Genomic DNA, 70,202 nt, shown 5'->3' on the forward strand with positions numbered 1-70,202 from the left:
TAGAACTGAACTAGGTAGAGTGGACTAACATCTGAGCCCTCAGTAGAACTGAACTAGGTAGAGTGGACTAACATCTGAGCCCTCAGTAGAACTGAACTAGGTAGAGTGGACTAACATCTGAGCCCTCAGTAGAACTGAACTAGGTAGAGTGGACTGACATCTGAGCCCTCAGTAGAACTGAACTAGGTAGAGTGGACTGACATCTGAGCCCTCAGTAGAACTGAACTAGGTAGAGTGGACTAACATCTGCCATGGAAGACATTCAATAGTATCATACTGTTTGTTTCATGTGGGTACATTCATGAGTTACAAATCCCACATTTCTGTAGACATCTGAGTCAAGTTCTTTGCAAATTGTCCAATACTAATCCTCCATTAAAACGTTGAGAGAACATCACAAAACGGCTTTTTAAAACACATCCAACAGCCTGTCACTTGGTCATTGTTATGTAGTTCATGTCACTGCAGAAGGCAGGGTTGATGACTTCATTCACTATGCACTGTTATTACTGAGTGGACAAAACATTAAGAACACCTGCTCTTTCCAATAACAGACTGACCAGGTGAAATCTATGATCCCTTATTGATGTCCTCGTTAAATTCACTTCAGTCATTGTAGATGAAGGGGAGGAGACAGGTTAAAGATGAAGGGGAGGAGACAGGTTAAAGATGAAGGGGAGGAGACAGGTTAAAAATGAAGGGGAGGAGACAGGTTAAAGATGAAGGGGAGGAGACAGGTTAAAGATGAAGGAGAGGAGTCAGGTTAAAGATGAAGGGGGAGGAGTCAGGTTAAAGATGAAGGGAAGGAGTCAGGTTAAAGATGAAGGGAAGGAGTCAGGTTAAAGATGAAGGGGAGGAGACAGGTTAAAGATGAAGGGGAGGAGACAGGTTAAAGATGAAGGGGAGGAGACAGGTTAAAGATGAAGGGGAGGAGACAGGTTAAAGATGAAGGGGAGGAGACAGGTTAAAGATGAAGGGGAGGAGACAGGTTAAAGATGAAGGGGAGGAGACAGGTTAAAGATGAAGGGGAGGAGACAGGTTAAAGATGAAGGGGAGGAGACAGGTTAAAGATGAAGGGGAGGAGACATGTTAAAGATGAAGGGGAGGAGACATGTTAAAGATGAAGGGGAGGAGACATGTTAAAGATGAAGGGAGGAGACAGGTTAAAGATGAAGGGGAGGAGACAGGTTAAAGATGAAGGGGAGGAGACAGGTTAAAGATGAAGGGGAGGAGACAGGTTAAAGATGAAGGGAGGAGACAGGTTAAAGATGAAGGGGAGGAGACAGGTTAAAGATGAAGGGGAGGAGTCAGGTTAAAGATGAAGGAGAGGAGTCAGGTTAAAGATGAAAGGGAGGAGTCAGGTTAAAGATGAAGGGGAGGAGACAGGTTAAAGATGAAGGAGAGGAGACAGGTTAAAGATGAAGGGGAGGAGTCAGGTTAAAGATGAAGGGGAGGAGTCAGGTTAAAGATGAAGGGGAGGAGACAGGTTAAAGATGAAGGGGAGGAGACAGGTTAAAGATGAAGGGGAGGAGACAGGTTAAAGATGAAGGGGAGGAGACATGTTAAAGATGAAGGGGAGGAGACAGGTTAAAGATGAAGGGGAGGAGACAGGTTAAAGATGAAGGAGAGGAGTCAGGTTAAAGATGAAGGGGAGGAGTCAGGTTAAAGATGAAGGGAAGGAGTCAGGTTAAAGATGAAGGGAAGGAGTCAGGTTAAAGATGAAGGGGAGGAGACAGGTTAAAGATGAAGGAGAGGAGACAGGTTAAAGATGAAGGGGAGGAGTCAGGTTAAAGATGAAGGGGAGGAGTCAGGTTAAAGATGAAGGGGAGGAGACAGGTTAAAGATGAAGGGGAGGAGACAGGTTAAAGATGAAGGGGGAGGAGACATGTTAAAGATGAAGGGGAGGAGACATGTTAAAGATGAAGGGGAGGAGACAGGTTAAAGATGAAGGGGAGGAGACAGGTTAAAGATGAAGGGGAGGAGACATGTTAAAAATGAAGGGGAGGAGACAGGTTAAAGATGAAGGGGAGGAGACAGGTTAAAGATGAAGGGGAGGAGACAGGTTAAAGATGAAGGGGAGGAGACAGGTTAAAGATGAAGGGGAGGAGACAGGTTAAAGATGAAGGGGAGGAGACAGGTTAAAGATGAAGGGGAGGAGACAGGTTAAAGATGAAGGGGAGGAGACAGGTTAAAGATGAAGGGGAGGAGACAGGTTAAAGATGAAGGGGAGGAGACATGTTAAAGATGAAGGGGAGGAGACATGTTAAAGATGAAGGGGAGGAGACATGTTAAAGATGAAGGGGAGGAGACAGGTTAAAGATGAAGGGGAGGAGACAGGTTAAAGATGAAGGGGAGGAGACATGTTAAAGATGAAGGGGAGGAGACAGGTTAAAGATGAAGGGGAGGAGACAGGTTAAAGATGAAGGGGAGGAGACAGGTTAAAGATGAAGGGGAGGAGACAGGTTAAAGATGAAGGGGAGGAGTCAGGTTAAAGATGAAGGAGAGGAGTCAGGTTAAAGATGAAAGGGAGGAGTCAGGTTAAAGATGAAGGGGAGGAGACAGGTTAAAGATGAAGGAGAGGAGTCAGGTTAAAGATGAAGGGGAGGAGTCAGGTTAAAGATGAAGGGGAGGAGTCAGGTTAAAGATGAAGGGGAGGAGACAGGTTAAAGATGAAGGGGAGGAGACAGGTTAAAGATGAAGGGGAGGAGACAGGTTAAAGATGAAGGGGGAGGAGACATGTTAAAGATGAAGGGGAGGAGACAGGTTAAAGATGAAGGGGAGGAGACAGGTTAAAGATGAAGGGGAGGAGACATGTTAAAGATGAAGGGGGAGGAGACAGGTTAAAGATGAAGGGGGAGGAGACAGGTTAAAGATGAAGGGGAGGAGACAGGTTAAAGATGAAGGGGAGGAGACATGTTAAAGATGAAGGGGAGGAGACAGGTTAAAGATGAAGGGGAGGAGACAGGTTAAAGATGAAGGGGAGGAGACAGGTTAAAGATGAAGGGGAGGAGACAGGTTAAAGATGAAGGGGAGGAGACAGGTTAAAGATGAAGGGGAGGAGACAGGTTAAAGATGAAGGGGAGGAGTCAGGTTAAAGATGAAGGGGAGGAGACAGGTTAAAGATGAAGGGGAGGAGACAGGTTAAAGATGAAGGGAAGGAGACAGGTTAAAGATGAAGGGAAGGAGACAGGTTAAAGATGAAGGGGAGGAGTCAGGTTAAAGATGAAGGGGAGGAGACAGGTTAAAGGAGGAGTTCTCAGCCTTGAGACCATTGAGACATGGATTGTGTTTGTGTCAGAGGGTGAACGGCCAAGACAGAATATTGAAGTGTCTTTGAACAGAGTCTGGTAGTATTCAACCTTTACTTAACTAGGCAAGTCAGTTAATTAAGAACTAATTATTATTTACAATGACGACCTACACCGGCCAAATGACGCTGGGCAAATTGTGCGCCACCCTATGGGAGTCCCAATCACGGCCGGTTGTGATACAACCTGGATTCGAACCAGGGACTGTAGTAACGCCTCTTGCACTGAGATGCAGTGTCTTAGACCGCTGCCCCACTCGGGAGCCAAGAAGGTGCCAGGCTCACAGGTTTGTGTTAAGAACTGCAACGCTGCTGGGTTTTTCTCACTCAACAGTTTCCTGTGTGTATCAAGAATGGTCCACCACCCAAAGGACACCCAGACAACTTGACACAACTGTGGGAAGCATTGGAGTCAACATGGACCAGCATCTCTGTGGAATACTTTCAACACCTTGTAGAGTCCCATGACCTGACGAGTTGAGGCTGTTCTGAGGGCAATAGAAGCATTGGAGTCAACATGGACCAGCATCTCTGTGGAATACTTTCAACACCTTGTAGAGTCCCATGACCTGACGAGTTGAGGCTGTTCTGAGGGCAATAAGGGGGTGGAGTGAATTAGTACGAAGGTGTTCTTAATGTTTTGTCCACTCAGTGTAGAGTCCCTTTCTCTTCTGAACTTCTCTCTTCTATAATAAATAAATCCACGTAGCCTATGCACACAAATTCAATGAAAATGTCTAAACATAATTTGCAATACATCTTTCATCGATTTGACATCACGCGAATGTTATTAATACTCAAGTGTTAGCAGGCTGTGTAGCCCAACTCACACGTACATACCTATAACATGCATTATGTTCACCCAGTGATTAAACAGGCTGTTTGTGCTTTAGTGCTTACATTGTAGACACAGAAGAACATATTAAAAGTAACTGAATCAATACTTTGTGTACTAATAAATAATACATTCTACAGAGCCTCTGTGTACTAATAAATAATACATTCTACATGCAGATATTTATAAAATGTTTTCTGTGGCAGTAACTCACCTCTACGTCCATCTCTGTTGCAGAGGCTTGTGGGAATGCTGCTGATGTGTGGTCTGGGCTGTGTGCCTCTGTTCCCTCCACCCCCTGTCCCAGCCTAGTCTACCCTCTCTGACCCTCTCTGCCTCCACCCCTGTCAGCCACAGCCTAGTCTACCCTCTCTGACTCTCTCTGCCTCCACCCCTGTCAGCCACAGCCTATTCCTCACCGCCTGTCACAGCCTAGTCTACCCTCTCTGACTCTCTCTGCCTCCACCCCTGTCAGCCACAGCCTATTCCTCACCGCCTGTCACAGCCTAGTCTACCCTCTCTGACTCTCTCTGCCTCCACCCCTGTCAGCCACAGCCTAGTCTACCCTCTCTGACTCTCTCTGCCTCCACCCCTGTCAGCCACAGCCTAGTCTACCCTCTCCGACTCTCTCTGCCTCCACCCGTTAGCCACAGCCTAGTCTACCCTCTCTGACCCTCTCTGCCTCCACCCCTGTCAGCCACAGCCAAGTCTACCCTCTCTGACTCTCTCTGCCTCCACCCCTGTCAGCCACAGCCTACTCCTCACCGCCTGACGGTCTACTAGTCTACGGTCTACTAGCCTAGTCTACTCTCTCTGCCTCCACCCCTGTCAGCCACAGCCTAGTCTACTCTCTCTGCCTCCACCCGTCAGCCACAGCCTAGTCTACCTTCTCTGCCTCTCTCTGACTACACCCCTGTCACAGCCTACTCCTCACCGCCTGGCTAACCAGTGTCTTCACTGTTCGTCAATAATGCAGCAGAATCTTCTCCAGTTTCTCCCATCCCTCCAGGTAGAGCAGAAGGATGTGTCTTCTGACTCTTCCAGCCGTCATTCTCCACACCGTCTACTGCCACCTAATTAGTCTTTCAGAGTGCTGCTTGGGTTGCGCTTGAATAAGTCATAAAACACACAGAGATGGGTTGTGTGTCAACGTGTTCCTCTGTGTTTCTGGTTGTAAGGACCACGTCATGTCTGTTGACGGATATTTTGTTCTTTAGTTTTAATGAAGGAATTAGTTGATGACTAAATGAGTGACGGTGGGGTCCTGTGACGGTGTGGTCCTGTGACGGTGGGGTCCTGTGGGGTCCTGTGACGGTGTGGTCCTGTGACGGTGGGGTCCTGTGACGGTGTGGTCCTGTGACGGTGGGGTCCTGTGACAGTGTGGTCCTGTGACGGTGGGGTCCTGTGCTTGATCAGGATAATATTGGGAGCATCCTTCTCCGTAACACACAGCTAATTCATTCAGACCTACAGCGTCCACTTACCGTCTGTCCTAACATCTCTAATCCACTCCAACCAACTTTTATCCCTCTACCCCTCTCTCTCCCTCCATCCATCAATCACCCCCATTTCTCCCTCCATTCCCCATTTATCCCTCCATCCCCCATTTATCCCTCCATTCCCCATCTATCCCCAATCTATTCCCCCATCCCTCCCTCCATCTCCCACTCCATTCCCCATCTCTCCCTCTATGCCTCCCTCCACCCCCATCTCCCCATCTATCCCTCCATCCCCCTCCGTCCCTCACTCCATCCCCCACTCCATTTCTTTCTCCATCCCCCATTTCTCCCTCTATCCCTCCCTCCACCCCCCATCTCCCCATCTATCCCTCCATCCCCCTCCGTCCCTCACTCCATCCCCCACTCCCCCATTTCTTTCTCCATCCCACTTCTCTTCCTCCATCCCCCATTTCTTCCTCCATCCCCCATTTCTTCCTCCATCCCCCATCTATCCCTCCATCACCCATTTCTCCCTCATCTCTCCCTAAATACCCACTCCTCCCTCCATCCCCCAACTCTCCCTCCATCCATCCCCCATTTCTTCCTCCATCCCACTTCTCTCCCCCATCCCCCATCTCTTCCCCAATCCCTCCCTCCATCCCCCAATCCCCCATTTCTCCCTCATCTCTCTCCCCATCCCCATTTCTCCCTCCATCCCCCCTTTCTCCCTCCATCCACCCCTCCCTCCATCCATCCCCTTTCTCCCTCCATCCTATTTCCCCCTCCATCCCCCATTTCTTCCTCATCTCTCCCTCCATCCCCCACTTTTCCCCCATCTCTTCCTCCACCCCCTTCCATCAGACAGACACATACACACTGCACTCATATAGGTCATAGACTGCACAAAGATATCTCTTGTCTCCTGTTGGAATGGATTTCAGATTAATTAAAATGTGAATGATTTATACGGATGTCAGAACAGATTATGGGCCGTTGGTTATGTTCTTTACATTCTAGTGTGTGTGTGTGTGTGTGTGTGTGTGTTACTTTCTATTCCAGATTCCTCCAATCCCTCTCTCATGGTGTGTGGATGATGTCAAAGGTTTAAAGAGGAGAGAGGAGAAGGAGACATCTCTATTGGTTAGAATAGAGGAGACATCTACATTGGTTAGAATAGAGAGGAGAGGAGACATTTCTATTGGCCAGAATAGAGGAGAGGAGAAGGAGACATTTCTATTGGTTAGAATAGAGGAGACATCTACATTGGTTAGAATAGAGAGGAGAGGAGACATTTCCATTGGCCAGAATAGAGGAGAAGGAGACATTTCTATTGGTTAGAATAGAGGACAGGAGACATCTCTATTGGTTAGAATAGAGGACAGGAGACATCTCTATTGGTTAGAATAGAGGGGAGGAGACATATCTATTGGTTAGAATAGAGGAGAGGATCCCTTGTAGCCGTTGGTTTAAAAGTTGTGTTGGCGGTGGTGTGTGTTGTTGGCAACTGACGTCATTCTAAATTTGCGTCTGAATGATAAAGTTGACCCTGGATGGGAAGTAGCTGCTTCAGAACAGAGAATTTAGTACTTTATTTTACAGTTTCCAATGGTATTTACCTGGTAATTACAGGGAATGATGCAGTAACACAGAATTCAACACAAGTACTTTCTGAAATAAATGTAATAGCTACCTACACAGTCAAGTATGAGATAGAAGTACTATTTTACTTTGGGACTCATCCTGTCCTCATGTGTTCCAACAGTGTGACATGATCAATGTATAGTTTAATGAACAATCAATAACCTGTTATACTGCATTTACATTCCACTGAAAACAAAATGATCCTGTTCAGGTCTGTTCCAATTCAATCTCTTTTCACATAGTGCAAGAACTGTCACAAGGCAAAGTGACTCATATGACTCTTATCTACTGTAATTCTGTATCAATAAATATTCTCTTATTACAGTCCTTGTAAAAGAGATTATATACAACGATCTCATCAACAATCAGGACATTTCATAGAAAAACAATACAAAGTGGATGAATTATTACGGTTGCCATACATCACGAAGAGAAGCATCGACACCCATGTCATTGGCCTGCCAGAGGAACTACAGTAAGAGGTCTTCTTCATCACTCACACCTCCGGTAGAAGTTGAAGTGGTAGTCTGTGAACAGCGCCCCCACGAAGCCACGGTCGGTATTGCAGTCTGCCTGGCCCTGGATGGAGATGGACCAAGATTGTCTATTACATTGACAAGTGATGCCTCTAACAGTGGAGATACTGTACAAGTCCTCAAAGATGGAAGGCAAGCGTGAGGAGGCGAGATCAGGTGGAACCATTCTAGCCAATGACAGGGTAGATAGGCGTGTGCACAACAGGCCTTAGAGATAGAGTTCTCATCTTTGTATCTGTGCCATTTTAGCTTCTGTGCCAGCATGGGCAGCATCTCCATTTTAAAGTAGTCACTTTTCTTCTTCTTCATTGTGGGATTGCTTCCCTCTCGTAGGAATTCCCACCCAGTTGACTACTTTAAAATGGTGGAAGCTCTCAATGGCAATACCCATGCTAAAATGGGTTATGGATTGTCATAGGGATAGATGGAGAACTCAACATGGCTATAACCCATTTTAGCATGGGTATTGCCATGTTGAGTTCTCCATCTATCCCTACAACAACAGTCACAAATCCGATAAAGTAGTTTTGTTTTCAAAGTTGTTGAAATGCCACGTGTTCACTTATATCCGTGCAACAACCTAACCATTACGAAACTTCTATTCCATCAAACAAGCCTCACGTAGAAAAATACGAATTACATTTTTTTGTTGACCAAATTCAACACTCTCTTATTGACGTTCATACAGAAGTTCCTCACTTTATGGGTAGATTTTGAGCAGAGTAAAACCTCTCGCTTCCCCTCTTCCTCTCTGAGATGAAGATTTACAGTTTGTTTTGGTCGGAAACAAATCCTCAAATCAACCACACATACATTTAACTGTATGATATCATAAGCATAGGACGGGGAGACGAGAGCATTACGATGAGACGAGGGCATTACTGTGAGACGAGGGCATTACTGTGAGACGAGAGCATTACGATGAGATGATGAGACGAGAGCATTACGGGGAGACGAGAGCATTACGGTGAGACGAGAGCATTACGATGAGACAAGAGCATTACGGGGAGACGAGAGCATTACGGGAGACGAGAGCATTACGGGGAGATGAGAGCATTACGGGAGACGAGAGCATTACGGGGAGACGAGAGCATTACGGGAGACGAGAGCATTACGATGAGACGAGAGCATTACGGGAGGGAGAGCATTACGGGGAGAGCATTACGGGGAGACGAGAGCATTACGATGAGACGAGAGCATTACGATGAGACGAGAGCATTACGGGAGACGAGAGCATTACGGGAGACGAGAGCATTACGGGAGACGAGAGCATTACGGGGAGACGAGAGCATTACGGGGAGACGAGAGCATTACGGGGAGACGAGAGCATTACGGGAGACGAGAGCATTACGGGGAGACGAGAGCATTACGGGGAGACGAGAGCATTACGGGGGAGACGAGAGCATTACGGGGAGACGGGGAGACGAGAGCATTACGATGAGACGAGAGCATTACGGGGAGACGAGAGCATTACGGGAGACGAGAGCATTACGGGGAGACGAGAGCATTACGATGAGACGAGAGCATTACGGGGAGACGAGAGCATTACGGGGAGACGAGCATTACGGGAGACGAGAGCATTACGGGGAGACGAGAGCATTACGGGAGACGAGAGCATTACGGGAGACGAGAGCATTACGGGAGACGAGAGCATTACGGGAGACGAGAGAGCATTACGGGAGACGAGAGAGCATTACGGGTAGACGAGAGAGCATTACGGGGAGATGGGGAGACGAGAGCATTACGGGAGACGAGAGCATTACGGGGAGAGCATTACGGGAGACGAGAGCATTACGATGAGACGAGAGCATTACGATGAGACGAGAGCATTACGATGAGACGAGAGCATTACGGGGAGACGAGAGCATTACGGGAGACGAGAGCATTACGGGGAGACGAGAGCATTACGGGGAGACGAGAGCATTACGGGAGACGAGAGCATTACGGGGAGACGAGAGCATTACGGGAGACGGGAGACGAGAGCATTACGATGAGACGAGAGCATTACGATGAGACGAGAGCATTACGGGAGACGAGAGCATTACGGGGAGACGAGAGCATTACGGGGAGACGAGAGCATTACGGGAGACGAGAGCATTACGGGGAGACGAGAGCATTACGGGAGACGAGAGCATTACGGGGAGACGAGAGCATTACGGGGAGACGAGCATTACGATGAGACGAGAGCATTACGGGAGACGAGAGCATTACGATGAGGAGAGCATTACGGGGAGACGAGAGCATTACGGGAGACGAGAGCATTACGGGGAGACGAGAGCATTACGGGAGACGAGAGCATTACGGGGAGACGAGAGCATTACGGGGAGACGAGAGCATTACGGGAGACGAGAGCATTACGGGGAGACGAGAGCATTACGGGAGACGAGAGAGCATTACGGGGAGACGAGAGAGCATTACGGGGAGACGAGAGAGCATTACGGGGAGATGGGGAGACGAGAGCATTACGGGGAGAGCATTACGGGAGACGAGAGCATTACGATGAGACGAGAGCATTACGATGAGACGAGAGCATTACGATGAGACGAGAGCATTACGATGAGACGAGAGCATTACGGGAGACGAGAGCATTACGGGAGACGAGAGCATTACGGGAGACGAGAGCATTACGGGAGACGAGAGCATTACGGGAGACGAGAGCATTACGGGAGACGAGAGCATTACGGGGAGACGAGAGCATTACGGGGAGACGGGGAGACGAGAGCATTACGATGAGACGAGAGCATTACGATGAGACGAGAGCATTACGGGGAGACGAGAGCATTACGGGAGACGAGAGCATTACGGGAGACGAGAGCATTACGGGAGACGAGAGCATTACGGGAGACGAGAGCATTACGGGGAGACGAGGCATTACGGGAGACGAGAGCATTACGGGAGACGAGAGCATTACGGGGAGACGAGAGCATTACGGGAGACGAGAGCATTACGGGAGACGAGAGCATTACGGGAGACGAGAGCATTACGGGAGAGCATTACGGGGAGACGAGAGCATTACGATGAGACGAGAGCATTACGATGAGACGAGAGCATTACGATGAGACGAGAGCATTACGGGAGACGAGAGCATTACGGGGAGACGAGAGCATTACGGGAGACGAGAGCATTACGGGAGACGAGAGCATTACGGGAGACGAGAGCATTACGGGAGACGAGAGCATTACGGGGAGACGAGAGCATTACGGGGAGACGAGGCATTACGGGAGACGAGAGCATTACGGGAGACGAGAGCATTACGGGAGACGAGAGAGCATTACGGGAGACGAGAGAGCATTACGGGGAGATGGGGAGACGAGAGCATTACGGGGAGACGAGAGCATTACGGGAGACGAGAGCATTACGGGAGACGAGAGCATTACGGTGAGACGAGAGCATCACTGGGAGACGAGAGCATTACGGGAGACGAGAGCATTACGGGAGACGAGAGCATTACGATGAGACGAGAGCATTACGGGGAGAGCATTACGGGGAGAGCATTACGGGAGACGAGAGCATTACGATGAGACGAGAGCATTACGATGAGACGAGAGCATTACGATGAGACGAGAGCATTACGATGAGACGAGAGCATTACGGGGAGACGAGAGCATTACGGGAGACGAGAGCATTACGGGGAGACGAGAGCATTACGGGAGACGAGAGCATTACGGGGAGACGAGAGCATTACGGGAGACGGGGAGACGAGAGCATTACGATGAGACGAGAGCATTACGGGGAGACGAGAGCATTACGGGAGACGAGAGCATTACGATGAGACGAGAGCATTACGGGGAGACGAGAGCATTACGGGGAGACGAGAGCATTACGGGGAGACGAGAGCATTACGGGGAGACGAGAGCATTACGGGGAGACGAGCATTACGGGAGACGAGAGCATTACGGGGAGACGAGAGCATTACGGGAGACGAGAGCATTACGGGGAGACGAGAGCATTACGGGAGACGAGAGCATTACGGGGAGACGAGAGCATTACGGGGAGCGAGAGCATTACGGGAGACGAGAGCATTACGGGAGACGAGAGCATTACGGGAGACGAGCATTACGGGAGACGAGAGAGCATTACGGGGAGACGAGAGAGCATTACGGGGGAGATGGGGAGACGAGAGCATTACGGGGAGACGAGAGCATTACGGGGAGACGAGAGCATTACGGTGAGACGAGAGCATCACTGGGAGACGAGAGCATTACGGGGAGACGAGAGCATTAGATTGGGTCGTTTTCCCCCCACAACATACAACACGTAGTAGTTGTGAGGCTACCGGGACAGTGTCGTTTGACATTGATATTTTAGGAAAGGACACATTGGAGAAATCTTTTAGTTCTTACAGCCACTGCTGAGCGGAAGTGGTAGGAGCTCCTGTAGAATCGAGACACTGGCAGAGGCCATTCATGGACGTAGCCCTGGAGAGAACAAGAGAAACACTTTCAACCTTTATACTCTCTTTCTTTCTTACCTTCTTTGTCCACTTTTTATCATACAAAGACCAGAGTTTGTAATTATCAAACAGAGAGCAACCACAGTATAGTGTTGTCTGTGGATGCCATACCTGTGTATTCATGAAATTGTATTCTTCGTTGGTTTGATCATGGTCCATCAAGGCAGAGCATTTAAACGTCTCATCATTATGACACAGGTGGACAACCAGCAGCTCTGTAGTACTGCGTCAGAGGAGAGGAGACACCTAGTGGTCATTTACGGTACTTACAACAAACCCACGGTGCCAAGTATCAAGTGCCCTGTGACCATTTGTAATTAGTGTGAACAACAATGAGAGAATGTGCCTCATGCAGCTCTGTCTTAGAGGCCTTCATCTCTACGTACAGAACAGGAAGTCCTGCCAGACTGGGGTCCAATGTCTGATTCAGACAAAGCTTCAAGTCTCGATTCAATCCGTAGTGCTGAAGATCTGAGGTAGTATAGTGTGATTGACATTTAAAGGTAATTTCCCATTGAGACGACATACGCAGCAACTACGTGACTGCAGTCTCCGCAAATGCCCGGAAACATTGCCTTTAAATTCCAAATCGCACCCTACTGCACTAAGGATTAAATGGAACCCTTTGACTCACAAGCTCCCACAAGTTCCCCCGTGCTCCCCCGTGCTCCCCCGTGCTCCCCCTGTGCATGGACTCTGAATGTCTGGGAGGATTCAGACCATCATCAGCCCCGGAGGTAAAACAACCTCTTAGAAACTATCCCCTGCTCCTTCCAGAGTCCAGTCAATGCCAACCTGTCACCACCGTAGTGGGAAGACAAGTCCTGTTGAATTATTCAAGTGGAAAACTAAGTGGAGACCAGAGGAAGTCTCATGTCCTGGTCACTCACTTCATCTGGACAGTGACACGCATGTTGGTGGGGACGAACTTGCTGATAGGGATTTGGAAGGAGTAGTTTCCTGACCTGAATGGAAACAGATCAACATAGAGATGAAGTATACCATCGGTTTGGCAGTCTGAATCTACATCTATCAAATGAGTTCAAACTGACTGAATGACGTACCCGCAGCTTCCCCTCTCACAGTACCGAGAGTCAATGATCTGTTCGTTTTCTTTGATGAAAAAAGACTTTATTGTTGTGTTTGTCCCTGAAAATAGAACAACAATCTGATGTCATACTCTAAAGTATTGTGAAATAAAGTCAGAAAATAACACATTTGGATGAGCATTAAAATGTGTGTTCAAACGTGTGTGATAGAATTTGACTTACAATCTCCGGCACCTCTGATTTCTTCATTAAATTTGTCTTTCCCTTTATCTGAGAAGGCAGAATTGGAACCAAAAGAAAAGTGGGATTACCGCCTGTCACAAGCAGAATGCCAACACTTTATAGAGCATCAGAATGACGTCTCATTCAAGGTCAGCAACATGTCGGTTTTACGGCAAGATAAGCTAGCATGAAGAAAGAGATACAGTGGAGAATGCTGTTGATAAATGAAGACAGGGAGTAGACAGCTCACCTGCTAGAGAGGGCCAGGTAGTGGGAGGACAACTCACCTGCTAGAGAGGGCCAGGTAGTGGGAGGACAACTCACCTGCTAGAGAGGGCCAGGTAGTGGGAGGACAACTCACCTGCTAGAGAGGGCCCGGTAGTGGGAGATACAGGGAGTAGACAGCTCACCTGCTAGAGAGGGCCCGGTAGTGGGAGATACAGGGAGTAGACAGCTCACCTGCTAGAGAGGGCCCGGTAGTGGGAGATACAGGGAGTAGCCAGCTCACCTGCTAGAGAGGGCCAGGTAGTGGGAGGACAGCTCACCTGCTAGAGAGGGCCAGGTAGTGGGAGGACAACTCACCTGCTAGAGAGGGCCCGGTAGTGGGAGATACAGGAGTAGACAGCTCACCTGCTAGAGAGGGCCAGGTAGTGGGAGGACAACTCACCTGCTAGAGAGGGCCCGGTAGTGGGAGATACAGGGAGTAGACAGCTCACCTGCTAGAGAGGGCCCGGTAGTGGGAGATACAGGGAGTAGCCAGCTCACCTGCTAGAGAGGGCCAGGTAGTGGGAGGACAACTCACCTGCTAGAGAGGGCCAGGTAGTGGGAGGACAACTCACCTGCTAGAGAGGGCCCGGTAGTGGGAGATACAGGGAGTAGACAGCTCACCTGCTAGAGAGGGCCAGGTAGTGGGAGATACAGGGAGTAGCCAGCTCACCTGCTAGAGAGGGCCAGGTAGTGGGAGGACAACTCACCTGCTAGAGAGGGCCCGGTAGTGGGAGATACAGGGAGTAGACAGCTCACCTGCTAGAGAGGGCCAGGTAGTGGGAGGACAACTCACCTGCTAGAGAGGGCCCGGTAGTGGGAGATACAGGGAGTAGACAGCTCACCTGCTAGAGAGGGCCCGGTAGTGGGAGATACAGGAGTAGACAGCTCACCTGCTAGAGAGGGCCAGGTAGTGGGAGGACAACTCACCTGCTAGAGAGGGCCAGGTAGTGGGAGGACAACTCACCTGCTAGAGAGGGCCCGGTAGTGGGAGATACAGGGAGTAGACAGCTCACCTGCTAGAGAGGGCCAGGTAGTGGGAGGACAACTCACCTGCTAGAGAGGGCCAGGTAGTGGGAGGACAACTCACCTGCTAGAGAGGGCCCGGTAGTGGGAGATACAGGGAGTAGACAGCTCACCTGCTAGAGAGGGCCCGGTAGTGGGAGGACAACTCACCTGCTAGAGAGGGCCCGGTAGTGGGAGATACAGGGAGTAGACAGCTCACCTGCTAGAGAGGGCCCGGTAGTGGGAGATACAGGAGTAGACAGCTCACCTGCTAGAGAGGGCCCGGTAGTGGGAGGACAGCTCACCTGCTAGAGAGGGCCAGGTAGTGGGAGGACAGCTCACCTGCTAGAGAGGGCCAGGTAGTGGGAGGACAGCTCACCTGCTAGAGAGGGCCAGGTAGTGGGAGGACAACTCACCTGCTAGAGAGGGCCAGGTAGTGGGAGGACAGCTCACCTGCTAGAGAGGGCCAGGTAGTGGGAGGACAGCTCACCTGCTAGAGAGGGCCAGGTAGTGGGAGGACAGCTCACCTGCTAGAGAGGGCCAGGTAGTGGGAGGACAGCTCACCTGCTAGAGAGGGCCAGGTAGTGGGAGGACAGCTCACCTGCTAGAGAGGGCCAGGTAGTGGGAGGACAGCTCACCTGCTAGAGAGGGCCAGGTAGTGGGAGGACAGCTCACCTGCTAGAGAGGGCCAGGTAGTGGGAGGACAACTCACCTGCTAGAGAGGGCCCGGTAGTGGGAGATACAGGGAGTAGCCAGCTCACCTGCTAGAGAGGGCCAGGTAGTGGGAGGACAGCTCACCTGCTAGAGAGGGCCAGGTAGTGGGAGGACAACTCACCTGCTAGAGAGGGCTAGGTAGTGGGAGGACAGCTCACCTGCTAGAGAGGGCCAGGTAGTGGGAGGACAACTCACCTGCTAGAGAGGGCCCGGTAGTGGGAGATACAGGGAGTAGACAGCTCACCTGCTAGAGAGGGCCAGGTAGTGGGAGATACAGGGAGTAGTCAGCTCACCTGCTAGAGAGGGCCCGGTAGTGGGAGATACAGGGAGTAGACAGCTCACCTGCTAGAGAGGGCCCGGTAGTGGGAGATACAGGGAGTAGCCAGCTCACCTGCTAGAGAGGGCCCGGTAGTGGGAGATACAGGGAGTAGACAGCTCACCTGCTAGAGAGGGCCCGGTAGTGGGAGGACAGCTCACCTGCTAGAGAGGGCCAGGTAGTGGGAGGACAGCTCACCTGCTAGAGAGGGCCCGGTAGTGGGAGATACAGGGAGTAGACAGCTCACCTGCTAGAGAGGGCCCGGTAGTGGGAGATACAGGGAGTAGACAGCTCACCTGCTAGAGAGGGCCCGGTAGTGGGAGATACAGGGAGTAGCCAGCTCACCTGCTAGAGAGGGCCAGGTAGTGGGAGGACAACTCACCTGCTAGAGAGGGCCCGGTAGTAGGAGATACAGGAGTAGACAGCTCACCTGCTAGAGAGGGCCAGGTAGTGGGAGGACAACTCACCTGCTAGAGAGGGCCCGGTAGTAGGAGATACAGGGAGTAGACAGCTCACCTGCTAGAGAGGGCCCGGTAGTGGGAGATACAGGAGTAGACAGCTCACCTGCTAGAGAGGGCCCGGTAGTGGGAGATACAGGGAGTAGACAGCTCACCTGCTAGAGAGGGCCAGGTAGTGGGAGGACAACTCACCTGCTAGAGAGGGCCAGGTAGTGGGAGGACAACTCACCTGCTAGAGAGGGCCCGGTAGTGGGAGATACAGGGAGTAGACAGCTCACCTGCTAGAGAGGGCCCGGTAGTGGGAGATACAGGGAGTAGACAGCTCACCTGCTAGAGAGGGCCCGGTAGTGGGAGATACAGTGGAGGAGAGGAGGGCAGGAGAGATGGTGCTGGTATTATCCATGGAGGCTGTAGTGGGACAGCAGAACACTTCTTCACAGTAGATCAGGCTACAGAAGTCCACATCAGGGGTCCACGGGACAGGGGTGGTTGTTGGGTTTACTAATAAACAAACAAACAAACATCAATTTCCACATAAAGGACTACTCATGACAGACAGCAACACTTTTACCACCTCTTTGTACAATAGAATTGAATGAGACACCACAACGTTACCACGATGAGACACCACAACGTTACCACGATGAGACACCACAACGTTACCACGATGAGACACCACAACATTACCAGGATGAGACACCACAACGTTACTACGATGAGACACCACAACGTTACTACGATGAGACACCACAGCGTTACTACGATGAGACACCACAGCATTACTACGATGGGACACCACAACATTACTACGATGGGACACCACAACATTACTACGATGGGACACCACAACGTTACTACGATGGGACACCACAACGTTACTACGATGGGACACCACAACGTTACTACGATGAGACACCACAACATTACTACGATGGGACACCACAACATTACTACGATGGGACACCACAACGTTACTACGATGAGCACAACGTTACTATGATGTGACATCACAACGTTACTGTGATGAAAGTAGAACTATATAAAGAGCATTTATGGGTTGTCTACCTAAGGTAGTACTGACTGTTGTGGTGTAGAGAGGTTGTTTACCTAAGGTAGTACTGACTGTTGTGGTGTAGAGAGGTTGTTTACCTAAGGTAGTACTGACTGTTGTGGTGTAGAGAGGTTGTTTACCTAAGGTAGTACTGACTGTTGTGGTGTAGAGAGGTTGTTTACCTAAGGTAGTCCTGACTGTTGTGGTGTAGAGAGGTTGTTTACCTAAGGTAGTACTGACTGTTGTGGTGTAGAGAGGTTGTTTACCTAAGGTAGTCCTGACTGTTGTGGTGTAGAGAGGTTGTTTACCTAAGGTAGTACTGACTGTTGTGGTGTAGAGAGGTTGTTTACCTAAGGTACTCCTGACTGTTGTGGTGTAGAGAGGTTGTTTACCTAAGGTAGTCCTGACTGTTGTGGTGTAGAGAGGTTGTTTACCTAAGGTAGTACTGACTGTTGTGGTGTAGAGAGGTTGTTTACCTAAGGTAGTCCTGACTGTTGTGGTGTAGAGAGGTTGTTTACCTAAGGTAGTACTGACTGTTGTGGTGTAGAGAGGTTGTTTACCTAAGGTAGTCCTGACTGTTGTGGTGTAGAGAGGATGCACAGTAGTCTCGTTGCTGCAAATAAAAAAACATATGACCTTTGAAATGAATTTCACATTCCATTCTGGATAGCATTTGGCACAGATGATAAAGTTTGAGTCTCAGTAGTATTCTTGGCAAAGTAGACTTGGCAGATAAACGCTGGCGGCATCTGTAGTTTGTGAAGCCAGTTCAGTGGTGTGTCTTACGTGTTTCCAGGAAGCAGCATGCCGGCGTCGTCTCTCAGAGTCAGCATGTAGAGACCTGTGATGGCAATAGAACTGTGGAAGAGACATAGGGATGTCATAACACTTCATAACACATTCATAGCACATTACATAAGAAAAGAAAACAACATTGTCAGGCCCAGACCAGGGGACTTACAATGCAGGTACATCAACAACAAAACAATTCAAGAGTCGATTTATGAAAAGGAATAGTAAACTTCTATATTCTAACCTCTCCAATGCTTTTATACAGTCACGTCCCACCCCATCCCATCTGATAGTCTACCTTTTCTCACATTTTCATTTCTCTGATACAGTTATCAGAATAGATCAAGCTTTATGCATTCAATATTATATTATATTCAGGTAGAGGTAACTGCCAAAATAATGGAAACACTTGAGTAAATGAGGGATGCAAAGTATATGGAAAGCAGTCGCTTCCACACAGTTGTGGTTCCTGAGTTAATTAAGCAAGTAACATCCTGGCATGCTTAAGGGTTATTATTTATATTATCATGCTTAAGGGTTATTATTTATATTATCATGCTTAAGGGTTATTATTTATATTATCATGCTTAAGGGTTATTATTTATATTATATTATCATGCTTAAGGGTTATTATTTATATTATCATGCTTAAGGGTTATTATTTATATTATATTATCACGCTTAAGGGTTATTATTTATATTATATTATCATGCTTAAGGGTTATTATTTATATTATCATGCTTAAGGGTTATTACTTATATTATCATGCTTAAGGGTTATTATTTATATTATCACACTTAAGGGTTATTATTTATGCTATCATGCTTAAGGGTTATTATTTATATTATCATGCTTAAGGGTTATTATTTATACTATCACACTTAAGGGTTATTATTTATGTTATCATGCTTAAGGGTTATTATTTATATTATATTATCACACTTCAGGGTTATTATTTATGCTATCATGCTTAAGGGTTATTATTTATATTATCATGCTTAAGGGTTATTATTTATATTATCACGCTTAAGGGTTATTATTTATATTATCATGCTTAAGGGTTATTATTTATATTATATTATCACACTTCAGGGTTATTATTTATATTATCATGCTTAAGGGTTATTATTTATATTACCATGCTTAAGGGTTATTATTTATATTATATTATCACACTTCAGGGTTATTATTTATATTATCATGCTTAAGGGTTATTATTTATATTACCATGCTTAAGGGTTATTATTTATATTACCATGCTTAAGGGTTATTATTTATATTACCATGCTTAAGGGTTATTATTTATATTATCACGCTTAAGGGTTATTATTTATATTATATTATCACGCTTAAGGGTTATTGTTTATATTATATTATTATTCTTGAGAGTTATTATTTATATTACCATGCGTAATGTTTATTATTTATATTATCATGCTTAAGGGTTATTATTTATATTACCATGCTTAAGGGTTATTATTTATATTACCATGCGTAATGTTTATTATTTATATTATCATGCTTAAGGGTTATTATTTATATTACCATGCGTAGGGGCTATTTATATTATCATGCTTAATGGTTATTATTTATATTACCATGCGTAATGTTTATTATTTATATTATCATGCTTAAGGGTTATTATTTATATTATATTATCATGCTTAAGGGTTATTATTTATATTATCATGCTTAAGGGCTATTATTTATATTATCACGCTTAAGGGTTATTATTTATATTATCATGCTTAAGGGTTATTATTTATATTACCATGCTTAAGGGTTATTATTTATATTATCATGCTTAAGGGTTATTATTTATATTATCATGCGTAAGGGTTATTATTTATTTTATATTATCACGCTTAAGGGCTATTATTTTATCATGCTTAAGGATTATTATTTATATTATATTATCATGCTTAAGGGTTATTATTTATATTATCATGCTTAAGGGTTATTATTTATATTATATTATCACGCTTAAGGGCTATTATTTTATCATGCTTAAGGGTCATTATTTATATTATATTATCATGCTTAAGGGTTATTATTTATATTATATTATCATGCTTAAGGGTTATTATTTATATCATCATGCTTAAGGGTTATTATTTATATTATATTATCATGCTTAAGGGTTATTATTTATATCATCATGCTTAAGGGTTATTATTTATATTATATTATCATGCTTAAGGGTTATTATTTATATTATATTATCATGCTTAAGGGTTATTATTTATATTATCATGCTTAAGGGTTATTATTTATATTATCATGCTTAAGGGTTATTATTTATATTATATTATCACGCTTCAGGGTTATTATTTATATTATCATGCTTAAGGGTTATTATTTATATTACCATGCTTAAGGGTTATTATTAATATTATCATGCTTAAGGGTTATTATTTATATTACCATGCTTAAGGGTTATTATTTATATTACCATATTTAAGGGTTATTATTTATATTATATTATCATGCTTAAGGGTTATTATTTATATTACCATGCATAATGTTTATTATTTATATTATCATGCTTAAGGGTTATTATTTATATTATCATGCTTAAGGGTTATTATTTATATTATATTATCACGCGTAAGGGTTATTATTTATATTACCATGCTTCAGGGTTATTATTTATATTATATTATTATGCTTAAGGGTTATTATTTATATTACCATGCGTAATGTTTATTATTTATATTACCATGCTTCAGGGTTATTATTTATATTATATTATTATGCTTAAGGGTTATTATTTATATTACCATGCTTAAGGGTTATTATTTATATTACCATGCTTAAGGGTTATTATTTATATTATCATGCTTAAGGGTTATTATTTATATTATATTATCACGCTTAAGGGTTATTATTTATATTACCATGCTTCAGGGTTATTATTTATTTTACCATGCTTAAGGGTTATTATTTATATTATATTATCATGCTTCAGGGTTATTATTTATATTATATTATTATGCTTAAGGGTTATTATTTATATTACCATGCGTAATGTTTATTATTTATATTATCATGCTTAAGGGTTATTATTTATATTACCATGCGTAGGGGCTATTTATATTATCATGCTTAATGGTTATTATTTATATTACCATGCGTAATGTTTATTATTTATATTATCATGCTTAAGGGTTATTATTTATATTATCACGCTTAAGGGTTATTATTTATATTATCATGCTTAACGGTTATTATTTATATTATCATGCTTAACAGTTATTATTTATATTGTATTATCATGCTAAAGGGTTATTATTTATATTATATTACCACGCTTAAGGGTTATTATTTATATTACCATGCTTAGGGTTATTATTTATATCATCATGCTTAAGGGTTATTATTTATATTATCATGCTTAAGGGTTATTATTTATATTATCATGCTTAAGGGTTATTATTTATATTATCATGCTTAAGGGTTATTATTTATATTATCATGCTTAAGGGTTATTATTTATATTATCATGCTTAAGGATTATTATTTATATTATCATGCTTAAGGGTTATTATTTATATTATCATGCTTAAGGGCTATTATTTATATTAGCATGCTTAGGTACATTATTTTGGCCATTATTTAGGTTACCATGGCTATACCCCCGTTGATGACAATGCCCAGATCCACAGGGGTCGAGTGGTCACAGAATGGTTTGATGTGCATGAAAACGATGTAAACCACATATGCCATGGCCGTCTCTGTCACCAGATCTCAACCCAATTGAACATTTATAGATTCTGAAGCGGCGCCTGAAACCACCATCAACAAAACACCAAATTATGAATTGTCTGGTGGAATAATGGGGTCACATCCCTCCAATAGGGTTCCAGACACTTGTAGAATCAATGTCAAGGTGCATTGATGCTGTTCTGGCTGGTGGAGACCCAACGCCCTAGTAAGACACTTGTAGAATCGATGTCAAGGTGCATTGATGCTGTTCTGGCTGGTGGAGACCCAACGCCCTAGTAAGACACTTCATGTTTCCTTTACTTTGGCAGTTACCTGTATATTGCAGTGCTTCAATATCCAGAGGTATTTTCTAACAAAGCAGTCATACTTTTTGTTTCAATATGAAAGTAACATGAACATCTGCTCTTCAGTTGTAACAGGAAGTCTTACCAGAAAGCCATTGTTGCTACCAGAATGATCATGCTGACTTGGACAAACTTGTGTTTTAAGCAGTGGTGGAACTTCACCTACAAGAGAATAAATATGAATATTAATGGTTTTAGTTTCATTTGATTCAGACTTGCTGTACACCTGTTCTTATACAAGTATACAGTCTTTCTGCAGTTCTACCTCACCTTGACAGATTTGAGAGGTGTTGGCTTCTGTGGTGGTGGAACACTGCTGTGTCTGTTTATTTTCCTGTGTGACACAACACATATATTATCAACACAACATATTAAATAATGACAGTTGAAACACAACATGTTAAATAATGACAGTTGAAACACGTTAAATAATGACAGTTGAAACACGTTAAATAATGACAGTTGAAACACGTTAAATAATGACAGTTGAAACACGTTAAATAATGACAGTTGAAACACGTTAAATAATGACAGTTGAAACACGTTAAATAATGACAGTTGAAACACGTTAAATAATGACAGTTGAAACACGTTAAATAATGACAGTTGAAACACGTTAAATAATGACAGTTGAAACACAATACGTTAAATAATGACAGTTGAAACACAACATGTTAAATAATGACAGTTGAAACACGTTAAATAATGACAGTTGAAACACGTTAAATAATGACAGTTGAAACACGTTAAATAATGACAGTTGAAACACGTTAAATAATGACAGTTGAAACACGTTAAATAATGACAGTTGAAACACGTTAAATAATGACAGTTGAAACACGTTAAATAATGACAGTTGAAACACGTTAAATAATGACAGTTGAAATACGTTAAATAATGACAGTTGAAACACAATACGTTAAATAATGACAGTTGAAACACGTTATATAATGACAGTTGAAACACGTTAAATAATGACAGTTGAAACACAATACGTTAAATAATGACAGTTGAAACACAACATGTTAAATAATGACAGTTGAAACACGTTAAATAATGACAGTTGAAACACGTTAAATAATGACAGTTGAAACACGTTAAATAATGACAGTTGAAACACGTTAAATAATGACAGTTGAAACACGTTAAATAATGACAGTTGAAATACGTTAAATAATGACAGTTGAAACACAATACGTTAAATAATGACAGTTGAAACACGTTATATAATGACAGTTGAAACACGTTAAATAATGACAGTTGAAACACGTTAAATAATGACAGTTGAAACACGTTAAATAATGACAGTTGAAACACGTTAAATAATGACAGTTGAAACACATGTTAAATAATGACAGTTGAAACACATGTTAAATAATGACAGTTGAAACGAGTTGAAACACAATACATTAAATAATGACAGTTGAAACACGTTAAATAATGACAGTTGAAACACGTTAAATAATGACAGTTGAAACACGTTAAATAATGACAGTTGAAACACACGTTAAATAATGACAGTTGAAACACGTTAAATAATGACAGTTGAAACACGTTAAATAATGACAGTTGAAACACGTTAAATAATGACAGTTGAAACACGTTAAATAATGACAGTTGAAACACGTTAAATAATGACAGTTGAAACACGTTAAATAATGACAGTTGAAACATGTTAAATAATGACAGTTGAAACACATGTTAAATAATGACAGTTGAAACACGTTAAATAATGAGTTGAAACACAATACATTAAATAATGACAGTTGAAACACGTTAAATAATGACAGTTGAAACACGTTAAATAATGACAGTTGAAACACGTTAAATAATGACAGTTGAAACACATGTTAAATAATGACAGTTGAAACACGTTAAATAATGACAGTTGAAACACGTTAAATAATGACAGTTGAAACACGTTAAATAATGACAGTTGAAACACATGTTAAATAATGACAGTTGAAACACGTTAAATAATGACAGTTGAAACACAATACATTAAATAATGACAGTTGAAACACACGTTAAATAATGACAGTTGAAACACGTTAAATAATGACAGTTGAAACACGTTAAATAATGACAGTTGAAACACACGTTAAATAATGACAGTTGAAACACACGTTAAATAATGACAGTTGAAACACGTTAAATAATGACAGTTGAAACACGTTAAATAATGACAGTTGAAACACATGTTAAATAATGACAGTTGAAACACGTTAAATAATGACAGTTGAAACACGTTAAATAATGACAGTTGAAACACGTTAAATAATGACAGTTGAAACACGTTAAATAATGACAGTTGAAAACATGTTAAATAATGACAGTTGAAACACGTTAAATAATGACAGTTGTTAAATAATGACAGTTGAAACACATGTTAAATAATGACAGAAATAACAGTTGAAACAAATAATGACAGTTGAAACACATGTTAAATAATGACAGTTGAAACACGTTAAATAATGACAGTTGAAACACGTTAAATAATGACAGTTGAAACACGTTAAATAATGACAGTTGAAACACGTTAAATAATGACAGTTGAAACACGTTAAATAATGACAGTTGAAACACATGTTAAATAATGACAGTTGAAACACATGTTAAATAATGACAGTTGAAACACGTTAAATAATGACAGTTGAAACACGTTAAATAATGACAGTTGAAACACATGTTAAATAATGACAGTTGAAACACGTTAAATAATGACAGTTGTTAAATAATGACAGTTGAAACACGTTAAATAATGACAGTTGAAACACATGTTAAATAATGACAGTTGAAACACGTTAAATAATGACAGTTGAAACACACAGTTGAAACACATGTTAAATAAATGACAGTTGAAACACAATACATTAAATAATGACAGTTGAAACACGTTAAATAATGACAGTTGAAACACGTTAAATAATGACAGTTGAAACACGTTAAATAATGACAGTTACGTTAAATAATGACAGTTGAAACACGGTTAAATAATGTTTGAAACACGTTAAATAATGACAGTTGAAACACGTTAAATAATGACAGTTGAAACACGTTAAATAATGACAGTTGAAACACATGTTAAATAATGACAGTTGAAACACGTTAAATAATGACAGTTTGTTAAATAATGACAGTTGAAACACATGTTAAATAATGAATGACAGTTGAAAACATTAAATAATGACAGTTGAAACACGTTAAATAATGACAGTTGAAACACGTTAAATAATGACAGTTGAAACACGTTAAATAATGACAGTTGAAACACGTTAAATAATGACAGTTGAAACACACGTTAAATAATGACAGTTGAAACACGTTAAATAATGACAGTTGAAACATGTTAAATAATGACAGTTGAAACACGTTAAATAATGACAGTTGAAACACGTTAAATAATGACAGTTGAAACACGTTAAATAATGACAGTTGAAACACGTTAAATAATGACAGTTGAAACACGTTAAATAATGACAGTTGAAACACAACACGTTAAATAATGACAGTTGAAACAACACGTTAAATAATGACGGTTGAAACACGTTAAATAATGACGGTTAAATAATGACAGTTGACAGTTGAAACACGTTAAATAATGACAGTTGAAACACGTTAAATAATGACAGTTGAAACACGTTAAATAATGACAGTTGAAAACACGTTAAATAATGACAGTTGAAACACATGTTAAATAATGACAGTTGAAACACGTTAAATAATGACAGTTGAAACACGTTAAATAATGACAGTTGAAACACATGTTAAATAATGACAGTTGAAACACGTTAAATAATGAGTTAAATAATGACAGTTGAAACACGTTAAATAATGACAGTTGAAACCTTAAATAATGACAGTTGAAACACATGTTAAATAATGACAGTTGAAACACGTTAAATAATGACAGTTGAAACACGTTAAATAATGACAGTTGAAACACGTTAAATAATGACAGTTGAAACACATGTTAAATAATGACAGTTGAAACACGTTAAATAATGACAGTTGAAACACGTTAAATAATGACAGTTGAAACACATGTTAAATAATGACAGTTGAAACACGTTAAATAATGACAGTTGAAACACACATTAAATAATGACAGTTGAAACACGTTAAATAATGACAGTTGAAACACATGTTAAATAATGACAGTTGAAACACGTTAAATAATGAGTTGAAACACAATACATTAAATAATGACAGTTGAAACACAATACATTAAATAATGACAGTTGAAACACGTTAAATAATGACAGTTGAAACACGTTAAATAATGACAGTTGAAACACGTTAAATAATGACAGTTGAAACACAATACGTTAAATAATGACGGTTGAAACACGTTAAATAATGACGGTTGAAACACGTTAAATAATGACGGTTGAAACACATGTTAAATAATGACAGTTGAAACACGTTAAATAATGACAGTTGAAACACGTTAAATAATGACAGTTGAAACACGTTAAATAATGACAGTTGAAACACGTTAAATAATGACAGTTGAAACACATGTTAAATAATGACAGTTGAAACACATGTTAAATAATGACAGTTGAAACACATGTTAAATAATGACAGTTGAAACACATGTTAAATAATGACAGTTGAAACACATGTTAAATAATGACAGTTGAAACACATGTTAAATAATGACAGTTGAAACACATGTTAAATAATGACAGTTGAAACACGTTAAATAATGACAGTTGAAACACGTTAAATAATGACAGTTGAAACACGTTAAATAATGACAGTTGAAACACGTTAAATAATGACAGTTGAAACACATTAAATAATGACAGTTGAAACACATGTTAAATAATGACAGTTGAAACACGTTAAATAATGACAGTTGAAACACGTTAAATAATGACAGTTGAAACACGTTAAATAATGACAGTTGAAACACGTTAAATAATGACAGTTGAAACACAACACGTTAAATAATGACAGTTGAAACACGTTAAATAATGACAGTTGAAACACGTTAAATAATGACAGTTGAAACACGTTAAATAATGACAGTTGAAACACGTTAAATAATGACAGTTGAAACACAATACATTAAATAATGACAGTTGAAACACACGTTAAATAATGACAGTTGAAACACGTTAAATAATGACAGTTGAAACACGTTAAATAATGACAGTTGAAACACATGTTAAATAATGACAGTTGAAACACATGTTAAATAATGACAGTTGAAACACATGTTAAATAATGACAGTTGAAACACATGTTAAATAATGACAGTTGAAACACATGTTAAATAATGACAGTTGAAACACGTTAAATAATGACAGTTGAAACACGTTAAATAATGACAGTTGAAACACGTTAAATAATGACAGTTGAAACACGTTAAATAATGACAGTTGAAACACGTTAAATAATGACAGTTGAAACACGTTAAATAATGACAGTTGAAACACGTTAAATAATGACAGTTGAAACACGTTAAATAATGACAGTTGAAACACATGTTAAATAATGACAGTTGAAACACGTTAAATAATGACAGTTGAAACACATGTTAAATAATGACAGTTGAAACACGTTAAATAATGACAGTTGAAACACAATACATTAAATAATGACAGTTGAAACACAATACATTAAATAATGACAGTTGAAACACGTTAAATAATGACAGTTGAAACACGTTAAATAATGACAGTTGAAACACGTTAAATAATGACAGTTGAAACACGTTAAATAATGACAGTTGAAACACGTTAAATAATGACAGTTGAAACACGTTAAATAATGACAGTTGAAACACGTTAAATAATGACAGTTGAAACACATGTTAAATAATGACAGTTGAAACACACGTTAAATAATGACAGTTGAAAATGTATTAGAAACCAAAGAACGCTGAGCATTCAGTCCATTACAAGTACAAACTCAGTCCTTCCAAAAGGCGAGATTCCTAAGCTACAATAAAGTGGAGATATTTGACAGTACAGGAGGCGTAATGCAGAAGGCTGTTGTGGTTGAGCTGAGGAAGTGTTGATGGTCCCCATGAGAGTGACCCTGGTCATAAAGACAGACACACAACAAATCCAGAGGTCAACCATCCTCAGTACAACCCCACTGTCTTATACACACCAGTCTGTATCACAACCGGCCGTGATTGGGAGTCCCATAGGGCGGTGCACAGTGGCCCAGCGTCGTCTGGGTTTCGGTGTTGGCTGTCATTGTAAATAAGAATTTGTTCTTAACTGACTTGCCTAGTTATATAAAGGTTAAATAAAATGTGAAAATGGTTGAAACACAGCAGGGATCTGAAAAGAGTCCCTGAGTACCTGACTAAACCGACTGACTGAATGTACTAAAACAAATGTTTTTATGTTGGGTGAAAATCTCTCAGTGTCTCCAAATTATTTTGAAAACTGAAAGAGAACTTGTAGGCAATAGGCCATAGAGAAATAGCACCCCTGGTGGCACTGTGACATTACCCTTTAGTGCTGCTGTTAGCAGGGTTGCTGCTGTTAGCAGGGCTGCCCATGTCCTTTAGCTTGGCTGACCGTGTGTTCCACACCTCCAGCTCCTGAATCCTGTTCTCCAGGTTGTCAGTCACCTTGCACAGCTGCTTCACAGCCCCTACATTCTCCATGAAGATCTGCTCCTATGGGGGACAAATAGCATAGAAATGGTACAGTGTTTTGTTCTTCAAAGTAAAACTTGATTTTATTCTTTATTTTACCTTTATTTAACTTGGCAAGTCAGTTAAGAAAACATTCTTATTCACAATGAGAGCCTACCGGGAACAGTGGGTTAACTGCCTTGTTCAGGGGCACAGTGGGTTAACTGCCTTGTTCAGGGGCACAGTGGGTTAACTGCCTTGTTCAGGGGAACAGTGGGTTAACTGCCTTGTTCAGGGAACAGTGGGTTAACTGCCTTGTTCAGGGGAACAGTGGGTTAACTGCCTTGTTCAGGGGCACAGTGGGTTAACTGCCTTGTTCAGGGGAACAGTGGGTTAACTGCCTTGTTCAGGGGAACAGTGGGTTAACTGCCTTGCTCAGGGGAACAGTGGGTTAACTGCCTTGTTCAGGGGAACAGTGGGTTAACTGCCTTGTTCAGGGGAACAGTGGGTTAACTGCCTTGTTCAGGGGAACAGTGGGTTAACTGCCTTGTTCAGGGAAGAACGACAGTGGGTTTACCTTGTCAGCTCGGGGTTAACTGATCCAACACAGTGGGTTCTGCCTCAGGGGAACAGTGGGTTACCACTAGGCCTGCAGGGGAACAGTGGGTTGTTGTTCAGGGGCTACCTGCCTCTAACCAGTGGGTTAACTGCCTTGTTCAACACAGTGGGTTAACTGCCTTGTTCAGGGGCACAGTGGGTTAACTACCTGTTAACCACAGGGGCTACCTGTGGGTTAACCACTCAGGCAGTGGGTTACCTGCCTCAACCAGTGGGTTAACTGCCTTGCCTCTAACCACTCAGGAACAGTGGGTTAACCACTAGGCCTTGCCTCTAACCACTAGGCTACCTGCCTCTAACCACTAGGCTATGCCTCTAACCACTAGGCTATCCCGCCTCTAACCACTCAGGCTACCTGGGTTAACCACTAGGCTATCCCGCCTCTAACCAGTGGGTTATCCCGCCTTAACCACTAGGAACAGTGGGTTAACCACTAGGCTATCCCGGGGAACCACTGGGTTACCTGTCTCTAACCACAAGGCTACCTGCCTCTAACCACTGGGTTACCTGCCTTAACCACAGGGCCTCTAACCACTAGGCTGCCTTGCCTCTAACCACTAGTCTACCTGCCTCTAACCACTAGTCTACCTGCCTCTAACCACTAGGCTGCCCCGCCTCTAACCACTAGGCTGCCCCGCCTTAACCACTAGGCTGCCCCGCCTCTAACCACTAGGCTGCCCCGCCTCTAACCACTGGGCTGCCCCGCCTCTAACCACTAGGCTAACCCCGCCTCTAACCACTAGGCTGCCCCGCCTCTAACCAACAGGCTGCCCCGCCTCTAACCACTAGTCTACCCCGCCTCTAACCACTAGTCTACCTGCCTCTAACCACTAGGCTGCCCCGCCTCTAACCACTAGGCTGCCCCGGGTCTAACCACTAGGCTGCCCCGCCTCTAACCACTAGGCTGCCCCGCCCTAACCACTAGGCTGCCCCGCCTCTAACCACTAGGCTGCCCCGCCTCTAACCACTAGGCTGCCCCGCCTCTAACCACTAGGCTGCCCCGCCTCTAACCACTAGGCTGCCCCGCCTCTAACCACTAGGCTGCCCCGCCTCTAACCACTAGGCTGCCCCGCCTCTAACCACTAGGCTGCCCCGCCTCTAACCACTAGGCTGCCTCTAACCCGCCTCTAACCACTAGGCTGCCCCGCCTCTAACCACTAGGCTGCCCCGCCTCTAACCACTAGGCTGCCCCGCCTCTAACCACTAGGCTGCCCCGCCTCTAACCACTAGGCTGCCCCGCCTCTAACCACTAGGCTGCCCCGCCTCTAACCACTAGGCTGCCCCGCCTCTAACCACTAGGCTGCCCCGCCTCTAACCACTAGGCTGCCCCGCCTCTAACCACTAGGCTGCCCCGCCTCTAACCACTAGGCTGCCCCGCCTCTAACCACTAGGCTGCCCCGCCTCTAACCACTAGGCTGCCCCGCCTCTAACCACTAGGCTGCCCCGCCTCTAACCACTAGTCTACCTGCCTCTAACCACTAGTCTACCCCGCCTCTAACCACTAGGCTGCCCCGCCTCTAACCACTAGGCTGCCCCGCCTCTAACCACTAGGCTGCCCCGCCTCTAACCACTAGGCTGCCCCGCCTCTAACCACTAGTTTGCCCCGCCTCTAACCACTAGGCTGCCCCGCCTCTAACCACTAGGCTACCTGCCTCTAACCACTAGTCTACCTGCCTCTAACCACTAGGCTGCCCCGCCTCTAACCACTAGGCTGCCCCGCCTCTAACCACTAGGCTGCCCCGCCTCTAACCACTAGGCTGCCCCGCCTCTAACCACTAGGCTGCCCCGCCTCTAACCACTAGGCTGCCCCGCCTCTAACCACTAGGCTGCCCCGCCTCTAACCACTAGGCTACCCCGCCTCTAACCACTAGGCTACCCCGCCTCTAACCACTAGGCTACCCCGCCTCTAACCACTAGGCTACCCCGCCTCTAACCACTAGGCTACCCCGCCTCTAACCACTAGGCTACCCCGCCTCTAACCACTAGGCTACCCCGCCTCTAACCACTAGGCTACCCCGCCTCTAACCACTAGGCTACCCCGCCTCTAACCACTAGGCCACCCCGCCTCTAACCACTAGGCCACCCTGCCTCTAACCACTAGGCCACCCTGCCTCTAACCACTAGGCCACCCTGCCTCTAACCACTAGGCCACCCTGCCTCTAACCACTAGGCCACCCTGCCTCTAACCACTAGGCCACCCTGCCTCTAACCACTAGGCCACCCTGCCTCTAACCACTAGGCCACCCTGCCTCTAACCACTAGGCCACCCTGCCTCTAACCACTAGGCCACCCTGCCTCTAACCACTAGGCTACATTGCCTCTAACCACTAGGCTACCCTGCCTCTAACCACTAGGCTACCCTGCCTCTAACCACTAGGCTACCCTGCCTCTAACCACTAGGCTACCCTGTCTCTAACCACTAGGCTACCCTGCCTCTAACCACTAGGCTACCCTGCCTCTAACCACTAGGCTACCCTGTCTCTAACCACTAGGCTACCCTGCCGCCCCAAAGTGGGACCATATGTTATCAGGCCTTAAATCTCATGTGGACGGACACGTACTTTGTCCACCATGAGGAAGTTGTGGATCCTCTCTCCGTCGCTGCAGGTGATGTCCCCCACCACTTTGACAGCAGTGGGCAGCAGCTCCTTCACCTCCTGGGCTAGGACGCCCGTTTCATGTATGTGATCGATCCCCATCTCTGAGGCGAACTCAGGCTTGTAGTCATACTCCACAATCCTCATCTGAGATATTCTCTTCAACTGTTCTGTTGAATCCACCTACACAGTTGAAATATTGTCCCGTCAGGTAAGATATCATTCCCTGGGCCACTGTGGAGGCATTTTCTGTGTTCCTTCCCGTTATTTCACACCAAAACCATTCATTTGATAGCTATTATATAAGAGCATGTGCTGCTTCCTACCTCTTGTATGTTGTGTTTTGCGCGGCGGTCGGAGGGATGCATAACCTGCCCCATGATCTTAGCGTTGCCACAGACCACCAGGGCTTCATCGGGGGTGTCTGTGTTGATGCCCACCCTCCCCTGGCACACCACCGCGTCCGGAGCCTGTCCTCGTTGCCACAACACCTCACTGTCGTTCTCAAACTGGCCCGGGTTTGACGCCTGTAGTGGAGGAACACGGAAGAGTTTAGAGTTCTGGTTACGGTTGGTTCCATTTAGATCACGGTGCATTCCAGAACTAATTGTCCAATGGAAACATAGTAGGAACTACATTTGATTAAATTTGTATATATTCTTTAGTTAATCTTAAATTTTAGCAAGGAGTCCCATGCTTTAGTATGCTTTAGTACTTAGTGCTTGAGTCTCATGCTTTTAAATACTTTAGTACAGGGTTCCCCAACTGGTGTCATCCGCGCCAAATTTGGCCCCGGGGTGGTCTCATTTGGCCCCCAAGTTTTCAGAGAGAAAAAAAAGAATACATCTGCTCAGCAGTTGATGATCCCTGCTTTAGTACTTCTGGTTCAGTACTGACCCTGACTACGATCCTCTCTGACATGAACGCTATCAGCAGGTAACTCTCTTCCCTCACTGTGGCGTACAGACCCACCACCATCAGGAAGTACCTGGTCATAACACAAGGACACATGGAACGACATGTTGAAACTGCTTTCAATGCCGATATTAGTAACACGGCAGTAACATGGCAAATGGCAATAACACGGCAGTGACACGGCAGTGACAGTGACACGGCAGTGACACGGCAGTGACACGGCAGTAACACGGCAGTAACACGGCAGTGACACGGCAGTGACACGGCAGTGACACGGCAGTAACACGGCAGTAACACGGCAGTAACACGGCAGTAACACGGCAGTAACACGGCAGTAACACGGCAGTAACACGGCAGTAACACGGCAGTAACCAACCTCTGGTCAGGGTTGGGTTTACCCTTCTTCCTCATGTTGTTGGCAGTGGTCTCACTGAAGTGCAGTCTTCCCAGAGTAACTCTAGTGATCTTGTCCCCTGGTAGACTCACTCTGAGGGACGAGATGTTATTCAGAAATTTAGGCCCGAGATTCGATCCAAATCGCCCCTTTTTTGGCTATGCACCGTATACCTTTTAAATCACAATTGTGTCATTGTTCAGATATGACAGATTACACTCCCAACGTTGAACACGGCAGTCCACAGTACAGAGTATAGTGACATGGAGGACGGGACACTCACTTGACTGGCAGGAATGGTTTCTTGCTGCGATCCGGCTGGGACTGCTCTATGGTGACTTTGTGAGTCTGTGCCTCAAGCTGCAGAGAACAAACGGTCAAAGTATAGATAACTAGCAGGGTTGGGGAGAACAAACGGTCAAAGTATAGATAACTAGCAGGGTTGGGGAGAACAAACGGTCAAAGTATAGATAACTAGCAGGGTTGGGGAGAACAAACGGTCAAAGTATAGATAACTAGCAGGGTTGATGAGAACAAACGGTCAAAGTATAGATAACAGGGTTGGGGAGAACAAAGGGTTAGCAGGGGAGAACAAACGGTCAAAGTATAGATAACTAGCAGGGTTGATGAGAACAAACGGTCAAAGTATAGATAACTAGCAGGGTTGATGAGAACAAACGGTCAAAGTATAGATAACTAGCAGGGTTGATAAGAACAAACGGTCAAAGTATAGATAACTAGCAGGGTTGATGAGAACAAACGGTCAAAGTATAGATAACTAGCAGGGTTGATGAGAACAAATGGTCAAAGTATAGATAACTAGCAGGGTTGGGGAGAACAAACGGTCAAAGTATAGATAAGCTGAGAACAAGGGTAACTAGCAGGGTTGATGAGAACAAACGGTCAAAGTATAGATAACTAGCAGGGTTGATGAGAACAAACGGTCAAAGTATAGATAACTAGCAGGGTTGGGGAGATAACTAGCAGGGTTGGGGAGAACAAACGGGGACATTTGAGAACAAGAGAGTAATCTACCCAACTCTGCTAACTTACATACTAACAAAAACTCTAAGTGCTTTTAATGTCCTCGGCATCATCTGAAGTAGTCTGCCGAGGTCAAACGCTGATGTTCCAGGGAAGTTCGTGTTGCATATTGGGACGGCGTTAAACGAACCTTCACGCCAAACACCTTGATGTGGAAGCTCTCTATCGGCGCAGGGCCGTTGGGTGTTTTGACGTACAGGGGGTCTCCGGCCATCCCTACGTGAACTGTGACCTGAAAGTGGTTCTTTTTCTGACACACAAAGGACTCATCAGCTGTGGAGTAGTTGAAACCTTTATCGGTGTCCACATGGTAAGCGGGGGAAGGGCTGTGGAGAGACGATAGAGCGAGCTACACTGAGTGACAAAACATTAGGAACACCAGCTCTTTCCATGACATAGACTGACCAGGTGAATCCATGACATAGACTGACCAGGTGAATCCATGACATAGACTGACCAGGTGAATCCATGACATAGACTGACCAGGTGAATCCATGACATAGACTGACCAGGTGAATCACCAGGTGAAAGACCAGATGACATAGATGACCCTTATAGACTGACCAGGTTGATGTCACCAGGTGAATTAAATCCAGGTGAATCCAGGTGTTAGAAGATATTCAAATGTTAAATCCTCTTCAATCAGTGTAGATGAAGGTGGAGGAGACGTGTTAAAGAAGGAGTTTAAAGCCTTGAGACAACGGAGACATGGATGATGTGTGTGTCAGAGGGTGGAGGGGCAAGACAAAATATTAAAGAGCCTTTGAACAGGGTAGCCCTTAACTGTGGTATATTGTCAACGTACCACAAACCTATGAGATGCCTTTTTGCTATTTTAAACTGGTTACCAACGTAATTAGAATAGTAAAAATACATGTTGTGTCATACGGTCTGAAATACCACAGCTTTCAGCCAATCAGCATTCAGGGCTCAAACCACCCAGTTTATAATTATGAATGACCAAGTACGATAAGAATAACATACAGTAGGAGTCAATTGTGTCCATTTAAGTCTATAATTGAACCAAATGGGGTTTGTTTACAATGACTCATGACTAAAACCATTTTACTGCTGGCTAACAAATGACAAAGATGTTACTGATGAGTTATGACATTGTCAGACATAGAAAGTGAAAAATATTTGCTCCCCTGCGTTTAACTTGAACAAAAACCAGTCCCTTAAAAGAATGTAGCGTTAGTTGAATAGCCTTTGAGTTTAGAGACTAAGACAGGCAGTTTAGAAGGCATGAGCCTTGGTGAAGAGTGAGGGAACGTCAAGGCAGAAGGACACTCACAGGATGTCATAGTTACTGTTGTAGAGCGGTGTCCACAGGCCAGGCTGGTAGCGATCCCAGGTGAGGAGCTGATAGGTCCCCATCCCAGAGCGGCTCTCTGTGGCCCCGTCACTGTCATAGGACGGGACGTCACCGCCTCCCCTCTCAGAGCCCCCTGTTATAGGAACAGCCACTAAATGGTTCTGTACCTCAAGGGGTTCTGTTAGTCTTCTCTTCCTACAGTCAGGTAATATAAGCCTGTGGAGGAAGAGGAGGAGGAGGAAGAGGATAACTGTTAAAACATTCATATCCCGTCAGGTACAATAAAGTAAAGTAGTTTATGTACTGTACTGTAGTTTAGTAGTTTATGTACTGTACGGTAGTTTAGTAGTTTATGTGCTGTATGGTAGTTTAGTAGTTTATGTACCCATATGTACTGTAAGGTAGTTTAGTAGTTTATGTACTGTATGGTAGTTTAGTAGTTTATGTACCCATATGTACTGTATGGTAGTTTAGTGGTTTATGTACTGTAAGGTAGTTTAGTAGTTTATGAGCTGTCCGGTAGTTTAGTAGTTTATGTACCCATATGTACTGTGCGGTAGTTTATGTACTGTAAGGTAGTTTAGTAGTTTATGTACCCATATGTACTGTAAGGTAGTTTAGTAGTTGATGTACTGTATGGTAGTTTAGTAGTTTATGTACCCATATGTACTGTATGGTAGTTTAGTAGTTTATGTACTGTACGGTAGTTCAGTAATTTATGTGCTGTACGGTAGTTTAGTAGTTTGTGCTGTACTGTAGTTTAGTAGTTTATGTGCTGTACAGTAGTTTAGTAGTTTATGTGCTGTATGGTAGTTTATGTACTGTACAGTAGTTTAGTTGTAGTTCTCACCCTGTGTGTTGACCAGCTGTGGGAGGCAGGTATGAATATCCTGGTTCTGAAGGGCATCCAGGCACAGGTAGTAGGCAGGATGAGGGCAGCCTGAGGCCTGGGGCTAGGTATGGGGCTTGGCCTGGAGGTAGTTCTGAGACCGGGGGTGCGTTGGCCCTGGGGTAGCTGTCTGCCAGGCCCTGGCGTGGAGGAGGCTGATGCTGCTGGAGAGCCTTGTGGTGGACGGGTGGTGTGGTGGCAGTGTTAGCCTGTATATAGCTCTCCCCTGGGCTCAGGTAGTGGGGGTGGTGGAGGGGGGTTGTGGGGCAGTGAGCCTGGAGATGTGCCTGCCTTGGTGTAAGAGTTAGTCAGCCCCTGGTGGTATGGCAGTCCTGGTTGTGGTGGGGGTTGTGGTGCCAGCTCTTTATATCGGCACGATGAGGCTGGAGGACGTGTTACTGTCTGGAAGACTTCCTGGTAGCCGTAGCTCACGTCTAGGTTAGGAACGGGCAAAGGCAGTCATATCATTCATTAAAATAGGAACATTTTATTATTATGATCTGGTTGTACTGTTTGTAACACTTGGCATTAAAAGAGATTCCTATCAACCGTTGTTGATAAAGTATTGCCAATAAAGGAAGAGGTTTCATTTTCACAGTGGCTCACCTGGTATTAGCGGAGGTGAACACGGTTCTGAACCAGAATCTGGTGGTGACTCTGGTAACATGCTAGGAAGACAAAGACACAGTCAGACATGGCCCTCCAAAGGCAGTCAGACATGGCCCTCAGAGTCACAGTCGGCCCTCCAAAGACACAGTCAGACACGGCCCTCCAAAGACACAGTCAGACATGGCCCTCCAAAGACACAGTCAGACATGGCCCTCCAAAAAGACACACAGTCAGACATGGCCCTCCAAAGGCACAGTCAGACATGGCCCTCACAGTCAGACATGGCCCTCCAAAGCAGTCAGACATGGCCCTCACAGCCCTCCAAAGACACAGTCAGACGGCCCTCCAAAGACACAGTCAGACATGGCCCTCCAAAGACACACACCTCCAAAGGCCCTCCAAAGACACAGTCAGACATGGCCCTCCAAAGACACAGCACACAGTCAGACATGGCCCTCCAAAGACACAGCCCTCCAAAGACACAGTCAGACATGGCCCTCCAAAGACACAGTCAGACACGGCCCCCAAAGACACAGTCAACATGGCCCTCCAAAGACACAGTCAGACATGGCCCTCCAAAGACACAGTCAGACATGGCCCTCCAAAGACACAGTCAGACATGGCCCTCCAAAGACACAGTCAGACATGGCCCTCCAAAGACACAGTCAGACATGGCCCTCCAAAGACACAGTCAGACATGGCCCCCAAAGACACAGTCAGACTGCCCTCCAAAGACACAGTCAGACATGGCCCTCCAAAGACACAGTCAGTCAGACACGGCCCTCCAAAGACACAGTCAGACATGTCCCTCCAAAGACACAGTCAGACACGGCCCTCCAAAGACACAGTCAGACATGGCCCTCCAAAGACACAGTCACAGTCAGACACGGCCCTCCAAAGACACAGTCAGACAGCCCTCAAAGACACAGTCACAGTCAGACACGGCCCTCCAAAGACACAGTCAGACATGGCCCTCCAAAGACACAGTCACAGTCAAAGACACAGTCAGACCCTCCAAAGACACAGTCAGCCCTCAAAGACACAGTCAGACATGGCCCTCCAAAGACACAGTCACAGTCAAAGACACAGTCAGACCCTCCAAAGACACAGTCAGACATGGCCCTCCAAAGACACAGTCAGACACGGCCCTCCAAAGACACAGTCAGACATGCCCTCCAAAGACACACACATGGCCCTCCAAAGACAAGGTTTCTAGAACTAGCCTTTCTCTCTGCTTACCTAACGTGTCATTGTCTTGACTAGCTAACAACAAAGCCTACAGCTGTAGCTGTTGGTGCCATGGTGGAGAGCTGCCCCACCTGCAGCAGCTACAGTGTAGGGCAGGAACAAAAGCCTGCAGAACCAGTAGGTCTCCAGGAGGAGGGTTGGACACCCCAGCTCTAGGATTGTGCCGTTGTGTTGTCAACACTTATGTGTGTCGTCCATTCCAATTAACACAGCTGCTGTGTTTATGGGTGGTAGATGGACTAAGAACATGGATGCTTACCAGGTATAAGATGGTCCTGGAAACAGATTTACCCTCAGGTACAATAAAGTAAACATGGATGCTTACAATGTTGGGTCCATGTCGTTGTTGAGGTACTGTTCCAGTGTGCTGGTGTCCACCACCGCACTCTCCAGGACCCCACTCATATCCTGGCATCCTGGAAACACACACACTTTTCATTACATTTCACAAGTGCCTCATTCTGGTTCACAGTCTCTCTCTAAATCTTGCTCCCTCTCCCAATCTTGCTCTCTTTAGCTCTAAAAATCTTGCTCTCTTTATCTGTAAAAATCTTGCTCTAAAAATCTTGCTCTCTTTATCTCTAAAAATCTTGCTCCCTCCCTTGGCAAATCTTTCTCCCTCCCTCGGCAAATCTTTCATTCCCTTTCTCCTCTCCCTAAATCTTGCTCTCTTTAGCTCAAATCTTGCTCTCTTTATCTCTAAAAATCTTGCTCTAAAAATCTTGCTGCTCTCTCGCTAAATCTTGCTCCCTCTCTCTCTCTAAATCTTGCTCCCTCTCTCGCTAAATCTTGCTCCCTCTCTCTCTCTCTAAATCTTGCTCTCTCTCTCTCTCTAGATCTTGCTCTCTCGCTCTCACCTACAGAACATGAATCTGCCAAGGTTATAGGTCACCAGGTGAAACTAACCCATCGTTAATATCAGTATGTAACCATTACAGCGTATCAGAGTGTGGTCCATCACCTACAGGCTTGCTGTAGCCTGCCCTATACATGGCTCCCTGTAATGTAGGAGACAGTAGTAATCACAGTTATCAGCCAAGACACAGCTCTCAGAGGCTCCCTGTACTGTAGGAGACACTTATCAGCCAGGACACAGCTCTCATAGAGGCTCCCTGTACTGTAGGAGATAGCAGTAATCACTGCTATCAGCCAGGACACAGCTCTCATAGAGGCTCCCTGTACTGTAGGAGATAGCAGTAATCACTGCTATCAGCCAGAAAAGAGGCAGGTCGTTAGAAGAAATGACCGCTCAGTGTGTGCTGTGGTTGATGTCCCAGTCCTGCTGTGTATCTGCGGCGGCAGGGTAGCCTAGTGGTTAGAGCATTGGACTAGTAACCGAAAGGTTGCAAGTTCAAACCCCGAGCTGACAAGTCGTTCTGCCCCTGAACAGGCAGTTAACCCACTGTTCCTAGGCAGTCATTGAAAATAAGAATTTGTTCTTAACTGACTTGCCTAGTTAAATAAAGGTAAAATAAAAAAATACTGTGTGTACACTCCCTACGTATTACATTTAGGCAGAAGCTTAGTATCTGGTCCCATATATACACCAGAAGTGAATTTGTCCAAATACTTATGACCCCTTCAAGTACATACCTAGCATACCAAATACATACTTAGCATGTACCCGAGTTAAATGCAAGGAGACATTTTACAGTCACAAACACTCACGCAACAAGCAAAGACCTGAACTTAAAAACAGTTTTCTAAGTTCTTTAAAGAATGTCCTACTAGCTTGTCCCTGAGAGTGATGTGTTTGGCCTTGGTCTAATTACTGTGTGACTGATTGTGGGACAGGTGGCCTTGAGCTGCCCATGACGTCAGAGCTCTGCTGCACCTGTGTAGATACGGGGCTGGGAAGTGTCTCTGGTCTGCTAACTTTATGACCGTATTTCAATTGTCATAAGCATCTTATCTGTCCTCGTATGCTGTCCATTTTTAGCCTACAAAACGTGAAATAACTGTCTCCTTTGAACTTTAACTCCAGATATGGAATGTGTGAGTAGGGAAGAGGACCAAGCTTTCGTAGAACTATCAACACAGAACCGGGATCTTTTATTTCAGCTCTTGTGACCAACACTTTACATTTATATTTGTTTTCAGTACACATGGTCAGTCACCGGCTTCATTAGGAAATGTGTTGATGTTGGACCCACAATAACAATCCGGACATACCCCCAACCAAAAACCCTGGATGAACGGAGATTTCCGTACAATGCAGAGAGCCCGTACTGCTGCATTCAATGTCAGCAGAACGGATCCCGATGACTCTGTGGGGCGCTGCACGGCTCGCAGGTACGAGCTCTGCAAATCTCAAACTTGAATTGATGTTCCACAACTCAGACTCACAACGCATGTGGCAAGGACCACAGACTATCACAGACTACAAAAGGCAAATCCATCTGTGTGATGCCCACCGAAGCTCCCAGCTGAGTTTAACACATTCTGTTCTTGCTTTGAGGGAGACAATAGCGAGACAATCCGGGAATACTCTCGCTCCTCCAGACAACCAGGAAGTCTCTCGCTCCTCCAGACAACCAGGAAGTCTCTCGCTGCTCCAGACAACCAGGAAGTCTCTCGCTGCTCCAGACAACCAGGAAGTCTCTCGCTGCTCCAGACAACCAGGAAGTCTCTCGCTGCTCCAGACAACCAGGAAGCTGCTCCAGACAACCAGGAAGTCTCTCGCTGCTCCAGACAACCAGGAAGTCTCTCGCTGCTCCAGACAACCAGGAAGTCTCTCGCTGCTCCAGACAACCAGGAAGTCTCTCGCTGCTCCAGACAACCAGGAAGTCTCTCGCTGCTCGCTCGCCTCCAGACAACCAGGAAGTCTCTCTCGCTGCTCCAGACAACCAGGAAGTCTCTCGCTCTCCAGACAACCAGGAAGTCTCTCGCTGCTCCAGACAACCAGGAAGTCTCTCGCTGCTCCAGACAACCAGGAAGTCTCTCGCTGCTCCAGACAACCAGGAAGTCTCTCGCTGCTCCAGACAACCAGACAGACAACCAGGAAGTCTCTCGCTGCTCCAGACAACCAGGAAGTCTCTCGCTGCTCCAGACAACCAGGAAGTCTCTCGCTGCTCCAGACAACCAGGAAGTCTCTCGCTCCTCCAGACAACCAGGTGCTTTCACTCTCTGAGGCTGATGTGAGGAAAACTCAAAAGAGTGAATACTGCCCGTCTTCAGAGTGTGAGCTGACCAGCTAGTCTTCACTGACATCTTCAACCTGCCCCTGTCCCAGGCTGTAGTCCCCACCTGCTTTAAGGAGACCACCATCGTCCCAGTGCCCAAGGAAAATAAAGTGGCATGCCCAAATGTCTATCGCCCCGTCGCGCTCACCTCAGTCCTCATGAAGTGCCCGGAGAGGCTGGTCATGGCCCACATCAAGGCCAGCATGTCAGGCCCACTGGACCCACTTACATCTGGAAAGAGGAACACCTATGTGAGAATGCTGTTCATTGACTACAGTTCAGCATTCAACACTACTGTTCCCTCCAAGTTTGTTACCAAACTCAGAGCCCTGGGTTAGGACACCAAGCTCTGCAACTGGATTCTGGATTTCCTGACGGGCAGACCACAGGCTGTGAGGATTGGCAACAATACCTTCTCCACACTGACTCAACACAGGGCCCCCCCCAGGGGTGTGTCCTCAGTCCTCTGCTGTACTTCCTGTTCATCCATGACTGTGTAGCTTTGCACCACACCAACTCCATCATCTAGTCTCCATGACGACACCACGGTTGTAGGCCTGATAACCTACCAAGAACAACGAATCAGCCTATAGGGAGGTGGTAAGCAGAGGAGGGAACATGCCCCGATCCACATCAGCGGGACTGTGGTAGAGAGAGTCACAAGTTTTAAGTTCCTCGGCATCCACACCACAGAGTACTTACCATGGACAAACAACACCACCACTCTTGTCAAAAGGGCACAACAGTGTCTCTACTTCCTAAGGCGGCTGAAGAAATTCGGCATGCTAACTAACCCGGGTCCTCTCCAAATATAACCACTGCACCATCGAGAGCATCACGGCCAAGTATGGGAATTGCTCCGTCCACGACTGCAAGGCCCTCCAGGCCGTGCTCCCACCCATCCAGGACATCTACTCTAATTAAGGTGCCACCAACCTCCTGTGATATACATTCATTCTACACACACACACATCACAACTGCTGCTACCTGACTGTTACTACACTGCTCGGTTTATACACTGCCCCTCCCATCCCCCCTTCTCCAATACACCTGGAAATATAGATCTACAAATTGTGCCTTCCTTTATTATACTTAATAAGCAACAAAAAATATATATATTCTACTGAGACATTTATTTTCAAATTCTTATTTTATATTATTTCTTATTGTTGTTGCATTGTTCCAGAAGGAACCTACAAGTAAGCATTTCATTGGACGATGCATATACGTGTTATGCGTGGTATACGACTAATAAAAACTTGAAACTTGACAGTGGACCAATTTAGCCAAACGACTATCTATTTCTCAATTGAAACCGCCTCACAACATGACCTATTAACTCATCTAACTGTAGTCACTCACAACGTGACCTATTAACTCATCTCTGTAACTGTAGTCACTCACAACATGACCTATTAACTCATCTAACTGTAGTCACTCACAACGTGACCTATTAACTCATCTAACTGTAGTCACTCACAACGTGACCTATTAACTCATCTAACTGTAGTCACTCACAACGTGACCTATTAACTCATCTAACTGTAGTAACTCACAACGTGACCTATTAACTCATCTAACTGTAGTAACTCACAACATGACCTATTAACTCATCTAACTGTAGTAACTCACAACATGACCTATTAACTCATCTAACTGTAGTAACTCATCTAACTGTAGTAACTCACAACATGACCTATTAACTCATCTAACTGTAGTAACTCACAACATTACCTATTAACTCATCTAACTGTAGTAACTCACAACGTGACCTATTAACTCATCTAACTGTAGTAACTCACAACATGACCTATTAACTCATCTAACTGTAGTAACTCACAACATGACCTATTAACTCATCTAACTGTAGTAACTCACAACATGACCTATTAACTCATCTAACTGTAGTAACTCACAACATGACCTATTAACTCATCTAACTGTAGTATCTAACTGTAGTAACTCACAACATTACCTATTAACTCATCTAACTGTAGTAACTCACAACGTGACCTATTAACTCATCTAACTGTAGTAACTCACAACATTACCTATTAACTCATCTAACTGTAGTCACTCACAACATGACCTATTAACTCATCTAACTGTAGTCACTCACAACATTACCTATTAACTCATCTAACTGTAGTAACTCACAACATGACCTATTAACTCATCTAACTGTAGTAACTCACAACATTACCTATCGACTCATCTAACTGTAGTAACTTTGGGAAGATGAATCACTCTTTGAATATATTTCTAACCTGACGGGTGATATTTACACCTCTGACGGGCGATCGTCACACGCCTGACGGGCGATCGTCACACGCCTGACGGGCGATCGTCACACGCCTGACGGGCGATCGTCACACACCTGACGGGCGATCGTCACACACCTGACGGGCGATCGTCAGGCGATCGTCACACCTGACGGGCGATCGTTACAAGTGATGGGTGATCATTAGACTGTTCTGAGAGGTTAGAGACATCGAATCAGAGCCTCTCTCTCCCCCTCTCTTTCTCCCCCTCTCTCGCTCTCTCCCCCAGAACCCCTCTCCTCCACCCCACCCTCTCTCTTCTCCCCACCCCACCCTCTCTCTTCTCCCCCTCTCCTCCACCCCACCCCTCTCTCTCTTCCCCCCTCTCCTCCCCCCCCTCCTCACCCTCCTCTCCTCCACCCCTCCTCCACCCCCTCCTCCTCCACCCCCCTCCCCTCCCCCCTCTCACTCTCATATTGATAATTCTGTCCAAACCCTGAGAGCTTTAGCCACTTCATATTTCTGTGAAAAGGCCTTTGACATTAATGTTCTGGGATCAGCTAAGACACCTCAGGAACAACACTACTTCCCTAAGGATTACGTGTTGAAAAACACACACTCATAATTCCATACACACTCACTCACGCACCAGAGGCGGCTGGTGGGAGGAGGTTTAGGAGGATGGGCTCATTGTAATGGCTGGAATGGAATTAGTGCAACGGAGTCAAACATGTGGTTTCTATGTGTTTGATGTGTTTGATACCATTCCATTTATTCCATTCCAGCCTTTACAATGAGCCCATCCTCCTAAAGTACCTCCCACCAGCTTCCTCTGACTCGCACAACCCTCTCTCTCACACACACACACACACTAGGGAATAGGGTGCTGTTTTGGGACACAACTATAGAATGTCTTACCGTCAAAGAACTGCTGCAATGCTTCATTCTCTCCCAGAACATCAACGGGCACTGGGAGTCCTCCGGGGGGCTCCATGGTGATCAGCTGCCTGAGATACACAACTCTTATTGGGGGTGAAACAGTAGGCAAGGCCTAGGCTTGAGCACTGTGTAGGCCCAAGCATGTTCATGAAGAGGTAAACACAGACTGTACAAAATGGAAGAAACCCCTTCACCAATGCCAACCTATTCTTTTTCAGGCTTGCATGGTAGGCTTTGAATGTAACTCCAGACTCTTAGAAAATTGGAGGCTCTGCTATCTGTCAGGAAAACATACTGGCCGAGCTAAAACTATTTCTGTCAGGTAAACATACTGCCCTAGGTCAAACTATTTCTGTCAGGAAAACATACTGGCCGAGCTAAAACTATTTCTGTCAGGTAAACATACTGCCCTAGGTCAAACTATTTCTGTCAGGAAAACATACTGGCCGAGCTAAAACTATTTCTGTCAGGAAAACATACTGCCCTAGGTCAAACTATTTCTGTCAGGAAAACATACTGGCCGAGCTAAAACTATTTCTGTCAGGAAAACATACTGCCCTAGGTCAAACTATTTCTGTCAGGAAAACATACTGCCCTAGGTCAAACTATTTCTGTCAGGAAAAAAACATACTGTCAGGAAAACCTAGGTCAAACTATTTCTGTCAGGAAAACATACCCCTAGGTCAAACTATTTCTGTCAGGTAAACATAGTTCCCTGAAGGTCAACCTGCCATGGAGTAAACTAACTGTCTGTATCCCCTGGTAACAGTTTCATAAAGCTGTTCTTCACCTGACATGGAGTAAACTAACTGTCTGTATCCCCAGGTAACAGTTTCATAAAGCTGTTCTTCACCTGACATGGAGTAAACTAACTGTCTGTATCCCCTGGTAACAGTTTCAAAAGCTGTTCTTCACCTGACATGGAGTAAACTAACTGTCTGTATCCCCTGGTAACAGTTTCATAAAGCTGCTCTTCACCTGACATGGAGTAAACTAATTTCTGTATCCCCAGGAAAAACAGTTTCATAAAGCTATTTCACCTGACATGGAAAACTAACTGTCTGTATCCCCTAACAGTTTCATAAAGCTATCTTCACCTGACATGGAGTAAACTAACTGGCCTAATCCCTGAAAGTAAAACCTGACATGGAGTAAAACTAACTGTAACATGAGCCCGTCTATCCCCTGGTAACAGTTTCATAAAGCTGTTCTTCATGGACAAACTGACATGGTTGGCCTAAAGTGTTTTTCTAAACTAACTGTCCGTATCCCCTGGTAACAGTTTCATAAAGCTGCTCTTCACCTGACATGGACTAAATGATGTGTAAACTGGGAAGACTAAATGATGTTCTGTATTTGGACTCCAGGTGTTCAGGAGTAAGACACGTTTCTGACAGGTCTGACTGGTTTGTGCTTCATAACAAGACCCAGTCTTCCTGCTCTTCACCTTGTGTTGCTCTTCCAGGAAGGACTTTCTCTATTGAGCAAACGGTCCATCCGTCTTCCGTTGGCCTCAGTGTTTTTCACTGGGAATCAGTTCAACTGTAGTAGTCTCTCTCTCTCTCTCTCTTCTCTCTGCAATCAGCCGACGCACTCAAGCTTTACTAAAGAAAACCACTGACTCTTCACGCTTCATAACGTTCCTGACTGCTGTTATGTCATTATATATGGAGTGTAATAATAATTCATAATAATTATTGCCTGCTTGCTGACAGGGGTTGTGTGTGTGTGTGTAATATACTGTACATTATAGCTAATCCATGATTAATCATCATTACTATTGTCTCTAGTCTCTCTCAGCTCATTTAGGGAAATGTGTAATGGCTTTGGCTGGTCTGTTACCAGGGGATATGGACAGTTAGTCTCTCTCAGCTCAGCTCATTTAGGGAAATGTGTAATGGCTTTGGCTGGTCTGTTACCAGGGGATATGGACAGTTAGTCTCTCTCAGCTCAGCTCATTTAGGGAAATGTGTAATGGCTTTGGCTGGTCTGTTACCAGGGGATATGGACAGTTAGTCTCTCTCAGCTCAGCTCATTTAGGGAAATGTGTAATGGCTTTGGCTGGTCTGTTACCAGGGATATGGACAGTTAGTCTCTCTCAGCTCAGCTCATTTAGGGAAATGTGTAATGGCTTTGGCTGGTCTGTTACCAGGGGATATGGACAGTTAGTCTCTCTCAGCTCAGCTCATTTAGGGAAATGTGTAATGGCTTTGGCTGGTCTGTTACCAGGGGATATGGACAGTTAGTCTCTCTCAGCTCAGCTCATTTAGGGAAATGTGTAATGGCTTTGGCTGGTCTGTTACCAGGGGATATGGACAGTTAGTCTCTCTCAGCTCAGCTCATTTAGGGAAATGTGTAATGGCTTTGGCTGGTCTGTTACCAGGGATATGGACAGTTAGTCTCTCTCAGCTCAGCTCATTTAGGGAAATGTGTAATGGCTTTGGCTGGTCTGTTACCAGGGGATATGGACAGTTAGTCTCTCTCAGCTCAGCTCATTTAGGGAAATGTGTAATGGCTTTGGCTGGTCTGTTACCAGGGATATGGACAGTTAGTCTCTCTCAGCTCAGCTCATTTAGGGAAATGTGTAATGGCTTTGGCCACTAACAATTCAAGGTCTGTTACCAGGATATGGACAGTTAGTCTCTCTCAGCTCAGCTCATTTAGGGAAATGTGTAAGTGGCTTTGGCTGGTCTGTTACCAGGGATATGGACAGTTAGTCTCTCTGGTTGTCCGTCTCTACTGACGTTAGGGAAATGTGTAATGGCTTTGGCTGGTCTGTTACTGACTGTTAGGGATATGGACAGTTATGGTTCTCCAGTCTCAGCTGATTTAGGGAAATGTGTAATGGCTGGCTGGTCTTTACCGTCTCTATGGACAAGAGTCTCTCTCAGCTCAGCTCATTTTAATGGCTTTGGCTTTACACACTAATGCTTCCCAAATGACACCCTGTTCCCTTTGTAGTACACAGCTTTAGACCAGGGCCCATAGGGACTATTTTAGGGGAATAGTCTGTCATTTGGGACAAAGATACAGTGACTAAACTGCTGTGAATAACGAGGCTAATTTTCTCCTAGATATTGGCTTAATAACATTGTCAGTTTTGTCTCTATGAATTTATGAACACTAAAGTTTTCAGTCCTACTGACTGTTATGAGAAACGGTCAGTCTCTTGTTATAATGAAGAATGGATGTTCAAAATGACTTTGGTAAAAAACCATCTCAGTCAGTCCCAGATAAAGATCTGGATGTTTATGTACCACTAACTGTTAATTCAAGTGGCTTTTTAAAAAGACTGTTAAAAAAAACGGAAATATAATGGTTCTTAAAGATCTTACAGATGTTAGAAAACACAGAGCTTTGACTCTACATCCGGAACAAAGCTGAGTTAGACAGTAATCAAATGGGAGTGTTCTACTGACTGTTAGAAGGAAGCTAATGGTTTTCCGTCTCTAACAGTCAGTTAGAGAAGAGAAATGGTTTTCCGTCTCTACTGACTGTTAGAGAGGAAGCTAATGGTTTTCCTTCTAACTGTCAGTTAGAAGGAAGCTAACCATTTTTCCGTCTCTAACAGTCTGTAGAGAAGGAAGAAACTGACGGTTAGCTTCCGTCTCTAACAGTCTGTTAGAGAAGAGAAATGGTTTTTCCTCTCTACAGTCAGTTAGAAGGAAGCTATTGGTTTTCCGTCTCTACTGTCAGTTAGAAGGAAGCTAATTTTCCGTCTCTAACAGTCAGAAGAAAGCTAATGGTTTTCCGTCTCTAACAGTCAGTTAGAGGAACGGACAACCATTGGTTTTCCTCTCTAACTGTCAGTTAGAGGAAGCTAATGGTTTTCCGTCTAACAGTCGGTTAGAGAGGAAAATGGTTTTCCGTCTCTACTGTCAGTTAGAGAAGAGAAACCGTCTCTAGACTTCCTGGTTTCCATCTCTACTGACTGTTAGAAGGAAGCTAATGGTTGTCCGTCTCTACTGACTGTTAGAAGGAAGCTAATGGTTTTCCGTCTCTACTGACTGTTAGAAGGAAGCTAATGGTTTTCCGTCTCTACTGACTGTTAGAAGGAAGCTAATGGTTTTCCGTCTCTACAGACTGTTAGAAGGAAGCTAATGGTTTTCCGTCTCTACAGACTGTTAGAAGGAAGCTAATGGTTTTCCGTCTCTACAGACTATTAGAAGGAAGCTAATGGTTTTCCGTCTCTACAGACTGTTAGAAGGAAGCTAATGGTTTTCCGTCTCTACTGACGGTTAGAAGGAAGCTAATGGTTTTCCGTCTCTACTGACTGTTAGAAGGAAGCTAATGGTTTTCCGTCTCTACTGACTGTTAGAAGGAAGCTAATGGTTTTCCGTCTCTACTGACTGTTAGAAGGAAGCTAATGGTTTTCCGTCTCTACAGACTGTTAGAAGGAAGCTAATGGTTTCCGTCTCTACTGACTGTTAGAAGGAAGCTAATGGTTTTCCGTCTCTACTGACGGTTAGAAGGAAGCTAATGGTTTTCCGTCTCTACTGACTGTTAGAAGGAAGCTAATGGTTTTCCGTCTCTACTGACTGTTAGAAGGAAGCTAATGGTTTTCCGTCTCTACTGACGGTTAGAGGAAGCTAATGGTTTTCCGTCTCTACTGACTGTTAGAAGGAAGCTAATGGTTTTCTTCTCTGACTGACTGTTAGAAGGGAAAGGCTGAATGGTTGAACCTTACCGTTTCTCTCTACAGACTGTTAAATGGAGTCCTGGCTGGTAGTTCCGTTGACAACCTTTTCTCCTAAATGGAGTCCTGGCTGGTTTTAGTTCTACTGTTGAAGCAATGGTTTTCTCCAAAATGGAGTCCTGGCTGGTAGTTCCGTTGACAACCTTCTCTCCTAAATGGAGTCCTGGCTGGTAGTTCCGTAGAAGGGAAAGGTTTCTCATTTCTACTGACAACCTTTTCTCCAAAATGGAGTCCTGGCTGGTAGTTCCGTTGACAACCTTTCTCTCCAAAATGGAGTCCTGGCTGGTAGTTCCGTTGACAACCTTTTCTCCAAAATGGAGTCCTGGCTGGTAGTTCCGTTGACAACCTTCTCTCCGACTTCAGGTACAATCCATTTGGCAAACAGTATCCATTAAATCCTCAGAGCCCAGTTCCTCCACGTTTGTTCACCCACCCCGGTAGTTGTTTCGCTAGATTTAGGCCCTTTGGTGTTGACAATAATATTCCCAGAATTGTGTATCCAAAATAATGTATGTCACAGGTGTCTCTCCTGTGTACTTTGTTCTCTAGTCTGAAAGGTAAAAACCATTCACATACCCCGCGCAGGCGTTCTGCCTGTGTGTGCCAGGTGTCCTTGCCCTGGACCATAAAGCAGGTATTCATTACAAGGTGACACAGAGGGGTAGTACACTAAAAAGCAGTCTTATCTCTGGCTTAGACACTCTGCAAATAGAACACTGTCCTTACAGATACACAGTACAGTCCACACAGATATACAGATACACAGTACAGTCCACACAGATATACAGATACACAGTACAGTCCACACAGATACACAGTACAGTACATACAGATATACAGTACAGTACACACAGATATACAGTACAGTCCACACAGATATACAGTACTGTCCACACAGATACACAGTACAGTACAGTCCACACAGATACACATACAGTACTGTCCACACAGATACACAGTACAATACTGTCCACACAGATACACAGTACTGTCCACACAGAGTACATACAGTACAGTACAGTCCACACAGATATACAGTACAGTCCTGTCCACACAAATATACATTACAGTCCACACAGATACAGTACAGTACATTAACACAGATATACAGTACTGTCCACACAGATACACATACAGTACTGTACTGTCCACACAGATATACAGTACAGTACTGTCCACACAGATACACAGTACAGTCCACACAGATATACAGTACAGTCCACACAGATACACAGTACAGTCCACACAGATACACAGTACAGTACACAGATATACAGTACAGTACAGTCCACACAAATACACAGTACAGTCCACACAGATACACAGTACAGTACACACAGATATACAGTACAGTACTGTCCTTTCAGATAAATCAAATCCAATTTTATTTGTCACATTCACCTGGTTAGCAGATGTTAATGCGAGTGTAGCGAAATGCTTGTGCTTCTAGTTCCGACAATGCAGTAATAACCAACAAGTAATCTAGCTAACAATTCCAAAACTACTACCTTATAGACACAAGTGTAAAGGGATAAAGAATATGTACATAAAGATATATGAATGAGTGATGGTACAGAGCAGCATAGGCAAGATGCAGTAGATGGTATCGAGTACAGTATATACATATGAGATGAGTATGTAAACAAAGTGGCATAGTTAAAGTGGCTAGTGATACATGTATTACATAAAGATGCAGTAGATGATAGAGTACAGTATATACGTATGAGATGAATAATGTAGGGTATGTAAACATTATATTAGGTAGCATTGTTTAAAGTGGCTAGTGATATATTTTACATCAATTCCCATCATTAAAGTGGCTGGAGTTGAGTCAGTGTGTTGGCAGCAGCCACTCAATGTTAGTGGTGGCTGTTTAACAGTCTGATGGCCTTGAGATAGAGACTGAAAAACAGCTTCTCGGTCCCAGCTTTGATGCACCTGTACTGACCTCGCCTTCTGGATGATAGCGGGGTGAACAGGCAGTGGCTCGAGTCGTTGTTGTCCTTGATGATCTTTATGGCCTTCCTGTGACATCGGGTGGTGTAGGTGTCCTGGAGGGCAGGTAGTTTGCCCCCGGTGATGCGTTGTGCAGACCTCACTACCCTCTGGAGAGCCTTACGGTTGTGGGCCTAGCAGTTTCCGTACCAGGCGGTGATACAGCCCGACAGGATGCTCTCGATTGTGCATCTGTAGAAGTTTGTGAGTGCTTTTGGTGACAAGCCGAATTTCTTCAGCCTCCTGAGGTTGAAGAGGCACTGCTGCGCCTTCTTCACGATGCTGTCTGTGTGGGTGGACCAATTCAGTTTGTCTGTGATGTGTACGCCGAGGAACTTAAAACTTACTACCCTCTCCACTACTGTTCCATCGATGTGGATAGGGGGGTGTTCCCTCTGCTGTTTCCTGAAGTCCACAATCATCTCCTTAGTTTTGTTGACGTTGAGTGTGAGGTTATTTTCCTGACACCACACTCCGAGGGCCCTCACCTCCTCCCTGTAGGCCGTCTCGTCGTTGTTGGTAATCAAGCCTACCACTGTTGTGTCGTCCGATGATTGAGTTGGAGGCGTGCGTGGCCACGCAGTCGAGTACAGGAGGGCTCAGAACGCACCCTTGTGAGTACTGTCCACACAGATATACAGTACAGTGTCATTACAGATATACAGTACAGTGTCATTACAGATATACAGTACAGTGTCATTACAGATATACAGTACTGTCCATACAGATATACAGTACAGTGTCATTACAGATATACAGTACTGTCCATACAGATATACAGTACAGTGTCATTACAGATATACAGTAAAGTGTCATTACAGATATACAGTAGTGTCATTACAGATATACAGTACAGTGTCATTACAGATATATATACAGATATACAGTGATATACAGTACTGTCCACACAGATATACAGTACAGTGTCATACAGATATACAGTACAGTGTCATTACAGATATACAGTACACTGTCTATCCATGACCCAGAATGCATTAAAGGTCCTCTCTACCTGGAAAAGTGTGCCATTTGATGCGTTTCTCCTGATATCAGGTGTTTTGATATTCCAAAATGGCAGATGTGCTATTTTGTGTATCTATAAGGATTTTCTCTTTATCTTTCTACATGAGTAGATAAGAGCTTATAATTGTTAGTTGAGACAACATACATCTTGCCATTACTTTGATGTTGCAATATACTACAAATGTAGGATCTTAATTTTGATCAATTTTTTTGTTCCTGAGAATTTTCTTGCAAAGCAAACTTGTAGTGTATTTGCATTTGAAAAAGGCTTCTAAAGTGTGCAATTTGCATGTTGAAATGTCAAGACTTGATTTGCCCTAACTGAGAATGTATCAACCCCTACAAAAATGTCCATTAAATATAATCCATTATAATAATTCACTTTTCCTGATGCTGCAGGATACTTTTCCAGCTGTAACAAACTGGCTCAAATTAAGATCCTACATCTGTACAGCAAGTGTTCCACAGGAGAAGTAGGAGCTCCAGCTGATCTGCCAAATCAAAGTGTATTTGTCACGTGCTCCGAATACAACGTAGACCTTACAGTGAAATGCTTTCTTACAAGCCCTTAACCAACTGTGCAAGTTTTATTAGGTGAGAAATAGATAAGTAAACAAATAAAAATAACAGTAAAAAGACAGTGAAAAATAACAGTAGCGAGGCTCTGTACGGTCGCGAGGCTCTGTACGGTCGCGAGGCTCTGTACGGTCGCGAGGCTACGTACGGTCGCGAGGCTCCGTACGGTCGCGAGGCTACGTACGGTCGCGAGGCTACGTACGGTCGCGAGGCTACGTACGGTCGCGAGGCTACGTACGGTCGCGAGGCTACGTACGGTCGCGAGGCTACGTACGGTCGCGAGGCTACGTACGGTCGCGAGGCTACGTACGGTCGCGAGGCTACGTACGGTCGCGAGGCTACGTACGGTCGCGAGGCTACGTACGGTCGCGAGGCTCTGTACGGTCGCGAGGCTACGACGGTCGCGAGGCTACGTACGGTCGCGAGGCTACGTACAGGCACGAGGCTTAGTCGGGGTAATTGAGGCTAATAAGTACGGTCGCGAGGCTACGTTACGGGTGACTAGGCATATAAACTCGCAAAAAAGGAAACGCACGGTCGCGAGGCTACGTAACGGTCGCAAATAAAAGGCTTTACAATAAAGGTCGCGAGGCTAACGCACGGTCGCAGGCTACGACGGTCAGCGAGGCTAGTGGTTAGAGGTTCGCGAGGCTACGACGGTTGCGAGGCTACGACGGTCGCGAGGCTACGCACGGTCGAACGAGGCTAACCCACGGTCGCGAGGCTAACCCACGGTTCCGCGAGGCTACGTTAACGAGGCTACGTACAGGCACCAGTTAGTCGGGCTAATTGAGGTAATAAGTACATGAATGTATAGTTAAAGTGACTATGCATATAAACTCAGCAGTTAAAAAAGAAACATCCCTTTTTCAGGACTGTCTTTGTAAAAATCCAAATAAAACTTTACAATAAAGATCTGTGAAGTTAACACTGTTTCCCATGCTTGTTCAGCGTGAACAGCCTAGTGGTTAGAGTGTTGGACTAGTAACCGGAAGGTTGCAAGATCAAATCCCCGAGCTGACAAGGTACAAATCTGTCGTTCTGCAGACCCTGTAACAACACCCACTGAACAGTGCGGGAAAGGCAGCTAACCCACTGTTCCTAGACCAGTTAACGTACAATCACTGTTCCACCTAACCCACTATTCCTAGGCTGTCATTGAAAATAAGACTTTGTTCTGAACTGACTTGCCTTGTTTAATAAAGGTAAATAAATAAAAAAAAAAACACCAAAAGATGCCCAGGGTCCCTGCTCATCTGCGTGAACATGCCTTAGGCATGCTGCAAGGAGACATGAGGACTGCCCGGATAAATTGGAATAAATCAATGTCCATACTGTGAGTTGCCTAAGGGAGCTATAGGGAGACAGGACGGACAGCTGATCGTCCTCGAAGTGGCAGACCACGTGTAACAACACCTGCACAGAATCGGTACATCCGATTGCGGGAAAGGTACAGGATGGCAACAACACTGCCCGGGTTACACCAGGAACGTACAATCACTGCCCAGGTTACACCAGGAACGTACAATCACTGCCCAGGTTACACCAGGAACGTACAATCACTGCCCAGGTTACACCAGGAACGTACAATCCCTGCAGGCTCTCTGCAATAGGCTGAGAGAGGCTGGACACGTGGGCTTGCAGGCCTGTTGTCAGGCAGGTCCTCACCAGATATCACCGGCAACAACGTCACCTATAGGCACAAACTCATCGCCGCTGGACCAGACAGGACTGGCAAAAAGTGCTCTTCACTGACGAGTCGCGGTTTTGTCTCACCAGGGGTGATGGTCAGATTTGTTTATCATCGAAGGAATGAGGGATACACTGAGGCCTGTACTTTGGAGGCTGATTGATTTGGAGGTGGAGGGTCCGTCATGGACTGGGGCGGTGAGTCACAGCATCATCGGACTGAGCTTGTTGCCATTGCAGGCAATCTCAACGCTGTGCGTTACAGGAAGACATCCTCCTCCCTCATGTGGTACCCTTCCTGCAGGCTCATCCTGACATGACAATGACAATGCCACCAGCCATACTGCTCGCTCTGTGCGTGATTTCCTGCAAGACAGGAATGTCAGTGTTCTGCCATGGCCAGCGAAGAGCCCAGATTTCAATCCCATTGAGCACTCCTGTGACCTATTGTATCGGAGGGTGAGGGCTAGGCCCATACGCCGCAAAAATGTCCGGGAACTTGCAAGTGCCTTGGTGGAAGAGTGGGGTAACATCTCACAACAAGAACTGGCAAATCTGGTGCAGTCCACGAGGAGGAGATGCACTGCAGTACTTAATGCAGCTGGTGGCCACACCAGATACTTACTGTTACTTTTGATTTTAACCCCCCTCTTTGTTCAGGGACACATTATTACATTTGTTAGTCACATGTCTGTGGAACTTGTTCAGTTTATGTCTCAGTTGAATCTTATGTTCATACAAATATTTACACATGTGAAGTTTGCTGAATGTAAACACAGTTGACATGACAACGTCCAGAGGACGTTTCTTTTGCTGAGTTGATGATAGAGAGTAGCAGCAGCGTAAAAGAGGGGTTGGTGGGTGGGCACAATGCAAATAGTCCGGGTAGGCATTTGATTACATGTTCAGGACTCTTATGGCTTGGGGGTAAAAGCTGTTTAGGACAAAAAGGCTTTTGTCCTAGACTTGGCACTCCGGTACCGCTTGCCATGCGATAGTAGAGAGAACAGTCTATGACTGGGGTGGCTGGGGTCTTTGACAATTTTTAGGGCCTTCCTCTGACACCGCCTATTATATCGGTCCTGGATGGCAGGCAGCTTAGCCCCAGTGATGTACTGGGCCATACGCACTACACTCACTAGTGCCTTGCGGTCGGAGGCCGAGCAGTTGCCGTACCAGGCAATTATGCAACCCGTCAGGATGCTCTTGATGTTGCAGTTGTAGAACCTTGAAGATCTGAGGACCCATTCCAAATCTTTTTAGTTTCCTGAGGGGGAATAGGCTTTGTCGTGTCCTCTTCAAGACTGTCTTGGTGTGTTTGGACCATGTTAGTTTGTTGGTGAAGGAACTTGAAGCTCTCAACCTGCTCCACTACAGCCCCGTCGATGAGAACGGGGGCGTGCTCGGTCCTCCTTTTCCTGTTGCCCACAATCATCTTCTCTGTCTTGATTGCGTTGACGGATAGATTGTTATTCTGGCACCATCCAGCCAGGTCTCTGACCTCCTCCCTATAGGCTGTCTCGTCGTTGTTCAGACCATTATTGTCGTCTGCAAACTTAATGAAGGTGTTGGAGTCGTGCCTGGCCACGAGGTCGTGGGTGAACAGGGAGTACAGGAAGGGACTGAGCACACACCCCTGAGGGGCTCCAGTGTTGAGGATCAGCATAGTGGATGTGTTCCTGGCGTGTTCCTGATGTGTTCCTGTACTTCCTGACGGCGGCCAGTCAGGAAGTACAGGATCCAGTTGCAGAGGGAGGTGTTAAGTCCCAGGATCCTTAGCTTAGTGATGAGCTTTGAGGGCACAGTGTTGAACACTGAGCTGTAGTCAATGAATAGCATTCTCACATAGGTGTTCCTTTTGTCTGGGTGGGAAAGGGCAGTGTGGCGTGCAAAAGAGACTGCATCATCTGTGGATCTGTTGGGGCGGTATGCAAAGTGAAGTGGGCCTAGAGTTTCTGGGATAACGGTGTTAAGGTGAGCCATAACCAGCCTTTCAAAGCACTTCATGGCTACGGACGTAAGTGCTACGGGTCTGTAGTCATTTAGGCAGGTTGCCTTTGGGGACTATGGCGATCTGCCTTGACTCATTTTGGGTCTTGTTTCTAGTAAACCAACGTAGTAGGTGTAGAAAGACACCTGAACGGCGTCCCTACCTCTTCAGGGGGACCAGAAGTTAGGTTGAAGGGGAGCAGATGGAGAGCTGTCTCTGCCAAGACCTTTCCACTCGTTTCCACTAGGGAACACTGGGACGACAATACAGTCACATCTCAGTACACCGTCTACGTCAGAGCCCAGAGATAGTCATATTTCAGTACAGTGGTTCCTATTCCCTAGACCAGTGGTTCCTATTCCCTAGACCAGTGGTTCCTATTCCATTGACCAGTGGTTCCTATTCCATTGACCAGTGGTTCCTATTCCATTGACCAGTGGTTCCTATTCCCTAGACCAGTTGTTTCTATTCCCTAGACCAGTTGTTTCTATTCCCTAGACCAGTGGTTCCTATTCCCTAGACCAGTGGTTCCTATTCCCTAGACCAGTGGTTCCTATTCCCTAGACCAGTGGTTCCTATTCCCTAGACCAGTGGTTCCTATTCCCTAGACCAGTGGTTCCTATTCCCTAGACCAGTGGTTCCTATTCCCTAGACCAGTGGTTCCTATTCCCTAGACCAGTGGTTCCCATCCAGGGCTACTAGGATCCCTAGGGGGAACTTGGCCTATCCACAGGGGGTACATGAGAAGACTCATGAGACCATAGGGTTACTGCTAAAAAGCACACGAGTGGGTACTACAGGTGTACTCTGGGAAGAGCAAAATTCCGTTGGTGGTACAGTAACCGAAAAAGGTTGGGAACCACTGGCCTATAGAGTGCACTACTGTTGACCAGAGCCCTACATGTATGTACCCTAGTCAAAAGTAGTGTACTATATAGGGAATAGGGCTCTGGTCTAAAGTAGTGCACTATATAGGGAATAGGTTACCGTTTGGGACGCACGACATGGGTATTGAACCAGGAAGTATTTTCTATGCAGTATAATTGTGTTCAGTCCAAGATAATAAAGTTTATAGTGTTGAATCTATACTGCAGAGGAGGCTGGTGGGAGGAGATATAGGAGTGTTGAATCTATACTGCAGAGGAGGCTGGTGGGAGGAGATATAGGAGTGTTGAATCTATACTGCAGAGGAGGCTGGTGGGAGGAGATATAGGAGTGTTGAATCTATACTGCAGAGGAGGCTGGTGGGAGGAGATATAGGAGTGTTGAATCTATACTGCAGAGGAGGCTGGTGGGAGGAGATATAGGAGTGTTGAATCTATACTGCAGAGGAGGCTGGTGGGAGGAGATATAGGAGTGTTGAATCTATACTGATGAACTCTGTGAAAGACGACAACAAATTGACATTTTTAAATGCAGTAGAATTGCAAACATATTGAAACAGTAACATACTACTGTATAAAAAGGACATCATTTCACCAAGATTTACAATCCAGTTGAAAGCCCAGAGACGTGGCAGGAAGGAGAACCATTAACAGGAAGATAAGTTGCCTACTTTTATAAGACAACGCATGGGCAACGTGCAGAATGTACTGAACAATGTACATATCTATTTTTATTATGCAGTAGAATTGTGTCCTGACAATTTTACCCTGAAATGTGTCATCATATCTACACTGACTGAGTGTGTTCGGGACAACAGATTTCATGTTCACAAACAGACACGTTGGTTCCAGAGGTATACCATTTTTTATTCACTGTGTTCCAGAAAGGCACTAAAATAAATTGAGGAAAGCTTGGAGTTGGAATGTTAACAGAGGGACATGGAGGGATGGAAGGATGGAAAACCAGGAAAAGGTATATAGATTGGAACGTTCACAGACCACACACACCACACGTACACACACACACACACCACGACAACACAGCTACATACTTCTAACTAAGGATTGGTAAAGAACTAAAAAGCCAGAGAGAATGTTCTTCATCATCATCATCATCATCGATGTGTTTTCTAAAACCTTCAAAACATTTGTCCAGATTCTTCTAAAGTCCTTGTATTGGACAGAACCCAACAGAATCCTCCTCCTCATGTTCTGCTCCCAAATGGCACCTAATTCTCTACATCACGGGTCCCAAACATACGGGGCGCCGAAGTGTCACGGGAGGGCACGGGACCTTCCGATCTAAAACGAAGCGTCACTCCGCAATGCATTAGGCTAGAAACAAGTAGTAAAATGACAAAGAGGAAGACTCTGATGCACATGGGGAATGTATTTGCTTTGTCTCTATGACATTGAGAAGCTGAGCTTACGACCTTCTAAAGTCGAGGAGTCAAAAGAAATTGGACTTCGCTTGCGGAGTAATGTTATCCAATGTGTGACTCCGTCGCTATCAATTGATCGAATCACTTCCTGTAAAATAGAATATGCATAATTAAATTGACGGTTCATATAAATTATTGTTATAAAACATTTGGTAGCGGAAAACATTTTGGGAAATCAGGTCTAGACTATTTATTTCTATTATTATAGTTATCATCATCATCATCATCGGGGCTCCTGAGTAGCGCAGCTGTTTAAGGCACTGCATCTCAGTGCTAGAGGAGTCACTACAGACCATGGTTCGAATCCAGGCTGTATCGCAACCAGACGTGATTGGGAGTCCCATAGGGTGGAGCACAATTGACCCCCGTCGTCAGGCGTCGTCAGGGTTAGGGGTTTGGCCTTGGTAGGCCGTCATTGTAAATTAGAATGTGTTCTTAACTGACTTGTCTAGTTAAATAAAAAGGTTAAATAAAAAACACAAAATAAAATAAATAAATTGCCTAAAATAAGTCATGAGTCATTTTCCTAGGTCCCTCAAATGAAACAAAATGAAGCTGCTGTTGTATTTAACAAAGGCAGTCTCAATAAACAAAATGATGCAACCGGTTTGGGAACCCCTGCTGTGCATACTGCACCACTACAGCAGTTAACTATATAGGGAATAGGGTGCCATTTGTGACTCAGCCTTGTAGTGTGGACAGAAGAACTCATTCAGCGTTTCTTACATATAATAACGGAGTCAAGTTACATACAGCAGCGTGGTCGTCACCATAGTTACGGTCCTCTGGTTTTAAATACGGACTGGGAGATAGATGGATAGAATAACCACAGATGGCTGGATGGACGGAGCGCCTCGATTTACACTTGTCCTGTGTCCCAAATGGCACCCTATTCCATATTTAGTGCACTACTTTTGACCAGGGCTCATAGGGGCCACAAGTCGTGCACTACAGTGAACAGGGTGCCATTTTGAAAGCAGCCGTTGGGTTTAGAGCACTTCCTCTCTGTTTCAATATGCATTTTAGCAGACCAATCAGAATGACAAGCAATGGTCATGTTCCAGACAGACTGACTGAACTACCAATCCCCTTCCTGAATAACTACTCACTGTTATTGGTAGATCAGTCAGTCTGAACTACCAATCCCCTTACATCCTGATTAACTACTCACTGTTATTGGTAGATCAGTCAGACTGAACTACCAATCCCCTTCCTGAATAACTACTCACTGTTATTGGTAGATCAGTCAGTCTGAACTACCAATCCCCTTACATCCTGATTAACTACTCACTGTTATTGGTAGATCAGTCAGACTGAACTACCAATCCCCTTCCTGAATAACTACTCACTGTTATTGGTAGATCAGTCAGTCTGAACTACCAATCCCCTTACATCCTGATTAACTACTCACTGTTATTGGTAGATCAGACAGTCTGAACTACCAATCCCCTTACATCCTGAATAACTACTCACTGTTATTGGTAGACCAGTCAGGATGTAAGGGGCATGCATTTTAAGTCATATACTTGTAGGTATTGAAGACACAGGATGGGAGGACTCTCCTGAAATGACACGTGATTGGATGAGAGATTGGAAGGGGTAGCGATGAGGAGCGGTCCTTCTTCCTTCTGAGAGCCAGGAGGGTAGGATGATTGGAGAGCTATCCTGTCTGTCACGGGAGTGCATCTGATGATAGGTTGAGATTCAGACACGCATCCCTCTGTTCTGTATTGTGATTGGTTGGTCACAGTTCCTCCTTGTAGTAGCCCAGCTTAGCAAAACTCATCTCTTTCCTCAACTGCATCACTTCCCAGAACATCTGTTCTGCTAGAGAACAGGAACAGAGATGGAGGAAGGAAAGGAGATGGAGGGAGGAAAGGAGATGGAGGGAGGAAAGGAGATGGAGGGAGGAACGGAGGATTGGACAGAAGAGAGCATAAACATTACAACACATTCTGACTATACTATAGGGACATTATAACACATTATAACACATTCTGACTATACTATAGGGACATTATAACACATTATAACACATTCTGACTATACTATAGGGACATTATAACACATTCTGACTATACTGTAGGGACATTATAACACATTCTGACTATACTGTAGGGACATTATAACACATTCTGACTATACTGTAGGGACATTATAACACATTATAACACATTCTGACTATACTGTAGGGACATTATAACACATTCTGACTATACTGTAGGGACATTATAACACATTCTGACTATACTGTAGGGACATTATAACACATTCTGACTATACTGTAGGGACATTATAACACATTATAACACATTCTGACTATACTGTAGGGACATTATAACACATTCTGACTATACTGTAGGGACATTATAACACATTCTGACTATACTGTAGGGACATTATAACACATTCTGACTATACTACAGGGACATTATAACACATTCTGACTATACTGTAGGGACATTATAACACATTCTGACTATACTATAGGGACATTATAACACATTCTGACTATACTATAGGGACATTATAACACATTCTGACTATACTATAGGGACATTATAACACATTCTGACTATACTGTAGGGACATTATAACACATTCTGACTATACTGTAGGGACATTATAACACATTATAACACATTCTGACTATACTGTAGGGACATTATAACACATTATAACACATTCTGACTATACTGTAGGGACATTCTGACTATACTGTAGGGACATTATAACACATTCTGACTATACTGTAGGGACATTATAACACATTATAACACATTCTGACTATACTGTAGGGACATTATAACACATTATAACACATTCTGACTATACTGTAGGGACATTATAACACATTCTGACTATACTGTAGGGACATTATAACACATTCTGACTATACTGTAGGGACATTATAACACATTCTGACTATACTGTAGGGACATTATAACACATTATAACACATTCTGACTATACTGTAGGGACATTATAACACATTCTGACTATACTGTAGGGACATTATAACACATTCTGACTATACTGTAGGGACATTATACTGTAGGGACATTATAACACATTCTGACTATACTGTAGGGACATTATAACACATTATAACACATTCTGACTATACTGTAGGGACATTATAACACATTATAACACATTCTGACTATACTGTAGGGACATTATAACACATTCTGACTATACTGTAGGGACATTATAACACATTATAACACATTCTGACTATACTGTAGGGACATTATAACACATTCTGACTATACTACAGGGACATTATAACACATTCTGACTATACTGTAGGGAAATTATAACACATTCTGACTATACTGTAGGGACATTATAACACATTCTGACTATACTACAGGGACATTATAACACATTCTGACTATACTGTACACACACATAACACATTATAACACATTCTGACTATACTGTAGGGACATTATAACACATTATATACTGTAGGGACATTATAACACATTCTGACTATACTGTAGGGACATTATAACACATTATAACACATTCTGACTATACTGTAGGGACATTATAACACATTATAACACATTCTGACTATACTGTAGGGACATTATAACACATTATAACACATTCTGACTATAGTGTAGAGACATTACACATTCTGACTATAGTGTAGGGACATTATAACACATTCTGACTATACTATAGGGACATTATAACACATTACAACACATTCTGACTATAGTGTAGGGACATTGTAACACATTACAACACATTCTGACTATACTATAGGGACATTATAACACATTCTGACTATACTATAGGGACATTATAACACATTCTGACTATACTGTAGGGACATTATAACACATTATAACACATTCTGACTATACTGTAGGGACATTATAACACATTATAACACATTCTAACAATACTGTAGGGACATTGTCAGAACACATTATAACACATTCTGACTATACTGTAGGGACATAGTCAGCATGACAACTGAGACTAAAGACTGCCAGTACGGCTACTGTTGAAGATTGTGGGAATCCTATAAACGACCAAATGCTAGAACAGCCACTCCGTGGCTACGTTAAAAACATCATCGCTTGGCTCCGAACTCGTCTCCTCTATTGAAAAACAATGGCGTTCTTGTGCTAGTCGGTAACCTTGAGGAGACTTCTCTAAATGAGCTGTGTGACTGATGAGCCTCCACCCTCTACGGTAATGGACATAGAAATAGAATCAGAATGTTGAGGTGAATGGGGATTCCCCATTCTAGGTATTCCATTTCTGTGCTAATAGGATTCCACCATGTCAGATAGCTGCTGAGTTATCCCAATCTACAGCACCACTGGGTCCATAAGACACACTACTCTACATGACTTATTCATATGCATGTGGCCTTGTACTGTGGTTTCCTGATAGCACGTCCATCCATGGGATCCATCCAAAGCTTCACATTAGCTGAAACCACTAAAGACAAAGTGTATTCACATGTGACTGTAGGCAAAAACAACATGGCTGCAGCGATACAGGAAATGCACTGCTAGCTGATCTCACCGTCCTGCAGCTTGACCAGCCCTTGGTGGATGTAGCGGATGTAGGTAAAGAAGTTACAAACTGACGTGATCTGGAGAGAGGGAGAGATCCAGGTTAAATGTCTAGACTGGTGAAACATTAGATGGTGGACATGAATCCTTTTCTTATGCAGGGAATTAGACGTTGATAAAATAGAGTGCTGTGGACGTCGTAGGGGATTACAGGTTGATAAATGAGTGCTGTAGACGTCGTAGGGGATTACAGGTTGATAAATGAGTGCTGTGGACGTCGTAGGGGATTACAGGTTGATAAATGAGAGTGCTGTAGACGTCGTAGGGGATTACAGGTTGATAAATGAGAGTGCTGTGGACGTCGTAGGGGATTACAGGTTGATAAATGAGAGTGCTGTGGACGTCGTAGGGGATTACAGGTTGATAAATGAGAGTGCTGTGGACGTCGTAGGGGATTACAGGTTGATAAATGAGAGTGCTGTAGACGTCGTAGGGGATTACAGGTTGATAAATGAGAGTGCTGTAGACGTCGTAGGGGATTACAGGTTGATAAATGAGAGTGCTGTAGACGTCGTAGGGGATTACAGGTTGATAAATGAGAGTGCTGTAGACGTCGTAGGGGATTACAGGTTGATAAATGAGAGTGCTGTAGACGTCGTAGGGGATTACAGGTTGATAAATGAGAGTGCTGTGGACGTCGTAGGGGATTACAGGTTGATAAATGAGAGTGCTGTGGACATCGTAGGGGATTACAGGTTGATAAATGAGAGTGCTGTGGACGTCGTAGGGGATTACAGGTTGATAAATGAGAGTGCTGTAGACGTCGTAGGGGATTACAGGTTGATAAATGAGAGTGCTGTGGACGTCGTATTGGATTACAGGTTGATAAATGAGAGTGCTGTAGACGTCGTATGGGTTTATAGGTTGATAAATGAGAGTGCTGTGGACGTGGTAAAACTCACCCGATTACAGAAAGGAGACACGTAAATAGTTGCTGGAATCTCCAAACTTGATTCTGTGCTTGCAGGTTTTGGTCTGGCCACTAAGGGCACACTTTCTGTGAGGAGAGACAAGAAACAGAGACACAGTGGTAAGGAAGACCATTCTGAAACCAAGTGGTAAGGAAGACCATTCTGAAACCAGGTGGTAAGAAACGCCATTCTGAAACCAGGTGGTAAGAAAGACCATTCTGAAACCAAGTGGTAAGGAAGACCATTCTGAAACCAAGTGGTAAGGAAGACCATTCTGAAACCAAGTGGTAAGGAAGACCATTCTGAAACCAAGTGGTAAGAAAGACCATTCTGAAACCAGGTGGTAAGAAAGACCATTCTGAAACCAGGTGGTAAGAAAGACCATTCTGAAACCAGTGGTAAGAAAGACCATTCTGAAACCAAGTGGTAAGGAAGACCATTCTGAAACCAGGTGGTAAGAAAGACCATTCTGAAACCAAGTGGTGAATGAGGCCCAGTATTACCCTGAAAACAGCTGAATGTCTAATCACCTAAAGCTCAACATCACAGCACATTGAAGACCATTCTGAAACCAACTGGACTGCTCATGTTTAAGGAATAGAAAGACCATTCTGAAACCAAGTGGTAAGAAGACCATTCTGAAACCAAGTGGTAAGGAAGACCATTCTGAAACCAAGTGGTAAGACACACAGACCATTCTGAAACCACAGAGGTAGGGGAGAGAGACACATTCTGAAACACACACGGAGCACAAGAAGACACACGGACATCACAGGACATTGATAGACCAGGCCTAGCCAGCCTAACTGGAAAACAGCTAAGGAATGTCTAAGAGCGAGGGGGAAGAGACACACAGAGCGAGGGGAGAGAGACACACAGAGCCAGGGGAGAGAGACACACATGGGGAAGAGACACAGAAAGAGGGGGGAGAGAGAGACACACAGAGCGAGGGGGAGAGACACACAGACGAGGGGGAGAGAGACACAGAGCGAGGGGGAGAGAGACACACAGAGCGAGGGGGAGAGAGACACACAGAGCGAGGGGGAGAGAGACACACAGAGCGAGGGGGAGAGACACACAGACACACAGAGCGAGGGGGAGAGAGACACACAGAGCGAGGGGGAGAGAGACACACAGAGCGAGGGGGAGAGAGACACACAGAGCGAGGGGGAGAGAGACACACAGAGCGGGGAGAGAGACACACAGAGCGAGGGGAGGGGAGCGAGGGGGAGAGAGACACACAGAGACACACAGAGCGGGGGGAGAGAGACACACAGACGAGGGGGAGAGACACACAGAGCGAGGGGGGGGAGAGAGACACACAGAGCGAGGGGGAGAGAGACACACAGAGCGAGGGGGAGAGAGACACACAGAGCGAGGGGGAGAGACACACAGAGCGAGGGGGAGAGAGACACACAGAGCGAGGGGGAGAGAGACACACAGAGCGAGGGGGGAGAGACACACAGACGAGAGGGGGGAGAGAGACACACAGAGCGAGGGGGAGAGACACACAGAGCGAGGGGGAGAGACACACACAGAGCGAGGGGGAGAGACACACACAGAGCGAGCGAGGGGGAGACACACACAGAGCAGAGAGGGGGAGAGACACACACAGAGCGAGGGGGAGACACACACAGAGCGAGGGGAGAGAGACACACAGAGCGAGGGGGAGAGACACACAGAGCGAGGGGGAGAGAGACACACAGAGCGAGGGGGAGAGAGACACACAGAGCGAGGGGGAGAGACACACAGAGCGAGGGGGAGAGACACACAGAGCGAGAGGGAGAGACACAGAGCGAGAGAGAGACACATCGAGGAAGAATGAAAGAAATGTTGAGAGAACAGGGTGGAACCAGAATGAATGAGGTCTTTGGGTAAACACATTGTATTCCCTTCACACAGACAGCGAACCACTGAGAACAAAAACATCATTCCCCCAATTCTCTCTTCTTCCTCCCAACTTGAACAAATAATCTCCTTTAATCCACCCAATATTCTAACCGAGGTCAGAGACATTATCAGGAAGTCAATTGGGGTGGTGGATTCTGATTGGTCACGGTTGGGTGAGGAAGGAGGATAGCAGTTCCAGCACATTGTAATCTCCCCCTAGGTTTCTAGAGAGATGATTACTGATTCATATTGTAGACAGAGCAGAAGAAGAGCATATTAAACACAAACATGGAGATACACTATATATTCAAAAGTATGTGGACACCCCTTCAAATCAGTAGATTCGGCTATTTCAACCTCACCCGTTGCTGACAGGTGTAGAAAACTGAGCACACCGCCATGCGCTCTCCATAGACAAACATTAGCAGTAGAATGGCCTTACTGAAGAGCTCAGTGCCTTTCAAAGTGCCACAGTCACAGGATGCCACCTTTTCAACAAGTCAAGCTAGTCAAATTGCTGTCCTGTTAGAGCGGCCCTGGTCAACTGTAAGTGCTGTTATTGTGAAGTGGAAACGTCTAGGAGAAAAACAGTGGTAGGCGACACAAGCTCACAGAAAGGGACCATCGAGAGCTGAAGTTGGTAGCGTGTAAAAAGAAAAAAAGTGTCCTCGGTTGCATCACTCTCTACCGAGTTCCAAACTGCCGTTGGAAGCAACATCAGCACAGAACTGTTGGTCAGGAGATTCATGAAATGGGTTTCCATGGCAGAGCAGCAGCACACGAACTGTTGGTCAGGAGATTCATGAAATGGGTTTCCATGGCAGAGCAGCAGCACACGAACTGTTGGTCAGAGATTCATGAAATGGGTTTCCATGGCAGAGCAGCAGCAGCACACAAATTGTTGGTCAGGAGATTCATGAAATGGGTTTCCATGGCAGAGCAGCAGCACACGAACTGTTGGTCAGGAGATTCATGAAATGGGTTTCCATGGCAGAGCAGCAGCACACAAGCCCAGAAAGAGCAATGCCAAGCGACGGCTGGAGTGGTAAAGCTCAACGCCATTGGACTCTGGAGCAGTGGAAACGTGTTCTCTGGAGTGATGAATCACGCTTCACCATCTGGCAGTCTGATGGACCAATCTGGGTTTTGAGGATGCCAGGAGAACACTACCTGCCCCAATGCACAGTGCCCTTTCCTGTTTCAGCATGACAGTACCCCGTGCACAAAGCGAGATTCATACAGAAATGGTTTGTCGAGATTAGTGTGGAAGAACTTGACTGGCCTGTATAGCCCTGACCTAAACCCCATCAAACACTTTTGGGATGAACTGGAAAGCCGACTGCAAGCCAGGCCGAATCAGTGTCTGACCTCACTAATGCTCTAGTGGCTGAATGGAAACAAGTCCCCGCAGCAATGTTCCAACAACTAGTGGAAACTCTTCCCAGAAGAGTGGAGGCTGTCATAGCAGCAAAGGGGGACCAACTCCATATTAATGGCCATGATTTTGGAATGAGATGATCGACTAGCAGGTGTCCACATACTTTTGGCCATGTAGTGTAAGGGGAGGAGCATGTTGTTAGAATGTGAGGCATGTTAAACAGAGGGAACATGGAGAACAGTGGAGGAACATGGAGAACAGTGGAGTGGAGCAACATGGAGAACAGTGGAGGAACATGGAGAACAGTGCAGGAACATGGAGAACAGTGTAGGAACATGGAGAACAGTGTAGGAACATGCTAGAATGTGAGGCATATTAAACAGAGGGAACATGGAGAACAGTGGAGGAACATGGAGAACAGTGGAGGAACATGGAGAACAGTGGAGGAACATGGAGAACAGTGGAGGAACATGGAGAACAGTGGAGGAACATGGAGAACAGTGGAGGAACATGGAGAACAGTGGAGGAACATGGAGAACAGTGCAGGAACATGCTAGAATGTGACTGAGGAACATACAGAGAACAGCAGTGAACAAAATGAAGAGCTGAAGAGAAAACGGTAGGATGAATGAATGATATAGACAACTATAAATGGTTACTGATAATTCCTCTCAACTTTGCAGAGAATTGCACATCTTTCATCTATAGACATCTGTCTGTCTATAGTAGTAGTGGTAGTAGTGGTAGTGGTAGTAGTAGTAACAGCCTACTCCAAACACTGCACCCTGAATTTTTGTCAACAATGAGCAGTGGAAGTCAGTGTGTTAGCTGGGCTAGTCGTCAGCTGGGTCAGCTGGGCTAGTCGTCAGCTGGGTCAGCTGGGCTAGTCGTCAGCTGGGTCAGCTGGGCTAGTCGTCAGCTGGGTCAGCTGGGCTAGTCGTCAGCTGGGTCAGCTGGGCTAGTCGTCAGCTGGGTCAGCTGGGCTAGCCATTAGCCGGGGTAGTCGTCAGCCGGGTTAGCCGTTAGCTGGGGTAGTTGTCAGCTGGGGTAGATGTTAGCTTACTCACTTTGGTCCTCCACACTCCACAGCAGAGGCCTTGACGACAGGCAGCGTCTGGAAGCCCACCGGCTCCACACTGAGCGTGTTCCTCTCCACTGCCTCCAAGATGGCCGACCCCAGCTACAGGAGAGGTTAGAGTTAAGGGTGAAAGTGCTCTGAAGCCCACCTTAAATCCACAGCCTCCAAGATGAGGTCAGATGTTAGGGGTCAGGGTAAAAGTACATTATATTTATAGACAGTACTGCTTCAGTTACTTCTCGTTTTAGTCAACATTTCTAAATACTTCTTTCAGTAAGTGTCAGTTTCTCATCTGTCAGTACCTCTATTCTGCCACAAGAGGGCAGTGTAACAGATCAGTCTATTCAGAGTACAGAATAGTGTTGCAGGGTACAGCGAAAGTTCTGTACAGTTTAGACTGTTCTGGGCTGCATTAGCTCCACAGTCCCCACTCATGCTGCACAGACACTGACACGCTTGAATAATGCCACACGAACCGTAATGAAATTGTTCATTACGGTTCGCAAAACAATGTCCATAAAGGCCAGAAATGTTTAACAATGCAGGACAATACCGGTAGCTTCCAGATTTAAATGTAGGCTAACTTTCCAAACGCGACTACAGCTGAATTCACAACCATCATACTTTGTTTGTGATAATATCCAAACCATAATGCAAAATACCCTGATTTTAAAGCTGATTGTCACCACAAACTTTATTAATTGACTTAGTCTCCCTTGCAGCACCAAAAACTAATTCTCTCCTTTGCCTCGTCCTGGTTTCCAGTAGATTCCATACCCACAATCAGCCTAACAAACGACCCTCATTTAAAGAGACAGCACACACTTCTATAAAGAAGAGCTGGCTTTTTTTTTTCTACGCAAATGTTGTGCATCAGTACAATAAAATATGTTCTCTTAGTCGTTACCAATAAGTCGTAAATGAAAAGGGATTGTTTGTCGTCTGTAACCTCATGAAATCAGCCAAAATCAGCTGAATAACTCAATGAAAAGGGATTGTTTGTCGTCTGTAGCCTCATGAAATCAGCCAAAACAAGCTGAGTAACTCCTATTGAATACACACACTCCTATTGAATACACTCCTATTGAATACACACACTCCTATTGAATACACTCCTATTGAATACACACACTCCTATTGAATACACACACTATTGAATACATTGAATACACTCCTATTGAATACATTGAATACACTCCCTATTGAATACACTCCTATTGAATACACTCCTATTGAATACACACACTCCTATTGAATACACTCCTATTGAATACACT

General features: G+C 44.6%; 1 protein-coding gene across 3 annotated transcripts; it reads right to left on the minus strand.

Moving 5' to 3' along the window:
* Positions 1-7,155: 7,155 nt before the first annotated feature.
* LOC112241108 (myelin regulatory factor-like protein) lies at positions 7,156-44,864 on the minus strand. Of its 3 annotated transcripts, XM_042313493.1 has the most exons (24): positions 44,749-44,864; positions 41,717-41,799; positions 38,712-38,802; positions 37,136-37,197; positions 36,491-36,963; positions 35,620-35,856; positions 34,456-34,651; positions 33,565-33,641; positions 33,264-33,374; positions 32,870-32,960; positions 32,299-32,499; positions 31,937-32,155; positions 28,630-28,799; positions 22,424-22,487; positions 22,239-22,315; positions 18,077-18,148; positions 17,851-17,903; positions 16,567-16,740; positions 13,483-13,530; positions 13,276-13,360; positions 13,102-13,176; positions 12,323-12,434; positions 12,102-12,176; positions 7,156-7,801 (listed from the first exon to the last, which is right to left on the minus strand). In XM_042313493.1, the coding sequence occupies exons 6-24, from the start codon at positions 35,700-35,702 to the stop codon at positions 7,715-7,717; spliced, it is 2,070 nt and encodes a 689-aa protein (XP_042169427.1). In that variant the 5' UTR covers positions 35,703-35,856; positions 36,491-36,963; positions 37,136-37,197; positions 38,712-38,802; positions 41,717-41,799; positions 44,749-44,864; the 3' UTR covers positions 7,156-7,714. The 3 variants fall into 3 exon arrangements, with proteins under 3 accessions (XP_042169427.1, XP_042169426.1, XP_042169428.1); XM_042313492.1 differs by lacking the exon at positions 41,717-41,799; XM_042313494.1 differs by lacking the exons at positions 34,456-34,651; positions 35,620-35,856; positions 36,491-36,963; ... (2 more) ...; positions 41,717-41,799; positions 44,749-44,864 and adding an exon at positions 34,335-34,446.
* Between the last annotated feature and the right edge of the window lie 25,338 nt (positions 44,865-70,202).

The sequence above is a fragment of the Oncorhynchus tshawytscha genome, unplaced genomic scaffold (genome assembly GCF_018296145.1).
Source record: "Oncorhynchus tshawytscha isolate Ot180627B unplaced genomic scaffold, Otsh_v2.0 Un_contig_15637_pilon_pilon, whole genome shotgun sequence".
Taxonomy (NCBI): Eukaryota; Metazoa; Chordata; class Actinopteri; order Salmoniformes; family Salmonidae; genus Oncorhynchus; species Oncorhynchus tshawytscha.

What these genes read in the sequence shown, in the direction of transcription:
- LOC112241108 (XM_042313492.1), bottom strand. Translation starts at nt 35,702, where the DNA reads ATGGGGACCTATCAGCTCCTCACCTGGGATCGCTACCAGCCTGGCCTG. An exon ending in AAACCCAACCCTGACCAGAG is followed by an intron (nt 32,961 to 33,263) that starts GTTGGTTACTGC and finishes TGTTATGACCAG; the next exon opens with GTACTTCCTGATGGTGGTGG. An exon ending in AATCAGAGGTGCCGGAGATT is followed by an intron (nt 13,361 to 13,482) that starts GTAAGTCAAATT and finishes TTCTATTTTCAG; the next exon opens with GGACAAACACAACAATAAAG.